We start from the raw sequence: 72,089 nt of genomic DNA on the forward strand, positions 1-72,089 counted from the left end.
ACAGGACACGCATTTGAGTGCTTAATTTTGTACTTAAAACATTTATTTTTCAAGATTTTTGAATTACAAAGAAAGTTTTCCGTGATACATTTCATTCCATTGCTGTAATCTGTAACAACTGAGGGTATAATTACATTAATCCTCAGGGGGGTACACGCCTACTTTGTGTACCATGTGTGTGGCAAGGACAAGGAGCCCTAGCTAATATGGTATTTGCTTATACAACTTTACACATCGGTATCATATTTGTCTAACACAGAATTACACAGCTATCTAATCATTTAACTGAGAGATATACTTTTTTTACTACATCAGTGACACATGTTTACACAATTACACAGTTGGGTAACTGGCCGCGGTGGTCTCGCGGTTCTAGGTGCGCAGTCCGGAACCGCACGACTGCTACGGTCGCAGGTTCGAATCCTGCCACAGGCATGGATGTGTGTGATGTCCTTAGGTTAGTTAGGTTTAATTAGTTCTACGTTATAGGGGACTGATGACCACAGCTGTTAAGTCCCATAGTGCTCAGAGCCATTCGATCCATTTTTTTATCTTCACACTTATGAAATTGTATTTTGTCTGTACTTTGTGAATTGTTCATATTTTTTTGGAACCATTGTGATACTATGAGAGCTTTGAATGATTTATTTGGTATGGGATCGTGATTTTTAAAGTACGTTTGAGGTAGATGACACTACTGAAATGAGCAGAGAATTTTCTTTAGGTTCTGAAATTATTGAAGAAAACTATAATTTTTTGAGATTTGACTGAGGTGTTATGATATTATTATGATGACGATGTGTATTATGCTGCTGAGGTATATTTATGATTAATAAGCTGATGCTATATGAGTTATTTGATTATGCTACGGATCTGTTATGATGAAATATTGAAGAAGTGTTGACGAATATGTATATGTGTAATAAGGTAAGGAATAATGAGTAGTGATTAGGGACTCTGGTTTGTGAAAAAGGTTGTTGGAAACCAAGAATCGTACTTTAAGAGTTATGAAATGTATGTAAATGCGTGAATGTATTACAATGCTGACGAAAATTTTTTGGACACTGTTATCTCAATAGGATTTTGTTTCTAAGGATTTTGTTTCTACAGATTTGTAACGCAAATTCTTTACCTGTGAAATATTTTTATATGAGACTGTCACTGTAGCGGAAACTGCTGACGTAAATATTTTGGTAAGAAAGTTAAGCGACCACCTTCACGTAATGCGTCGTGGGCACCCAGCTGCGCGACAGAAGCCTGGAAATAAGCCACTAGTGTGTGCCTTTCAGAGGCACAGGGGAAAAAAAAAGGGAGGCCATTATCTTCGCTATTGACATTGTAGAAAGCATCGTAAATACGACACCCTCAAACGTGAAAACATGATTACACTGTAGAGTTCTTAATTTATGATATTTACTGAAATGAAATGATGAGAAACATTTCGTGACTATTGTCTTGCTAGTTGAAAGATTGTTTACTGCATTATGAAATGCCATATGGCTAGTGAATGACGTTTCATGCCTTGCTTTGCCTATTTTGTTTAATATCTAGTTCCTAGCTGCACTGCAGCATTGGTTAAAATAAAATTTTATAGATGTACTAATATAAATATTTTATGCCTACATATCCAGTAAATAACCATTTTAAAATCTACTTAAAAAAAAAACGAGGGAGTACAAAAAGACATTTCCCTTCACAGGAATTGCATACATAATTTTTGTCAATGACTGGGTAACTTATTTAGTAGTGTAAGTTAAGGTGATGCATCATCCTAGTGTTAAGATGTGACGTAGGTATTAAACATGGCCATTTTTTCTGTAATAATTTTTCTGCTTGAGCTTTGTCATGTTTAGATATAAGTTATTGCATTTGCTGCTGCTGTTTGCCAGGCATAGTGCTACTAAATTTCACTTTACATTACTCTGTTAAGCCAGTTTTACTACTGATTTATTTTTCTTGTTTGCTGCTCATTGCCTTATAGTAGATGTAAAGTTGCATTGCTTGGTAATTTAGATTTATTGCAGCTTGCTTTGACAATTTCCATTTTTTTCGTTGCTGTTTGTGTTAATTTGTTATGTGCTGCTGTATTGCCTCGTCCCTTAGTTTAGCAACTGAGCTCAGTAGATTTAAGTTAGCTTAAGAGGGGGTAGCCTATAAGAGAATGAGTTGCGATGAATTTGAAGAAATGCACTGAGAGGCTGTACGAGAAAAGTACAGAAAGCAGGTATAGATAGGACTTTTGGAAATAATGAAGAACGAAGGGAGATCTCCGAGAAGAAAAGAAAGTTTTGTTTGCAAAATACTGCAGTAAAACAAACCCTGTCCTTTCCTTGTATTATTCCGCTATATGTTTGTGTACCCTTGTGTATTTATGTTCTTCCTGTCTTTATATGTTTAGCTAATACGATTTATGTTGTAGAATTTTTCCGGTACTAAGCTACATTCACTAATGACGAGGAATACTGTTATCCTCAAATATAATTTGCATTTATAATATGTCATTTTCTTTGTAAAGATGTTTACACATTATTAATTCTGTTCTGTTTCAGTTCTCATGTGTGAAATTAATGTTTTGAAAACTATTCTCATTATTTTATTTATTTACATATGTCATAGTTCTTGTATCACTGATGTATATGTTTATTTCTATTCTTTTGTAAAGTCCGTGTTACTACAAATGTTATCTGTACTGTTATGTTTTTAATTATGTATTTTGTACCATTATTATTGTATTCTTATGTTATAAAATTGTAATTGACACCAGTTCATCATATTATTACCTTGTAAGTTCCATTTCACTGTACACGTTTCTGTTGGTCATAGTATATGGACAATGTGAGAAGTAGGGACTGTTAGTGTTTGCACGTGTGTTAATAATTGAGCAAGGGACTGGATAACAGCATTGCTGGTTCTAAGGACAATTCCAAAAAACTTTGTGAGTGCACAAGTGGTGGTTATGGACTTGCTATATTATCTGCAAGACTCTTCAATGGTGATTGTGCACCTGCACAGTCACAACAGATGGCTGCTAGCCATCTCTACAAGGACTACAGTGGGTCTACACCTTTGATGACTCACCAATACCATTATTTCTACAAGGACTGCACTGGGTCTGCACTTCTGGTGGCCCACCAATACCGTAATCTCTACCAGGACTACAGTTGGTCTGCTGTGTGATGACCTACCTACCAATATTCTTCAAAACTTCGAATGACTCTGCTGTGGGTTTGCTCTGTTGTGGCCCATTACCTGTCTGCATGTCAAGAGTCGGCACTGTCTTTCCATTGGAAGGACAACACTACTTCTTCAAGACTGCATGGAAATCCACTACTTCCGTGTGCATTTTCTTTTACTGCTCAGACTTTGAGAAAAACACTGCAATTTTACTGTGATGAATGACCAGGACTCTCTTTATAGACTGTGAGAAAATTTTAGCTTTTGACCAACATTGTATCAATAAGTGTGTGCATTTGATATCTTTATTATTGTAATTATGAAAAGTTTTGTCAAATCTGTATTGGCCACTGCCCAAAACAATCTGTAAAATTTTTTGTGGGGAGCATGGGGGCTATGTAAGTAGACTGTATAGGTTTTTTTATTGGTAACGCCACATAGCGCTCTGTATGAAAATCACTGGCTGTGCTGTGTGCAGTCTGTGGCTGGTTTGCATTGTTGTTGGCTATTGTAGTGTTGGGCAGCTGGATGTTAACAGCACGTAGCGTTGCGCAGTTGGAGGTGAGCCGCCAGCAGTGGTGGATGTGGGGAGAGAAATGGCGGAGTTTTGAAATTTGTAAGACTGGATGTCATGAACTGCTATGTATATTATGACTTTTGAACGCTATTAAGGTAAATACATTGTTTGTTCTCTATCAAAATCTTTCATTTGCTAACTATGCCTATTAGTAGTTAGTGCCTTCGGTAGTTTGAATCTTTTATTTAGCTGGCAGTAGTGGCGCTCACTGTATTGCAGTAGTTCGAGTAACGAATATTTTTGGTAAGGTAAGTGATTTGTGAAAGGTATAGGTTAATGTTAGTCAGGGCCATTCTTTTGTAGGTATTTTTGAAAGTCAGATTGCGTTGCGCTAAAAATATTCTGTGTCAGTTTAAGCATAGTCTTGTATAATTTTTCTAAGGGGACGTTTCAACACTGTCAGCTGTTTTAGAACACTTCCAGTTGCCAAAAACTTATTTACTCTTCCGTAATTGTTTTCATATCAAGTGAATCACATCCACACAACGTAAGACAATTTCTTTCCACTGTATCGCTCATTTTGTCACTTCAAACGACACTACTACTTGTGCGGGCTGCTGTTGAGTCGCCATATTCACTTCACGCAATCACGCTGCACTCTGGAGACAATATTTGGCACGCCTAAGGCGGGAATACAAATTCTTTGAGATTCTCTACCCTATGAGGCATCTTTTTATATCTTACAGGGTGATCCGTAATTGTTGATTACAAAGATTCGTGGTGGAATCTGTACAAAACACTAACTAAAAGTGTCATTACGTCTTATTGCCAGCCAGTGTGGCCGAGCGGTTCTAGGCGCTTCAGTATGGAACCGCGAGATCGCTACCGTCGCAGGTTCGAATCCTGCCTCGGGCATGGATGTGTGTGATGTCCTTAGGTTAGTTCGTTCTAAGTAGTTCTAAGTTCTAGGGGATTGATGACCTCAGATGTTAAGTCCCATAGTGTTCAGAGCCATTTGAACGTCTTATTGCTAGGAACGCTAATGAACAGAAGGATAAAGTTGTAAAGATATTTTATTCTTGATACTAATAGATTACATTTCGCATATACAGGATATTCAAAGCGACTACAGGAGATATTGAAAGTTTCTGCCATTGCATTCAGAACACAGTTCAGCCCTTCTACATCGTGAATGTCGCCCACATTGAAAAATCTGTGACATATACCGGCTCTCATTTGAAACAGCCACTATTGCATTCCACAGCTCTTTTCTTGTGTTATGCCGTTAGAGGTACACAATCTCTTCCATGAGGCAGCACAACCAGGGAAGGAGTGGGGTCCTGCTGGCCATACAACAGTCCCATGACGTCCAACCCATTCCCTGGGTAAAGTTCAATCAAATAGAGTGTCACAGCACAGTGCACTAACAATGCGAAAGGCCTCCACCGGGAAGCAGCCACATGTCGTGTCACCTTGCCAGTGGAACATCCTCCAATAGTCCAGGAAGAATGGTCTGAAGAAACTGCAAGTAGTTGGCACTTTTTAGTCGTCCAGGCAGTTCAAGCTGTCCGAGATGCCAGTCACCAACGATTGCCTCCGAAACGTTGCTCGAGGATTGATACTGAGAATGGACCTCGACGACGGCGTGTGGATTTCCGTCAGCCCAAACTTGGTAATTGTGCAGATTGAAAATGTTATTTCTGGTAAATATCGATTCATCCGTTGGCATTTCTCTATTAAGAAATTTTTGGTGTTTGGCATGTTTGTTCAGTAGTCATTCGCAGAACGTTCTACAATATAACGTTGAAAATAAGAGTCTGGGTTCAGCTCCTGCAGAGGCTGCACATGCAAGGCGATATGTTACGCCACGCCGAGTGGGAGGGCCAGGATGTAACAAGTAAAAGGAAGTCATTTTCCAAACATCACTCACAGTTAAATACGAAATTTCAAGAAAAAATTATTTTCCAATGTCATTATACACATTAATTGTAATCAAATTATTTGCAATTTGATTGTAAACGGCCCAGAAAGGAATACAGTATGAAATTCAGAACAAGAATCTTTAAACAGGCGTCGTCACAGCGGACCTAGCTGCCATAACAGGATCACAAAACAGAACGGCTAGAAAGGCAGTTACAATCAGATCACTTCAACAGACGAGTAGCTAAGAGTACATTCCAAATGTAATAACTTTTTTCTTTTTTTAACCAGAAGACTGAAACGCCTGTAATTCTTAAAGTGTGGCACAGCAGGAAGAGTCACGTAAATATTAAAATATTTGAGCTTACTAAGTTCGGTCTGACATAAGTTGTCGCCGGCCGAGGTGACCGAGCGGTTCTAGGCGCTTCAGTCCGGAACCGCGCGACTGCTACGGTCGCCGGTTGGAATCCTGCCTCTGGCATGGATGTGTGTGACGTCCTTAGGTTAGTTAGGTTTAAGTATTTCTAAGTTCTGGGAGACTGATGACCTCAGATGTTAAAACCCATAGTGCTCAAGGCATTTTGAACATAAGCGGCAATAAATAATCTAAACTTGGAGAGTTTAAAACTTGATCTCTTTAAGAAAATTCCCATATGTTAGGTTGGTGCATAAGTTCGTAGCGTTTTTGTTTCAGATGTTGGTATTCCGGTTGCTATGGGTTTATTTATCGATTGTCATTTTTTTATTTGTAGCTCACTGCTGCTATTTGAGTTTTCATATTGTCATCTGGAGACAGCGAGCGGAGTTGTGGATGCTATAAAGTGGAGTGTCAGGTGGAGAAATCTGAACATTTCCGACATTTTCTTCTGTTTGAGTTCAGTGGAGGGGGAATAGCAGCGGAGGCAGCCAGAAACATTTGCGGTGTGTGTGCGTGTGTGTGTGTGTGTGTGTGTGTGTGTGTGTGTGTGTTGATAATGACATTGGGCGGTGCAGGGCTGGAAATGATTTTCTCGTTTTAAGGAGGACCGATTAGACATCAGTGACTCTCCACGTTCGGGGAGACCATCGAGGTTTGATGAAGACCGTTTAAACTTATTAATCGACAATTGCCCACATAAGTGTACTCGAGACCTGGTAAATGTTATAAATAGGCTGCTTAGGTTTTTATGTCGGAAAATGTCACGTAGCGCTCAGTATGAAAATCACTGGCTGTGCTGTGTGCAGTCTGTGGTGGTTGGCATTGTTGGAATATTCGCTATTCTAGTGTTGGGCAGTTGCATGTGAACAGCGCGTAGCGTTGCGCAGTTGGAGGTGAGCCGCCAGCAGTGGTGGATGTGGGGAGAGAGATGCCAGAGTTTAGAGATGTTAATATGATCGGACGAGCTGGACGTGTGTCCGTCAGGAAAAGGAAATTTGCCAAACTGGATGTCACAAATTATACATACATATTATGACTTTTGAACACTATTAAGGTAAATACATTGTTTGTTCTCTATCAAAATCTTTCATTTGCTAACTATGCCTATCAGTAGTTAGTGCCTTCAGGAGTTAGAATCTTTTATTTAGCTGGCAGTATTGGCACTCGCTGTGTTGCAGTAGTTCGAGTAACGAAGATTTTTGTGAGGTAAGTGATTCATGAAAGGTATAGGTTATTGTTAGTCGGGGCCATTCTTTTGTAGGGATTATTGAAAGTCAGGTTGCGTTGGCGCTAAAAATATTCCGTGTCTGTTTAGTGTTGATCAGAATAAGTAAAGAGAGAAATGTCTGAGTATGTTCAATTTTGCTCAGCTGTTTGAAAATCAAATAACGTAAGAAGTTTACCAGCACAGTACTTCACAATTTTTCTAAGAGGACGTTACAATGTGATGAACTGTGATCATTCCACCATCGTGTGATGTTTGCATGCAATGGGGAAAGTTCAAAGATTCTCTAAGCCAAAATCACAAAAATCAGCGGGTGTCCAACCCTGCTTGACCGTCATCAACTGGCTGCTGAACAACATGGACCATTCCCGTCCTTTATCGTTATTGGTGACGAGAAGTGCTGTCTTTATGCTAATGTAGGGAAAAGAAAGTAATGGTTCAACTCAAACAAGGCAGCAGCTCCTAGTACAAAGACCTGCGGGCATCCACGAAAGGTAATGTCATACGTCTGGTGAAAAATCGACAGTGTCATGTACTACTAATTTTTCCCCGAGGTGTGACACAACAGCTGTCATTTACTGTCAACAATTGAGACGTCTTGCAAACTCAGTCCAAGATCGACGACCAGGAAGAGTACGTGAAGTGGTGTTACTCCATGATAACGCTCGCCTGCAACTGACAAAAAAGATTGACATTGTACAAAAGCTTGGCTGAGAAGCCATCCCGTACCCACATTATTCACCTGGTGTTGCACCCTCAGATTTTCTCCTTTTCCGCTCTCTGTCAAACTTATTTCAACCAACTTCCTTTCTGGATGAAAATACTTTCCGAACATGGCTCCGCTACGGTCGCAGGTTCGAATCCTGCCTCGGGCATGGATGTGTGTGATGTCCTTAGGTTAGTTAGGTTTAAGTTGTTTTACGTTCTAGGGGACTGATGACTTCAGATATTGAGTCCCATGGTGCTCAGAGCTATTTGAACCATTTGAACGTGGCTCGACTAGTTCTTCCCCTGAAAATCATGTTATTTCTAGTTGCAGAATCGAAAAGTTATCCCAGCGTTGCCAGACTGTTGTAAATATTGACTGAGGATGTATTATTGATGACTGAAGTCTCTATTATGTGCACCTGTTGTGTTTAAACTTACAGGAAAACGCTACGAAGTTATGGACCAATAAAATAATTCCATTAGGACAGTGCTAGTAATAATGAGTGTACTATAATTAATTAAAATGATCTAACATAAGCGCAACTGTATGGAATTCATATAAGCAAGTGCCATCCATGTAGTAAACGTTACTCTGAACAGGTCAACCACAACTTAATGACAAATGTCGTATAACAGTCTTTCAGATGCAAGCTGCCCTTTGTTAATTAAACTACCTAATGCAAGAGGTATCAGACACTAGTACAATGCACCATAGTAACTCAAAATCTGATTTATACTTCACTTCGGCTGTACAACTTAAGAAGTACTTTTCTAGGCTAACAAGGCCTTCTAGTCAATTTTCGCTATGTCGGGAAGCCACGTACTTCGTAAAATTAACGATAACCAAGAGTTGCAATAGTTTTGCTTTCTAAAATGGTGTAGGCTAATATATTTTTGTTGTGTCCTCGCCAATGGACAGTTACCGTCTGCCACCACAGGCGGCGCTTTGGAGTTCACCGCCAATCAGAAGTGCCGCCTTATCAGCAACCTCCGCGCCGTCGCCAATGAGATGGACTTCCGCATTGTGATAAATGGTGGCCACAGGCAGCAACGGACGATTCATGTTCGGCGTTGGCGTACGACAGTTCCAGGGCTAATTTCGTAGCTACAGTTCGTAGCAGAGATGAGCCTGCGAGACTAGTCTACAAGTGGAGTCGCCTGTAGCCTTCGCATAGAGAAAAATGTTTACTACGATTGATTGACAATGTGGCCCAGGTCGGACATTGTCTTGTTGACATTGTATTCAGTAACGCACACCTTGACGAGCCATTGCTTTGTTGTAGCCGTCCACAAGCACATCCTAGGAGTTACTCTGCAACTTAAGTATCGCAGCACAACAAAGTTTGTCTCTCACTGAGCCGTGCGTGGCTCGTGTTCGTGCCACATATCATTTGACATCCTGTTTTTACTGTACTACCACCTCGTTATGTTAATTTTAATTACTGGTGTCACTGAGTTGCCGCCTTGCCTGCCCGTGAGCGGCAGCAGCAGCGCTTATCGACATTAGCCCTGGCGTATTATCTTTGCTTACGCCTATTACTTCCCGGTTGTCATGTGTTCGGAGTTAGTTGGGATCTGCCAGTGAGTTGGGAGGTACTAGCAGTGCATTTCGAACCTGGCAGTGTTTGACTTAGGACGCGGCAGAAGTTTAGTCGGGGCACGGCTGCAGTGAGGTCTGGACAGCCATAACTCGCCCGACGGTTGCCGATACATATCACTTGAGCGCGGACCACCTTGGCTGGTCGTGGGTCGGTCGCCTTGTCGGACGACGTGTCTGTTGGCCGGCGATCGCTTATGTGTTGCCCGAGTGTGCCGACTGGTGATTCGTCTTTGTTATTGCACAGTCGCTATCGTTAGTATTGTCTAGTCCTTCGTGCAAGTGTTCGTGAAACTGTGTGTATCTTTTGATGTCAGCTGCTCAGTTATTATAGTGCTGTCTCTGTGCTGATGTGTGGCAGTCGGTCGGTTGGAGTGGAGCAGCGAGGAAATCTCCGCGGGGCGTAGTTCGGCCGGGCCCGCTAGCGGTCTCTATGCAGTGTCGGAGTGTGTGGGATTGTTCCCATTGCTACGAGGTCCGTGGCTCACCGACCCTGGACACGAAAGTTGAGTTTGGATTTAATTTAGCAGCAAGTCAAGACTGTTCACATTGTGCCATTTGCTTCTCGTTGTTGGCTGGGACATCCCCGCAAGCAACAACGTGTATGTTCGAGTTGGCGAAGGCTTAGCCACCGTCCGGTGGAGTCTAACTGTATTTCGTTATTTGCAATTGAAGTGCACCAGCGGAATATTCAGTCTTGTGGCCATTAACGTTCCGGTTACCTGCCCCGGCCGTTGACGTAAATTTAGGCTGTGTCCCTTCTTCACCGTGTTGTCGCTGTCCAGCACGGTGTGTACTTTGACAGCTTAATGTATGCTTGGTTATGGGCGTCCATGCCTTATATGTTTTGCATTGAACTCCCGGTTGTGTGCTGGTCGAGTGGAGCTCAAATTACCATGTCAGTGGGTCCGTTGACTGTGTGCTGGTTGGGTTGTCGTCGGATCGAGAATGGTTGGGCCGACTGCCTGTCTCACCTAGGTGACGGTTGGTATTTCAAGTGCTGGCCGACCCCGAAACTCGTGAGCGCCGTTAGCTGCACTTCGTTTTCTTATTTTCTGTTGTGTGCATTTGTATGGCTCATAGCCGATGGTTTTCAATTAAAGTTGAATTGTTTTTAGTGGTGTTTTAAGTCATGGGCCTTCAGCCACTTTAAAATTAAAATTCCTTGCTTGTCAAGTGTTAGATTGTTTGGGCCTTCAGCCTGATTAAAATACTGTTTATAGGTAAAGCCTTGGGCCTTCTCCCTGCTAAAAATTATTTTAGTTGTGTTTTAAGTCATGGGCCGTTCGCCGTTTTAAAATTAAGGATCTTTGTCTTTCGAGCATCAGACTGTTTGCGGCCTTCAGCCTAATTGAAGATAAGGCCTTCTGCCTTGTTTTTTTATTTAATTTTACCTTGAGTCTTAAATCATGCACCTTCAGCCGTCTTTAAATTAAGGCTGTTGCTTTTCAAGTGTTAGATTTTAGGCCTTCAGCCAAATTGTAGAACTTACTGAACGTGAGGCCTTCTGCCCTCTAAATATTCTCTTTGGTGTCTGAATTTTGAGTTAATGGCTTTTAGCCGTTTACTTTTAAATTAAAGTGGTTTTGCCCTTAAGGCATAAGATAGTGTGAAGTATTCAGCCGATAACTAAGTTCAAGAATTTGTACCGTAATGTTTGGTCAAACAAATAAAGTAATATGTGTTCGAGTGTAACTTATTTTGGCCCCTTTCCACAATTCCAACTACCTGTCCTGTCCTGTGGGTTTAGCAGGGCGTTTCACTCACTAATTTTTTTGTTTTGTTTTTGAACTGTCATTGTTCCTCCGTCCAACCAGGAGCACCTAACCCTAATGCGACGTGTGCGAGCGGCTCTATCCAGTAAACTTCAACTTTGATCGTTGTTATTAAGCACAATGAAATATGAAAACAAGCAATAAGAAACCTGGCTCAAAAGCTTTGTCTCAATTCATATTCAAGCGTTGGTTACAACACACAAAACACGAGAAGGCTACCATGCATATGCCCTGTTGCATTTACCCACATTTACCCAAAATGGCAACTTTCACCAGAGCGCAAATACAGGTGGAATCAATTACCGTTAAAATTAACAGTACTTCCAGTACTAGAGGCGAACAACATACTTCTGCAGAATTCACGGTCAGTTTAAAAACCGAGTCACATACCGGCACACCACATAAGTAGTGGAGTGCCACAGTACACAAACAACAGAAACGGTCACCAAAATAATTGTGATCTCGACAAAATAGCTAGGTGGGTTAATACACGCACATTCCCGGCACAGGCAATTGACATCAAAATGCGCGAAACTGAGAGCAAGGCGTTCCACCGGCTGGAGCCGCACGGCACATCCCAGTAACCATGCAGATGACTCAGTATACGATCCACAGTGGCTAACCGCCCTAAATCCACTCGTACAGCCACATCTCAACGAGTGGTTCTGACTCGCCGCGCTTGCACTCGGTATGGGGGTTCCCTTGCTGGTGCCTAGCAGTACCTTCACTCCACGACTAAATCAGTAGCCGCTCCAAGACTGTCTGTCCACACCCTCCAGGGCTCTCCGGGCACACACTCCAGTACCTCTGACGTTGCACTCACAAGGAGAGGTCTCCAGCGGTACCGTCGACTTTATGAAACTATCTACACGGTGATGTAGGTTAAGATCCCTGGTATCACTACTGCAGCCATTCGACCTTGTGGGCCCCCGTTTGCGACTAACTGATAAAAAAAAATTTGTAATTGTGAGTGATACCCAATAGCGCTATAAAAGATATCTATCTTAATGTAATAATAATTTTATCTTGGAACTCTTCCATTTGGTCCGTGTTTGCATAGAAAAACAGTAATATAAGAAATTGCGTCCACCTTGTTGCAAAACACCTTGTTATTCATTTATTTCTTTATTCTCCCAAATTAGTTTCGGCGAGAAATATCACCATCATCAGTGGTTTTTTAAAATGTTATTTCTTGTATGTTACAGCATGTTTTAAGCAATTATTGTCGCTGTTTGCGACATATTTTCTGTGCGCTTTTTTTCTGTTGCAATCAGCAAGATGGCGTAATATTCTGGATCAGAAACAAAGAGCGAAAGTTTTGTTTTTCTGCGTATAAAAGCAGCTACATACCGTCCAACGAACATGACATGATGTTCGCTAAGTAAAAAACGGCAACAGAAAAAACGGCATAGAAAATATGTCGCAGACAGCGACAATAATTGCTTAAAACATGATGTAACATGCAATAAATAAGATTAAAAAACCCACTGATGATAGTGATATTTGTCGCCGAAACTAGTTTGGGAGAATAAACGAATAACAAGGTGTTTTGCATCAAGGTGGACTTAATTTCTGATATTACTGTCTAATTTAGTGTGGTTGCGTGCCTATGAACTTTTTCATGTGTTCCATTTTTTTCTTTATGTCATTCTCCTCCCAATCGGGATTTTTGTGAATATGAATTTAATTTTATGTATCTATTATAATATTCAATTATTTGAAAATTCCGATTTGTCATACTAAATAATCTGTTTGTATTTGTGCGGTGGTGTGAAAAATGTATTTATGTTACCATATGTGCAATATTTTTGCACGATAATCGCCATAGAAACATTTAGAACATAGCCTCAATACCTACACTATGGACAAAATAACACACATCAAAATTTACATGAAAGACACGTTTTTAAGTAAAACAAAATTCAAGCAAAATGAGAAATAAATATAATGAACGCAATAATGTGAACGAAACAATAGGGTGAGAAAGCAATAGAAATTAAGTCAAAAATAATTCGCAAAATTAAAAACATGAATGATAGGAAGAAAAATGAAAGCAAATGAACTCACACCTACCTGCATAGGAAATTATTATCCCATGCATTACACGAAACAACAACTCTTTTCCATTCGAGTTCTTCAATACTACTGTGTGCCACATATAATTCCGATTTTTTTTTTTTTTGTCTGTTACTCGTAAACGAGGGCCGCCCGGGGTGAATGACTGCAGTGCTGATACATGGTATCTTAACCTACATCACCGTATAGATGGTTTCAAAACGTCGATAGAACTGCTGGAGACGTCTTCTTGTCAGTCAAAGATAACTTCTGTCAGCAAACAAAATCAATAGCAGCCTGCACGGCTAACAGGGGGTACAGTAATTGTTCATATACTGTTTGTCACACCCGCTGCTGTGACAGTTGATAGCGTGCCGCTAGTCTTCGAGTACTGGTATTCGGTGAGCGTCCCACGAAATGCGGAACTGTCTCGTCCACTACACCCGTCCTACGACGTCGCGGCGTACCAGCATTGACCATCACAGGTGCATAGCAACCTGTCTCCCTCACCCTCAAATGACGAGTTATTCACACAAATGTTCCTGGAGTGACATGTCGTTTGCCAGGAAAACGCGCTGCACACATACGAGCATCAACAGCAAAATTCTGATGTTCCTGGCCGTAAATCAAAACCATACCCTTTAGTACATTATTTCGTCTTCTATCGATCACAGGGACTAACTGAATGTTTCTTCAGCGGCGTGTTGCATTAGTGCACACAGCACGGACGACGTCGCTATATCTCGCAAACAAATTTTTTTTCTCTAGAGTGAAATTTTCACTCTGCAGCGGAGTATGTGCTGATATTGGCAAGTTAAAACTGTGCCGCGCGGGGTGGCCTCGCGGTTTGAAACGCCATGTCACGGACTGCGCGGCCCCTACCGCCGGAGGTTCGATTCCTCCCTCGGGCATGTGTGTGTGTGTGTGTGTGTGTGTGTGTGTGTGTGTGTGTGTGTCTGTTTTCTTAGCATAAGTTAGTTTAAGACTAGGGACCGATGACCTGAGCAGTTCGGTCCCTTAGGAATTCCACACATTTGAACATTTAAAACCGTGTGTCGGACCGAGACTCGAACTCGGGACCTTTGCATTTCGCGAGCAAGTCCTCTACTGATTGAGCTACCCAAGCTCGACTCATCTGGGATGGTAGGAGATGAGGCACTGGCGGATGTAACGCTATGGGGACGGATCGTTCGTCGTGTTTGGGCAGCTCAGTTGGGAGAAAAAGAGGAAAACGGTGGAACACTTACTCTTTAAAGGCAGATGTCACGACTTCGAATCTCGGTCCTGCACAAAGTTTTAACGTGCCATAAAATTTCAAAGTCTTTCCTATTATAAGTTTTAATGACAGTTTTAGTTTATTTTTTAGTGTAGATGCCACCAGTAGGCTTTATAGTCAAATACAGATAACTCTGTGTAAATGGCATTACAGTTCCAGAATGAGTGTGCGCTGATATGAAACTTCCTGGCAGATTAAAACTGTGTGCCCGACCGAGACTCGAACTCGGGACCTTTGCCTTTCGCGGGCAAGTGCTCTACCAACTGAGCTACCGAAGCACGACTCACGCCCGGTACTCACAGCTTTACTTCTGCCAGTATCTCGTCTCCTACCTTCCAAACTTTACAGAAGCTCTCCTGCGAAACTTGCAGAACTAGCACTCCTGAAAGAAAGGATATTGCGGAGACATGGCTTAGCCACAGCCTGAGGGATGTTTCCAGAATGAGATTTTCACTCTGCAGCGGAGTGTGCGCTGATATGAAACTTCCTGGCAGATTAAAACTGTGTGCCCGACCGAGACTCGAACTCGGGACCTTTGCCTTTCGCGGGCAAGTGCTCTACCAACTGAGCTACCGAAGCACGACTCACGCCCGGAACTCACAGCTTTACTTCTGCCAGTATCTCGTCTCCTACCTTCCAAACTTTACAGAAGCTCTCCTGCGAAACTTGCAGAACTAGCACTCCTGAAAGAAAGGATATTGCGGAGACATGGCTTAGCCACAGCCTGAGGGATGTTTCCAGAATGAGATTTTCACTCTGCAGCGGAGAGCTTCTGTAAAGTTTGGAAGGTAGGAGACGAGATACTGGCAGAAGTAAAGCTGTGAGTACCGGGCGTGAGTCGTGCTTCGGTAGCTCAGTTGGTAGAGCACTTGCCCGCGAAAGGCAAAGGTCCCGAGTTCGAGTCTCGGTCGGGCATTACAGTTGTTCGTTAACAGGCTTAATGTGGAAAGAGTGCACTCTGAATTCTCAGTATGTACCTATCTATATCGTGTTAAGTCTGCATTTCTACCTCATCGCAGCTTCGATCTGGCGTATTAGTCCTGTAATGAAATCGCAAGAAACGTCCGACAACTGTGAGTGCAATCTTAATTCAGTGGTGATTTTGATGAGGATAACCGGTCTCCGCAGTAGATACGTCTCAAAACTGCTCCATATCTGTGATACTTTATGACAGTGGGGCAAATCTTCAAGTTTAGAATCTCCAATATACTATTCCAATCACTCGTCGTACATGATTGCTATTTGCGTCTCTCGTCTTCGTGATTACTGTAGGATGCCTTGGAAGGAGACAATATTGTCGGAAACTGTTCGTATGTTTTTCTGTGGAAGTCACGCCTCTACGCTGCGGACTGTATACTGGTGGGGGGCACAGATTCCTGTAACTGACGGCGCGGCCTTTAGTGGGGCTGCACGCAGACAGACGGCCCACCTGGTTCCACAAGATGCGCTCCGCTAACGTACGCGGAGGGACGTTCACGCTTGCGTGAAGCGCAATGGCCTTCCCCTCCCGCGCCCCACTTACCCCCTCCACATACCTTTTCCCCCGTTACCCGTCTGCGGCATCGTTTTCCGGCCGACGGCGCCCTAATTGGCCGGGCAAATGAGTCGCCGTGGCACCCCAGGCTGGTCCACCGGTCGAGAGGGCTGGGGGACCAGAGGTGTGAAGATAATTCACGACTTGCATTCGACCGCGTGTAGATAATGCGGGGCGCCACGGAGATCGTTGCAGTCTGCATGCGCCGCACTCATTAGCTTGCAAGGGAGATGCCATTCTTGGCGCTAATATCCTAATCTAAATCTTCCTGTAGGGTCCTTTGGCCGGCCGAAGTGGCCGAGCGGTTCTAGGCGCTTCAGTCTGGAACCGCGCGACCGCTACGGTCGCAGGTTCGAATCCTGCCTCGGGCATGGATGTGTGTGATGTCCTTAGGTTAGTTAGGTTTAAGTAGTTCTAAGTTCTAGGGAACTGATGACCTCAGATGTTAAGTCCCATAGTGCTCAGAGCCATTTGGACCATTAGGGTCCTTTGCGTAACATGACGCAAGCTCGTGTTATACGTACTGAGGCTGCGGTCGTCTCTCATATCTAAGGACATACTGATTACTGGACGCTACACTAATTGCAACGAAGAGCTGTTGGCCGTGTCTGCCCTGATGGTCATTTAGACTCCAGCACCAAGAAGAGTAGAAAATAACGAAATGTTACTTACTGTGCTTTTACGGCATAATAGGCAGAGTACGGTTAAATTTGTAGGTTATTGTGGGTACGCATGTTGCAAAATTCGGCACACATACTTGCCACCTCTGGCAGCAACAAGGGTTGTAAGCCGGTTGGGTATCAACTGAGAAGGGGGCCGCAACTACTCGTCGTCACCGATTTCGTCCAAATTTATGGTATATGCAGGACTTGGCCAGAGATGAAAGTGACAGGATTGAGAGCTCCAGATAGCCAATTGCGCAGAAAAAAAATAGTGTTTCTGGTGTGGGTTGTGCGAGACTTGAGCCATTTATGTAAGCGCAGTTTCGAGATAGTGGCTGGCGCGCCAGAAAGAGTACAAATTGGTAATCCGAAGCTCGTGTGGCCAAGACCCCATTTCGATAGTGCTTTATTTTCAATTTTTATGCTACTTACCCTGCAAATAAACTGAAATAATGCTCAGTATATTGTATGAAAAGAAAAGGCAGAGGGAGATTTAGGATTCGAAAAAACATTCCGAGAAAGGGGTGTATTTACAGTGTCTATGTGGACTCTGGTAATACCTTTCGAAGAAGAAGGATTGGTAATTAAAGCGTATTCCACAACATTCTTTTTTAACTTCGAGTAGCCCTCACCAGTAATAAAACCCTGTGAAGTCTATTTCAACGTCAGGTAAAGAAATTGACCAAAAAGCTTCAAAACTTCTGTTATCTCAACGAGAGAAGTTTGCCTCACTGCCAAACTTTGCGATGAGAGAGAACCTTTTATTATTGCAAATTAAGTCTGTATTTCTGTAGAAACTTTGAAACATCCATGTAATTGTAAAAGTTTGGCTTTTATAATATGTGCAAGATGCCGACAAAATTACTGCTTTCCCTGTTTTTACAATGAATATCACCACAGAACGCGTAAATTATCAATGGTAAAATAATAAAAGCAACTACTTTTTCATACGGCGCTCTCGTGTACGCCTCACAATACCTTTCTGGATATTTATTTTCAATCCCTAATTTTTCTTTTCCTTTCCTTTTCATGCCTTTTACGACCATATTAATAAATACATAATATTGACCACTACTTCGGTTTAATTTCAGTGTTAGTAACGTAAAAGCTGAAAATATGAAATAGTTCCCGCACAGAGATTGCACTCACGTCCTTCGGGTTACTATTCTTCACTCTTTCTGCTGCAAAAGCGCTGTCTGGAAACTATCCTTAAGATAAATGGCTCAGGCCTCGCCTGACCCGCATCTAAAATACTATTTTTTTCTTTGTCCATCTGGACCTACCGCTTCCGTTTCTTTCATTTCTGGCCAAGCCCTGCATATACCATAAATTTGGACGAAATCGGTGATGAAGAATAGGCGCGGTCCCTTAGCGAGTTTGAATAAAAGATACGGGTACACGATTGAACAACATATGCAGACTCACAAGTGGCTCCGACCGTGGGCCTTCACCACCTCGCAGGATTAGCTCCACCGTATGTTCGGAAAGAATCAGCTGCGAACACGGATAGTAAGAAAATGAAGCAGTACTTAGTTCATGCGTTACATGGACGTGAAATGCGAGTGCAAAGATTGAAATATAAGAAGAGGTTTCTCAGAAAATCGGACGTACTTAGAACCACGGGTGAAATACGCTGGTTACTACCGTGGAAATTTAAAAACCGCCTTTCCCCTGGTTGGAAAAGCATATCTGAAACAATCAAGGGATGGCTAACATGGAAATTCTTTAAGAGACTGAGGAGTGGGTAAACGCAGGGGCGAGATGGGGGAAAGGACGTCAAGTGGAGAATGTCATACAGTTAAACATATTTTTACCGAGCTTCGGAGAATGCACTAGAAGTGGTCAAGTTTTGGTTAAATTTTATGTAATATAATATTTACTAACTGTCTAAATGTCTATGTTTCTTACACGAGAATAATATACTGTATGCCATTCATTTGTCGTAGTGGTTCGTAAGTGGTGGCATGCCAGTTGTGGGGCGATTCGGGAGTAGTCGTTCTGTCCACCGTCTCCCTGCTTGAAACCTGAGGGATTGCAGTTGAAATTACCGCCTCACGGAGTATCCACACAAAGTAGTAGTTAAAGCACAAACATTAAACTCTTGCACATAAACGGCTTTTTTTTATCGTAAACATGCCCTGACTATCTCGTTTACTCTAATAAGTAGAATTCGAGAGTAAGACATTACTGTTTCAACATTTCATTATTGTGGCACGGTCCCACAATCCGATTCCTTCAACATCGTTGATAAGCTTTTTCTACCATTAAAGTTGGCGAGCTGTTCCGCCGTGTATCTTTCGCATTCACTTTGTTCTACGCGTTACTATTTAGTCACCTGGGTGTAGAGAGGACAGCATTGTTCGGCCACCTAGACTGGCAACACTAACTTTGTGGTTGTTAAAAGATGTGTTTAGCTCAATATCTTTGCAGTTTGATTAGAATTTGTGTGTCTTTATTTAGTCTTAAATTTGACAGATGTGGCGGATAAACTTTGTGCCCATTAAAATGTTGAGGAGTACAGCGCGTTGGCCCTTGGTAATTTCTTAGGTATTGATAAACAATGCTTGAATCAACAGTGAAGTTGTGCTTAGCCGAGAAGCACCATCTCAATACATTATTTGTCTAAAATTTCGCACTGACGTTGGAGGCAGCCCAATGAGAAATCATCCTCTTGCTAGAGCAGGTATGAAAAATATTCCACTTTTTCTGCGTGGGAGACTTTCCGAAGATTGCAAAGTAAATCAACGCCTGCAAGAAGACCAAGCGCCAGACCACATCTTCGGCAGGTGCCGTATATGTATACATCAGAATAAAGGAAAACGAAATATCACTGCACAAAGTGCAGTAAATACATGAGTCTTGAATCATTTTGTAGTTTCGTGCAAGTACAAACTGTAAAATAATTAGTAACCGTATGAGTAATTTTTGTTTCTTCAAAGTTTCTTAAATTTATTACTTAGTCTGATGTATATTGTGTTTAAATGTTTAAAAGTATTGTTCGAATGTTCTAAGTTTTTCGGTTATATGCAAGCACGTGGTACATAATTATTTGACCCAACACTTGCATAATATTTTTTTACTCTTTATTTGCTGCCATATTTCCTTGTAAACAGTCTCTAAGATAAAGGTAAATGACTGAAGAGCAGTTATGTTCTTATGGAAGGAGAGGCACACAACAGTCAGTCACAATCCCATTAGTTTTTCATTATGCTTGCAACCCTAGATTTCGGCTCTAAATAGCCATCTTCAGAGCATTTTCGTTATAATTCAACAGACTCGCATCGGTTCATGTCACTACATGTTCTTACAGGTGTTTAGGCTGAACGACACTTCATTGTGACTGACTGCTGTGTGCCTCTGCATCCTTACATTCTACAGTCACTGTGTACAACGGTTCCTGATTGAATCAAAGTTGGTTGAGTTCTGTTCTTGTTCGTAATTGAAAAACTAATAGGTACCATGTTTATTGAACTGTTTCTGTTGGTCTGATCTACCAGCCTCACCAACTTGGTACGGAAAGTCGCCACACTGCAGAAGGGTTAACCATGCGAGAGGATAAATCCACAGAAGTTACGGAAAAATTCACTTTCTCGTGAACTAATCAGTAATTCATCTATCATAACTGAATTCATAAGCATAGCATTGAAAATAACCTAAAGTAACAGATCATGCAACTCACCCTGTCCAGACAGTATTGTTTAAACTACTAAATCACGTCCAAAGGTAATTAATGATAATACATTTCATAAGTCATAATACATTTCATAAGTCATATAAGTGCGCCGTCAAATCTCCGACTACTCTGAAAACCATGAATCACAAACGGTTCACTTAAAGAAAATCTCAGCCTGTTAGATCATTATAGGAATAATGACGTAACTGAACTGACTTAACTTTGATTTATATTCTTTTTCGGCCGCGGCCGCCGATACCTTTTTCTTTGGTGTCACGAGCATCCTCGACCAGCCGTCGCTTATACGTCGCCAGTTGCCAGGTACTCAATCCCCTGGTCGTGGGTGACAGGGTTGCCCACAAGTATCCCACCGCTCTGCAACATGTTTCATAACGTTAAAACAAGGAAGTTCCGCCTCTTGGACCACGCACGTATTCTACGCTACCTATTTTCCTCTAATGTCATTCAACCAATCCCTTCACTGCTTAATGCGAAATGTAATAAGATTACGGCATAAGCAGAGCCTTGTGTGCGTGGGGTTGATCTGAGATTCTGTTATTCTGCGCAACGGATTAATCTGAGATGTACCCTTTACCCTGTGGCTCCCGCAAGATGCAATTTCCACCCCCAAACTACTACAGAAGTGAAACAGACGCTCCTAACGTTCTAAAGAAAAATGCCTGAATAACTTTCAGCAATAAATATCTTCTGGAGTCGCCCGCTGTAAGGAAATGACACAAAAATTCACAAAATTTCTTACGTAACTAGTGGGATACTTTGGTACTGGAGTAGTGCTAGTTAGTGTAAGAAAAATATGTAACTAACGAAAATTATAATTTATTTTGCAAAAATTCTGTGAATTCACAATGGCACTTTTAGTTATGAATTGTTCTTTTCGGAACGTGAAGTTATCTCTCAAGGATTGGATTCGCTAATGAAATTTCTATACAAAGTTTAAGATTATTATTGACTTGGCAGAATGGCTGAGAGGCGCGCCTACTCAACTTGAATAATTATCCTTTAGAATGTTGCTAGGTATGGTCGAGGCTGTCGGGTGTGAATTGTAGTGAAGTGTACTGTTGTGGAGGAAATATGGGGCTCGCAATAGCTGTAGCGCACAATACCATAAGCTACGATTACTGCTGTCTGCGCCGCTCGCTGCTGACAAATAAGACAACTCTAGTTCTATCTGGATAGACCTTCGCCAATCAAACTCACCCTACGCCTTGATGAAGCCAAGGATTCCTATTCGCCCCTAGTCTAACTATTGGCATGGTACACCGGTCAGATGACCAGTCCACTGTGATGCCACTCAAAAATTCGCTCGCAGGCGTTTAACTGTCCGTTCACACCACACAATAAGTGTGTCGGCCAACACAGTGAACAATGCTTAATCGCAAGGACTCAATATAGAGTCGCACTTCGATTCGCTCTCGTTGGAGGTGCTCTCCCAGTGAAGTACTGAGGAGAGACTTGTTCCTCGCTCCAAGAGCGACAACAGAACGGCCCCTCTCCACGCCAGACGTGAAGGGGTTTATCTTCCGGTCTCTTCCATTACCCCTTCAGCTCAAGGCGTCAGAAATATCATCTGCCAATCAGCATTGCTCTTCTAAAACGGGAGAATGACGTTTCATTTAAGGCGACCAATCCGGAAACTTGTAGTATCGGCGTTTGGCGTTAGCTGTCTCCCTGTGAAAATCTCTGAAACTGCGTGCTATGTGTATAGAATGCGTAGGCTGGCCGCTCCCACACAATGTAGCGGAATCTGCTGTTAAGCCGAACACGGGGTCGTTCCTCCTTGCCCTCAGGCGAACGCTGTTCGCTTCACAGGCGGCCACGGGCCGACGTAGATGGGTTGGGACTGGCCTCCTGGCGTGCGGTTGCCTCTCTCGAACTAAAAGCTCCTGTGACCGTCGTGTCTGGAATGTATGTGTGTACGTCAGCCTAGAGTATTTCAACCACAGTGCGCACTTGCGATTTATTAGTTATTTGCATGTCGTTTACATGAATTCATACAACATTGACTTTATCTTATCGAGTTTGGGTTCGAATGAAGCGTCTTGATGTGCGGAATATGATTGTGAGGGCGGAATATGTAAGCAGTGAAGGTCTGGAGACCACGCCGTCTCACAGCCTTGCAGTCTCTCGGCAACCGATTACCGGATTTTTTTCAGTGAGTGAGAGATCTGGGGTACTTCCTGGCGAGGTGTGCGCTGAGGTGGGTCAGGACAGCAAGAGAGAAATTCGGACTCGTGTTATGTTGTTGAAAGATGACATCATGGAGACCCTGACGAAATGGCATAGCCACCGATAATGTCATGTCAGAAACGTAACGGCTGCAATCTAAGTCACCGGCTAGGCGAACCAGAGATGATTGTCTTTTGTACACTATGACACCGCCAACCACCGTAGCAGGTGCTGGACCATTACTATGTTGACGAGAGCAATCTGGCAACGTTCCTTCACCTCGGAGTCGCCATACACGAATACATCCATCGTGAAGCAGTACACAGAATTGGGACACGTCTTATAATACACCAATGGAGCCGCACCACTGATCAATGGTGTCATTATAGGAGTAACACTGCCGGCGCACCTCTTTCTGCTGTTGTGCCAGGGGAGCACCCTGATGGTGAAACCTTCTTGTTTTTTTAAAAGAAATTTCCACCGTTTGGCTGTTAATTACTGTTCATTTATTTTACACGCTTATAATTTCGGCTTTATTCTCACTCTCAAGCGCATGCTGAACGTAAAATTAATGAAAAGTTCTATGTGACTTTGGTCCCTCACGAAGACAAAATCATCGGTCGTGAACTTTTACGGCTGTTAGGCATGTCTCATTCCTCTTCAGCTTCTCCCTACACAGTCGATGCTCCGACTCCTCTGCTGGGACCTCCCTCAGGACCTTCTAGTGTCCCCGGATAGCGGGACACTGCCAAACATAAGTGCTGCATTCATTTATAAAAAGGAGTTCTCCCGCCCTTCCCCTAACGAAGTGACTTTACTAGTCGAATTTTCCTCGGCTACTACTTGTAGGCCACTGGAATTGGATTGGTAGCGAAATACAAAAAAAAAAAAAAAAAAAAGTGGGAAATGTTTGTCAAGATTACGTTACCGTGAGAGTTGTTTCTCCGACTGTTTGGCTTCGTATCCAGCGACGGTGGCCCACCAATAGTAGATGTAGAAATTTCACACAGTAATTCCACTTCTTCAGAAGAAGCGCTGGAAAATTCCGTTTTATAATTCAGCTCTCTATGACAGCGCTCAGCTAACCAGGCATACCAGCAGATCCTGAAGCAGATGCGAGCAGAGGGAATGAAATTCCCATTGTGTAAGAACAAAACTGAAAAACAATGTAACGTTGCCTCACAACCTACATAACTTACATGTTGATATCTTGTCGAAAACAGACATTACGAAAACCGTGTCAGAAAATTAGCTAGAAGTTTGGCGAACTACTGTAGCCGTGCTAAGAGTCTGTGGCGCTCCAGATATCGTATGACTGTGAGGGTACTTGACTGGTTGCAAACAAGCCCCTTTCCTGACTCAGCAGCACGTGATGTCGCTCTTCCATCCTGCACGGCCGATGGTACAACACTTCTGCCCTGTCGGGGGCTAGTTGTTAGGGCCTTTGGCGTCCACATCGTCATAATTACTTCGAAAGTTACACGAGGTGGACAAAAATATGGAAACACCACATTACCATGCTGATACAGTTGTAAGATGGCAAAAACTATGCCCCTTACATGAAGTCATTAAAGATCACCTAACTCGCGTTGAGTAAACAGTAAGGCTGAACAAAAATGACTGACAAGGCACAATGCATCTTGTAGAGGGTATAGTATGGACGTATTGGAATAATTAAAGTCGGGTGATGGTTTTAAAGTAATTCACACGACATGAAAACTTCGTGGAAACGCGTCGATTTACTGGAGGCTAGTTTATCCCATGGAAGTATTCAGAATTGACCGTGGCCAGCTGGGGAACGGCGAAGGGAAGCGACAATAGGCAGATTAATGCGGCTCAAGCTCTGAGAAAGTGATAACAAGGCACGGCTTCCAGCTGCCTTCAGATGAGTGACAGTGAGTGGGTGGTTGACCCCATGCTGGTGTACCAGGAAGCAGACGGAGAACTTGTATGCCTGTTGATAAATGTCCGTCGTCCCGTTTTCAGTGAAACATGCGAGAAAGCCGCGCAGTTATGGTGGAGCGGTGAACAGAGGCCAAAATATGCGTGTTCGTGACTATAGCAACTTTACGCTGAATTCACGGTCCGCAGAGTCTGAAGTAAATCAGGTGAAGAGCGACAGAATGAAATATGCCGGCCTCCGATGGGAACGTAGGACCGAGGAATTTGAAGTATTTTCCGGGGAGTCAGAATTCCGGAAAAATTGTTGTTTTGTGCAGACGCTATCCTTGATGGGTGGCCTGGGAGGAGCTAAATAGCAGAAGTTGAGAGGAAGGGAAATTTTGTGGGAATTTGTTCACTTCCCAGAGCAGGCATTGGTCGGCGCTGGGAAGCGACACATAATTAACGCGACTTGCGTTGCAATTGACGTAAGTGATTTTGCTGGAGGGGAAACCGAGGTGAAGAGTGGACTGGGAGAAATCTCCGTAGTGGTCTTCCGTTCCCAGCTTGCCTAGAGTGTGGACGTGGCGTTCTTTGCTCAGCTTGCCTGAGAGAGAGTGAGCATCTCTGCAGTTTAGGACTTAGCAAACGGAACGATTGAGCTTGGAGACAGGATGTTTTGGTTCAGCTATGTATTGAGCAAGATAGCTAGAAGTGAATAGACGAACCGAGCGAGGTGGCGCAGTGGTTAGCACACTGGACTCGCATTCGGGAGGACGACGGTTCAATCCCGTCTCCGGCCATCCTGATTTAGGTTTTCCGTGATTTCCCTAAATCGCTTCAGGCAAATGCCGGGATGGTTCCTTTGAAAGGGCACGGCCGATTTCCTTCCCCATCCTTCCCTCACCTGAGCTTGCGCTCCGTCTCTAATGACCTCGTTGTCGACGGGACGTTAAACACTAATATCCTCCTCCTCCCTCCTGAATAGACGAGCGCAGCCTTGCAGCACCACGAGGTCGACCGACGTCCGCATAACGACGCCGCCCCGCCACGCTGAATTCGGTGATATTGCGCCCGCTCCGACCACTGATTAATTTGTTGGATCACGTCAGCAAAGTTTCGACGAGGGTTTCATGAGCCGTGTATTGTAGAATTCTTCTCGCACTTCGCATTACGCCTGGGTCAGTCGATAGGAATTACTTTTGAGTTATCGCGCTTTACTCCACGCAAACGCAATTTATGACCACTGCCTGTTAGGAGAGTCATGTAATGTGATGACAAAGTCGTGAGTTAAAATAAATCTGTGCTAATTGACTGCATCTGTTTTCAATCAAGTAGTTGAAATCCCAAGTCACTTTCTTAATTTGATGTTCAACATTCGCATCTGGTGTTCAATAGCTGAATATAACATCAATGTGCACCCGTTTTTAATTAAAAGGGATCAATTCTGAATCAATGTCAACACTGCCACGGCAGTTCAATCAGGAGTCACAGGGCCTTATTACTTTCTTTGCGTTATCCGACATTGTGGCAGTTTTGCACTCTCTGTTGATCTGTTAGTCAATTACCTGGGGTGAACACACACCGAAACCAGATAAGTGACGGGTGGGGTGTTACACAGTGTAGGAAAACCGTTTGCTTTCTGAACAGATTCCAGACGTTTAATAACGGATAAATACAGGTATTCCACGATTTTCATGGTAATATTATAGCATTCTTATTTCAAAACAGTGACAAGCTCAGGTGAGTTCGATGACAGTGAATAGGGATCATGTGCCGTTCTCACCAGAGTGGATACAAAGGCTCAATAGTACTGCGATCTGCTGGCTGTGACGGCCAGGGAGATGCGACAATTCTTTCTTTTTTCCAGAAAGCCACCCTGGACTCTGCGAGCTGTGTGAATAGTGCTCAATCATCTTGGGACGCAACATCGCCATTGGGGAACAAACATTGTGCATTGGGATGGACCTGATTTACGAGAATGGTCACGTAATCCGTGGCAGTAAAGCGATCTTGCAGAGTAACCATGCGAGCAGTGGAATACCTCGACATGGCTGCAACAAATCATCACCGCCCCCCCACCCCCACCCTCCCCGCCATATTCCGCTTTTGAGACATAAACGCGACCTGCCGGCCGAGGTGGCCGAGCGGTTCTAGGCACTACAGTCTGGAACCGCGCGACTGCTACGGTCGCAGGATCGAATCTTGCCTCGGGCATGGATGTGTGTGATGTCCTTAGGTTAGTTAGGTTTAAGTAGTTCTAAGTTCTAGAATGCGCTAGGTGACGATCAGTTTGGCTTTAGGAAAAGTAAAGGGACGAGAGAGGCAATTCTGACGTTACGTCTAATAATGGAAGCAAGGCTAAAGAAAAATCAAGACACTTTCATAGGATTTGTCGACCTGGAAAAAGCGTTCGACAATGTAAAATAGCGCAAGCTGTTCGAGATTCTGAAAAATGTAGGGGTAAGCTATAGGGAGAGACGGGTCATATACAATATGTACAACAACCAAGAGGGAATAATAAGAGTGGACGATCAAGAACGAAGTGCTCGTATTAAGAAGGGTGTAAGACAAGGCTGTAGCCTTTCGCCCCTACTCTTCAATCTGTACATCGAGGAAGCAATTATGGAAATAAAAGAAAGGTTCAGGAGTGGAATTAAAATACAAGGTGAAAGGATATCAATGATACGATTCGCTGATGACATTGCTATCCTGAGTGAAAGTGAAGAAGAATTAAATGATCTGCTGAACGGAATGAACAGTCTAATGAGTACACAGTATAGTTTGAGAGTAAATCGGAGAAAGACGAAGGTAATGAGCAGTAGTAGAAATGAGAACAGCGAGAAACTTAACATCAGGATTGATGGTCACGAAGTCAATGAAGTTAAGGAATTCTGCTACCTAGGCAGTAAAATAACCAATGACGGACGGAGCAAGGAGGACATCAAAAGCAGACTCGCTATGGCAAAACAGGCATTTCTGGCCAAGAGAAGTCTACTAATATCAAATACCGTCCTTAATTTGAGGAAGAAATTTCTGAGGATGTACGTCTGGAGTACAGCATTGTATGGTAGTGAAACATGGACTGTGAGAAAACCGGAACAGAAGAGAATCGAAGCATTTGAGATGTGGTGCTATAGACGAATGTTGAAAATTAGGTGGACTGGTAAGGTAAGGAATGAGGAGGTTCTACGCAGAATCGGAGAGGAAAGGAATATGTGGAAAACACTGATAAAGAGAAGGGACAGGATGATAGGACATCTAAGTCATGATGGAATGACTTCCATGGTACTAGAGGGAGCTGTAGAGGGCAAAAACTGTAGAGGAAGACAGAGATTGGAATACGTTAAGCAAATAATTGAGGTTGTAGGTTGCAAGTGCTACTCTGAGATGAAGAGGCTGGCACAGGAAAGGAATTTGTGGCCGACGACATCAAACCAGTCAGTAGACTGATGACAAAAAAAAAAAAGTTCTAGGGGACTGATGACCTCAGAAGTTAAGTCCCATAGTGCTCAGAGCCATTTGAACCAATTTGAATCCCGTCCTGAAGATGGAAACAGTTTGAAACAAGAGTCATCCGATCGAATAACTTTCTTCCGTATCGCTCTCGCGCCCACTGAACGATAGCATAACGAAGGGCGCCACTCTTTGTTGGATCTTCTCGATTTCTTCTTTTAATCGAATTCGCCAACGGCACCAGGCTGATGAGTAATACAGAACAATCGGTCTTACGGTTTGTGAGCGACATTTACATTACATTTCCCTACGATTCTCGCAGTGTGTCTCAGCTTAGTATCTGGTTTTCCTGCAACTAGTTTTATGCAGTTATTCATCTTTACGTCGCCCCCATAATTTTTCATTTTTACTAATGTTAGCATTTTCAACGACCTATGACTCACAGCATGATAGAACGGTAGTGTGAACACTCACTCCGTGCGCCATCATCAACTCTCCGTAACTCTTCCAACATTTCACCAATGTCTGCCGGCGCTGCGACCTGCCGATACACACCAGTATCATAGGCATACAGCCTCATAGTGCTTCTGATATTATCCACTGGATCAATAATAAAAATTATTAACAATAACGGTACTATAACACTTTTACCTCTGTGGAGATCTGTACCCAATCACAAATTTGTGCGATAGTCGGTAAGCTCGTATTCTGCTAACTGCAAGACAATGCGGACTGCTGTTGATCTCATGAATGTGGAGAGATAACTGAGGTTGCAAGATATCTGTTTTCAGTACTCGTGGTGATTTTTATAGAGGAGATTATCGAACATAAGAAAGTAATAACGCTTAAGCATAACACGCATGAAACTTGAAACTTCCTGGCAGATTAAAACTGTGTGCCGGACAGAGACTCGAACTCGGGACCTTTGCCTTTCGCGGGTGAGTGCTTTACCATATCAGCTACCCAAACACGACTCACGCCCCGTCCTCACAGCTTCAGTTCTGCCAGTACCTCGTCTCCTTCTGGATAACATGCATAATTCCATAACAGTTTTACGTCAGCAGTACAAACCTATAATTATGTCGATCTGTGCGACGACACTTCTTGAAATGGGGAATGACCTGAGCTCATTTCCAATTGCTCGGCATCCTTCGTTGCTCCAGCGACCTACGGCAAAGTACTGCCAGAGGAAGAGGAAGTTCTTTCGCGTAAGCTCTGTGGAATCTTACAGGTATCTCATCCGCTATAGATGCCTCTCCACTGTTGGGGAGGGGGAGGGGGGGGAGGGTTAGTTGATTTTCTATTTCACGATCTATTATCTCAGTATCTGCCACTGTCCGAGCGTCCATTTAGGCAAAGGTTTTATTGAGACTGGCACTGGCACTGAACCTTGTTCTACAACTACTAAGTTTTGGTCTGATGATGGCAGTAGCCGAAACGACGTTATAAAATGAATAAATATATTAAAAAATCTAGATCCCTTTATTCACAATATATCCATAATGATAGCATACTTACTCAAGAAATTGGTTCAAAAGTATGTACGTCACGGTAGTTACGCAGAGAGGATATTCTGACGTGGAGAGCTATATCAGGCCAGTCTTTTGACTTTAGACGACCACAACAACAACTTGTGGTAGAAATAATATATTCTTAGTCAGATACTCCCAACTATTACTTGGATTTTTCATGGCTCAAATGGCTCTGAGCACTATGCGACTTAACTTCTGAGGTCATCAGTCGCTTAGAACTTAGAACTAATTAAACCTATCTAACCTAAAGACAACACACACATCCATGCCCGAGGCAGGATTCGAACCTGCGACCTTAGCGGTCGCTCGGCTCCAGACTGTAGCGCCCAGAACCGCACGGCCACTCCGGCCGGCTTGGATTTTTCATGATGAATATAATTCACTGCAGTTGTTATTTCAAAGTTCCTTTATTTGGATAAAGGCATCTACATTACCCGAGTTCAGGACACTAATCTCACTTCGGGTGTTACTGTAACAATTAATGAAGACTAAGCAGGACACTAAACAAAATTAATTAACGTAAGAAGGGGAGATAAAGCTATAAAACATAGTATAACGTACCTTAATTTCGACGACAATATCGTATAAGTTACGTAGAAAAATTCACAAATAGGTCTAGTCCCCTCGGATGAAGCATAAAGAATGTGGGGTAGTTCGATATGACTCGAGGTAAACAGGGCCTGACCGAAAAAACTGGAGTAAATCCATAAATATGCGGAGGTGGAAAATATGATTTGTCTGTGTGTGTATGAGTGCGTGTTTATGGATTCAGTCCTGTTTTTTTTTTTTCGGTTAGCCACTGTTTACGTCGAGTAATAACGGACGACCCCACATTTTGTATGCCTCATCCGCACAGTCCCTCTCATACTACTGGATAAGTTCGTTAATCTGCCTACATCACTTGTATAGTATTGTCGTACGCGATTAACGTACCTCCTAATATGATTTACCGCCTTAGATCGCCTAAAGTTAATTAACATTGTTTAGTGTCCTACTTAGTCTTCATTGTTACAGTAGCAGCCTACAATGGGATTAATGTCCTGAAAGCTGGGTTTTGTACATACCTTTGTCCAAATAAAGGAATTTTGAAATTACAACTGCAGCGGCTTTCATTCACATGAACAATTAGTCAAAAGTCTATAGAGTGCTGCATGGCTTAATTTAAAACCTCCTACTTATTTTTTGTGACCATGTGAGCTAAAGCTTTCCCGTTATGAAACGAGTTACCACCATAGGCAACTCGGAGTCAACCAAAGAGATGTTGTTCGCGCATGGAGGAAATACGGAGAGACAGGAATTGTTGATAACATGCCTCGCTCAGCCCGCCGAAAGGCTACTGCTGCAGTGGATGACCGCTACGGATTATGGCTCGGAGGAATCCTGACAGCAACGCCACAATGTTGAAAAATGCTTTTCGTGCAGCCACAAGACGTCATGTTACTATTAAACCCGTGCGCAATAGGCTGCATGATGCGCAACTTCACTCCTGACGTCCATGTCGAGGTGCATCTTTGCAACCACGGCAGCATGCAGCGCGGTACAGATGGGCCCAACATCATGCCGAATGGACCGCTCAGGATTGGCATCACGTTCTCTCCACCGAAGAGTGTCGAATATGCCTTCAACCAGACAATCGTCGGAAACTCGCTTGGAGGCAATCCGGTCAGGCTGAACATCTTAGATACACTGTCCAACGAGTGCAGCAAGGTGGGGGTTCCCTGCTCTTTTGGGGTGGCATTATGTGGGGCCGACGTACGCCGCTGGTGGTCATGGAAGGCACCGTAACGGCTGTACGATATGTGAATGCATTCTCCGACCGATAGTGCAACCATATCGGCAGCATATTGGTGAGTCATCCGTCTTCATGGACGAAAATTCGAGCCCCCATCGTGTACATCTTATGAATCACTTCCTTCAGGATAACGACATCGCGCGACTGGAGTGGTCAGCATGTTCTCCAGACATGAACCGTATCGAATATGCCTGGAATCGACTGAAAAGGGCTGTTTATGGACGACGTGACCCACCAACCAAACTGAGGGATCTACACCGAATCGCCGTTGAAGAGTGGGACAATCTGGACCAACATTGCTTTGATGAACTTGTGGATAGTATGTCACAACAAATACAGGCATACATCAATGCAAGAGGACGTGCTACTGGGTATTAAGGGTACCGGAGTGTACAGCAATCTGGACCACCACTTCTGAAGGTCTCGTATGGCGATACAATACGCAATGTATGGGTTTCATGAGCAATAAAAAGGGAGGAAATGATGTTTATGTTGATCTCTATTCCAATTTCCTGTACAGGTTTCGGAACTCTCGTAACCGAGGTGATGCAGGTAAATCAACATTATGCTACAGATCTAGCTACATTTAAAGCTGTTTCCGCAATACGTGCTTACACAAGATTTCTGGGTCTATATGACCAGCTACTAAACGCACTGATGGTGGCTACACTGTAGCTGATATCTGGCTAGATATGCAGTAAAATACAGATCAATACGCGACAGATTTCTGTCTTCATCCTTGATTACAATGTTCATATTGTGATTTCTCTGTGTACAAGATTTATATTAGTAGCAAGTAGCTGGCAGCATGATTCAATAAGCGTAATCTAAATTTTAAAAAATTACAAAAAGAGAGAGATTCGTTGGAAGAATCTTCAAAAAGTGCAGTCCACCTGAAGGAGCAGGCTTACGAAACCTTCATCCGTCAGATATTTAACTATTGCTCATCAGACTTCAAACATCACAAGGTACAATGAAACCAGGGCCTGTACGCGCCGAGTTGCGCCGATATGTGCGGAACAGAACTAGGGAGCAAAGTGAAACTACTGCAGGAACAGATGGTTGCCCTATTTATATCAAATCTTGTGGTTTTGTTGTTTTTATCATAAGAAATTATGTTTTAAAAACGTGAATTCCAGAATAGTATTTTGTAAAGAATAATTTCTCACAGTAAATTTTATCACAAGTTTTCAAAAATCGAAACTTGTGAGTTTTATGGCTGGCGGAGGAGGGAGACGTGGATGGCTGTGTCGATGAAGTGTGTCTCGCCACCTAGATAAAAATTAAGCACTGAGTGAGACAACCGTCGAACACCTGTAGCAGACGTTACAAGAGAGGCATCGTGCATCGCGGAGTTGTTTACTATTAAAATTCAGAGAGAGAATAAATTTCTGGAAGAATCAACCAGTACATCGTGTCGTCCTAAGTGTATCTCAGTGAGTATCGCAGAAGGTAGCCTAAGAAGGAAAAATGTGGATGTATATGAAATTACCATGAGTTTGCTCTCTCTCTAGTCCAGATCCCTTGTATCCTGTCCGTTTTCGTTATTTTAATGTAATCCGTCGACACAGAGACCGTGCATTCGAACGTTGAGCATGCCGAGATTCTGGCGTCATAGCGTGCAAAAAGCACATTGGGGAGTCTTTCGGAATGTGTAGCACGTCAGATATTCTGAACGTGTGGTTGAGCGTTGACTTATGAGACGAAAGAACGCCGCCTACGTAGCATGCACCCCATCTCTTTCGAGTACAGAGCCACGAGACGCCACAATGGCTTTCAGTTGAAGCCCATTTGTACATATGCCGTTTATAAGCATCAGAAAATTGGGGATTTCTTGAAAACAAGTCGTTAACTGTACGATTTGTTGTAATAAAATGATGGGAAACGTCTATTGGTAATTAACGAATTATTGTAACTTCCGTATTGAGAAAGTATGCCGTTTCAAGGCAATGGCACGCCGAGGACGGATAAAAAATGCAATGTTCTTGGTACAATTTGTTATTGTTAAATGCCAGTAAATAACATATCTATGGCTAAAGCTTTGACGAGACGTTAAGACGCAAAGTCTGGATGTAGAATACACAACAATGGTGTAGCCACTTGCAGAGTTGTAAGGTGTCGGGTGATGTGTAGCTGGTTCGCGTCTCATTGGATCCAAAAATTTTCTTACTAGCCTACGCGTTTTCTAGCAAGTTCTGATACTTTCTTATCAGTTTGCTAAAAATATATATTCTATAACATTCGATGCTATGTAAATACAGGTGTGAGTGTGTTCGTTTGGCTTAATGCACAAGATAGCTCGCACATGTCGCGGTAAGATATTTTCCACTTTCTTGTTTTAAGTTTGCATTTCACATGTTGACCTCAGGAGTTCACTAAAAAGTGAGAATGATGAATAAATACCTGGGGTCGTACATACAGAGGGATGGAGGACTGGAAAGCGAGATACAACACCGAATGAATTGCAGTTGGAACAACTGGAGGAAAACGAGTGGAGTGTTTTGTGACAAGAAGATGAGCACTGGATTGAAAGGGAAAGTGTACAGGTCGGTGGTAAGGCCTGCTATGATATACGGGGCAGAGACATGGCCAATCACAGTAGCCCAGGAAAGGAAGGTGGAAGTGGCGGAAATGAGGATGCTGAGGTGGATGTGTGGGGTAACAAGGAAGGACAGGATTAGAAATGAATTTGCTATAGGAGCTGTGAAAGTAGGACCCATTGGGAAAATGATACAAGAGAGCAGACTAAGGTGGTACGGACACTTACAGAGAAAAGGGGAAGAGTATATCGGAAACAGAGTTGAAGATATAAAGACTGAAGGAGCGAGAAGGAGAGGAAGACCGCAGGTGAGGTGGAAGGATAAGATATCCGGGGACCTAAGGGAGAAAGGATGTAAGAAGGAAGAGGCAATGGATAGAGTACTACGGAGGACAACGATCCAGAAGAGCAACGCCGACCCTACGTGACGTGGGACAAGGCGACGATTAAGCAGAAGAAGAAGATTTTACATGTTGTAAAAGTCTTCTGCTGAACAGGAACAATGATCAAGTAAGAATGACCTCAGAAGTTCACTAAAAAGTGAGAATGATGAAATAATTCTTGCTTTATGAGGAAAAGTATTGTAAATTTGTATAGAGCTGTTTGTAGTGGAACTTTTTTAAGCCAAAGTCCTTATTGACTGGGCATGGTACTTTCCTTTTTGTTTTATAACGTTCATTTATAATGAAATTTTTATCTATGTGTACTACAGACAGAGTAACGTGACTATCACGTGGACTGGGGAGCAAATGTGCGTTTTAATGGAGCTGACGTGGGAATCTCGATTTCGTACACAGTGTGACTTGCGAGCCGGATACAGACGACAACTGCCGCTGGAGCGCGTTGCGATCGCGTATACCTCATTGAGAAAACGTACCGTGTGGACAAGTTGCATCGCTTCTGAGCGTTCAACAACGCGTTGACCTCGGCACGCCCAACGGTGACGTTCGAAAACACGGTCTGTGTGCCAACGGGTTAAGAATACAAAAAAAAAAAATGGTTCAAATGACTCTGAGCACTATGGGACTTAAACATCTATGGTCATCAGTCCCCTAGAACTTAGAACTACTTAAACCTAACTAACCTAAGGACATCACACAACACCCAGTCATCACGAGGCAGAGAAAATCCCTAACCCCACCGGGAATCGAACCCGGGAACCCGGGCGTGGGAAGCGAGAACGCTACCGCACGACCTTAGAATACATCATCTGGGTTTAACAGTGTCGGAAAACGGAGCCGCGCCGTGAAGGAGCGTCTACGCACTACAGAACAACGGAAATAGGAATTAAAAAGGCAGCAGCGGGGCGACGAAAACAAACCTGCCGCGCAGGAAGTCATGAAGTGGGGAGCGCAGAGAAAAGCCGCGCCAGGAAGCTGCAGGCCAATCCCACAGGGGCCCGTCGGCCGAGGAGCCGGTTGTTTTGTCTCGCGCGCCCCAAAGACGCTGCCGTTCCCTTCTGGTGCGCGAGGCTCCCGGGGTGAATCGCCTCCGCCGCACAAAGGGGCGCGCTCCCCCTTTTAATCGGCCATTACACGCACGGCGATGCTGCGCGTCAACAGGTAGGCTCCGGGCTGGCAGAGGCAGCCACCGGACGCAGAAGTCCTCCCCGGCCGCATAATGGCAGAAACCCAATATGGCGGGGCTGACCTCCGGCCTTTGTTGCGCGCATTGTCGGCCGCGCGGAGCCATCTGTGTACATGCGGGGGCGGACAATGGCGCTGTTTGTGCGGGTGTTCTCTTACCGGCGCGCACAATGCGCGGGGCAGCGCGGCGCCTCCGACGCTGCGGGCAGCCGAGTACGTGTGTCCTCCTCACGAGGCCGCTGCTCACTTCGCCAGCACTCTCCGCCGTGGATATTTCACAAGTATACTTCGCCCCTGCTGTTCATCTGTACATCGAAGACGCAGTGATTGAAAAGAAGGAAGAGTTCAGGAGTGGAATGAAAATTCAAGGTGACATGTCAATGATACTATTTGCTGTTGACATTTCTATCCTGAGTGAAACTGAAGAAAAATTACATGATCTGCTAAATGGAATGAACAGGCTAACAGAATATGGATTGAGAGTACATCGAAGAAAGACGAAAGTAATCAGAAATAACAGAAATGATAACAGCAACAAACTTAACATCAGAATGGTCACAAAATGGCCGAAGTGAAGGAATATTACTACCTAGGCAGCAAAATACACAATTGGCCATTAAAATTGCTACACGAAGGAGAAATGCAGATGATAAACGGCTATTCATTGGATAAATATATTATACTAGAACTAACATGTGCTTACATTTCCACACAATTTGGGTGCACAGATCCTGAGAAATCAGTACTCAGAACAACCACCTATGGTCGTAATAACGGCCTTGATACGACGGGGCATTGAGTCAAACAGAGCTTGGATGGCGTGTACAGATACAGCTGCCCATGCAGCTTCAACACGATACCACAGTTCATCAAGAGTAGTGACTCACGTATTGTGACGAGCCAGTTGCTCGGCCACCGTTGACCAGATGTTTTCAATTGGTGAAAGATGTGGAGAATGTGCCGGCCAGGGCAGCAGTCTAACATTTTCTGTATCCAGAAAGGCCTGTACAGGACCTCCAACATGCGGTCGTGCGTTATCCTGCTGAAATGTAGGGTTTCGCAGGGATCGAATGAACGGTAGAGCCACGGGTTGTAACATCTGAAATGTAACGTCCACTGTTCAAAGCGCCGTCTATGCGAATAAGAGGTCGCCGAGACGTGTAACCAATGGCACCCCATAGCATAACGCCAGGTGATACGCCAGTATGGCGATGACGAATACACGCTTCCAATGTGCATTCACCGCGATGTCGCCAAACACGGATGCCACCATCATGATGCTGTAAATAGAACCTGGATTCATCCGAAAAAATTACGTTTTGCCATTCGGGCACCCAGGTTCGTCGTTGAGTACACCATCGCAGGTGCTCGTGTCTGTGATGCAGATTCAAGGGTAACCGCAGCCATAGTCTCCTACTGATAGTCCATGCTGCTGCAAACGTCGTCTAACTGTTCGTGCAAATGGTTGTTGTCTTGCAAACGTCCCCATGTGTTGACTCAGGGATCGAGACATGGCTGCGCGATCCGTCACAGCCATGCGGATAAGATGCCTGTCATCTCAATTGCTAGTGATACGAGGTCGTTGGGATCCAGCACGGCGTTCCGTATTACCCTCCTGAACCCACCGCCTCCATATTCTGCTAACGAACATTGGATCTCGACCAACGCGAGCAGCAATGTCGCGATACGATAAACTGCAATCGCGATAGGCTACAATCAGACCTTTATCAAAGTCGGAAACGTGATGGTACGCATTTCTCCTCACCAGCCATCACAAAAACGTTTCACCAGGCAACGCTGGTCAACTGCTGTTTGTGTATGAGAAATCGGTTGGAAACTTTCCTCATTTCACCACGTTGTAGGTGTCGCCACCGGCGCCAACCTTGTGTGAATGCTCTGAAAAGCTAATCATTTGCATATCACAGCATCTTCTTCCTGTCGGTCAAATTTCGCGTCTGTAGCACGTCGTCTTCGTGGTGTAGCAGTTTTAATGGCCAATAGTGTAACTAATGACGGACGGAGCAAGGAGGACATCAAAAGTAGACTAGCACTGGCAAAAACAACAGTCCTGGCCAGAGAAGTTTACAAGCATCAAACATAGGCCGTAATTTGAGGAATAAATTTCTAGGAATGTAGATTTGGAGGGCAACATTGTACGGTAGTGAGACATGGACTGTGGGAAAACCCGAACAGAAGAGAATCGAAGCCTTTGAGATGTGGTGCTAGAGAATAATGTTGAAAATTAGGTGGACTTTTAACGTAAGAGTGATGAAGTTCTGTTCAAAATCGGAGAGGAGAGGAATATACGGAAAACACTGACAAGGAAAAGAGACAAGATGACAGGATATCTGTTAAGACATCAGGGAATGACTTCCATGGTGCTAGAGGGTGCTGCAGAGGATAAAAACTGTAGAGAAGGACAGAGCTTGGATACATCCAGCAAATAATTGAGGACGTAGGTTGCAAGTGCTACTCTGAGATAAAGAGGTTGGCACAGTAGAGAAATTCGTGGCGGGCCGCGACAAACCAATCAGAAGATTTAGGGATTAAAAAAATATGCTTCGAGGCTGGACAATGAAAGACCAGCAGTGGCATTAGGACAGGGAAGTACAGTACGCAGGATAAACAGTTTTCTCTGGAATATCAGGGAGAGACTACAAATGAATCATATCGTCTCCATCAAAGGCTCAGTTCATTTTGAGGCAGGAGACGCCTGTTGCTCCCAGTAGATACAGAGAGTAGGAAGGCGACCGTTAGCGTTGTGTGACTTTGATGATTTAGGCTTCCGTGAGCCTGTTGTGTTCACATACCCACTATGCCAGAAGGAAGATATGAACCCCTCAGGGCGAAGTGAAGTTCCTAATTGGGGTACTGACACATTCAAGTTACAGAACATAGTCACAAACAATATATCTAGGAATGACAGTAATAAATTGAGAGTATGTATTAGAGGCAGAAATACGAGTATGAGAGACGTTTAACAGGATGGAGAGGATGATTGGGTAGGAAAACGCGAGAGGTATGAAAGGACGGCGCTACAGCCGATGATGAGGAAATAAGGAATGATGCATCATAAAAACAGGATGTGCTAGAGGTAGCATCTTGGACTAATAATCGAAAGGCGCCGGCTCCCAGGCTCGGGTTCGAACCTAGTCCCTAAATACGGTTTGAATAAAAATCAACAGCTACGAAGACCAAAGACTTCCGGTATGAACAATCACATCGTTCCGCCAACGGCCTGCACGAAGAGGAAGGGGAGCGACAGAGATTCGCGGCAAAGCATGTAGCGGCTCGCTTTTCTAGTAACTTTGAATGCGGTTTATAACCTGAGCTACAAGTTCACAACTAACTTTTCATATAATTTGACTCGGGTGAGCCGCCGCTGCAAGTAGCTTAAAATAACTATCCTCTGGAAATAATAATTTACTAACAGAGTAAATCATACGCATCTGACTTCTATTAAAAATGTTCCATCTCTTCGAGCATAACTCACAACAAAGAACAGTAACTGACAAATTATGGAATTATTCATTTTCTCAGTTAAAAACAAAATGGTTCAAATGGCTCTGAGCACTATGGGACTTAACTTCTGAGGTCATCAGCCCCCTAGAACTTATAACTACTTAAACCTAACCAACCTAAGAACATCACACACATCCATGCCCGAGGCAGGATTCGAACCTGCGACCGTAGCGGTCGCGCGGTTCCAGACTGTAGCGCCTAGAACCGCTCGGCCACCCCGGCCGGCTAAAAACAGAAAACTCACACGCTGCAAGAGACTGAAAATACAATAAATTTATTTCATTTTAGATCAATTAGTAAAAGTAACTATTGAATACGGAGAACAGAGTGGATGAGATTCTTTAAATAAAATTATAGGCACAGCGCCTTATAGTAACTGATTGATAATCGTGTTTGAACGAAATCAGTTAATATAAAGAGCAGTCAAATGAGAAAGAGACAGATAGAAAAAAATTACATAATATTATTTCGTGAGCGCCATATGTGTTAGTGCATTAATCACACTGGAAGAGAAGACTGTAATGCCTTTACGGAAAAATAATAGTCGTTGCCTGTGGGACCATGATTCTGCCCAGTCGTCTACCTCTTCGTCCAAAGGAAGTCTCCGGGTACGAATGTCTTTCTTCTGAGGTCCAGCAAGATGAAAACCTCATGGGGAGTGATCGGGACTGTACAGAGTATGTGTAATGGTTTCCCAGCGAATCTTCTGCAGCGTACTCAAACAACCGTGGCAACATGTGTAGCCGCCAAGATCCTCCATACAGTCCCCATCTCTCCCCACGCGATTTTCATATTTCTGGAGCCATGAAGAAAACATTCCTGGTCGTCGATTTGTTTCGGACGAGGAAGTGCACGACTGGATACAGTCATGGTTCCGTACACCACCACAAACATTTTGCCGTGGAGGCACTGACCGTGTTGTGTCACAGTGGCATAAATGTATTAACAGATATGGCGATTACTTTTTTCCGTCAGTCTCGTTTTTATTTGATTCCCCTTGAGATAGTCCTTGATTGCATCAAACATTCCTACGTCAGGCCAAAATGGTTACAAAACTACAACTGATGAGTACGTAGTTCAAATAAATTCCTTATTTTTGTGTCAAAGGATGCCCTCTGAAGTGATTATTCAACGGTCTCCAGTGTTTTCGGGCCGCCATACGAGTAGTCCATTACCTGGAATTCCAAGTTGAGTGGCGGGTCGGAAACACTATGACGACGATATGAAACAGATTTTTTTCTACAAACATAAATAAAAGGATTCTTCTGCACTTGTAGCTCGCTTACCATCACTCAGCAGCAGTTTTAAATTAATATCTATCCTCAGTTCAATTTGAAATTAATATTTTGCTGAGGGAAAAAAAACGAATGTCACTGGACCATTACCCAGTCTTGCTCTTAGGGTAAGAAGCTGCCCCCAAAAGACGGGTGCCGAAAGCAATGGAAACCATAGCATTAAAGATACATAATTTGTATCCAGAGGGCACGTGGTCTGTAACTGAAAAAAATAGTGATGGTTGCTGCATTGGGAAAAGATTCTGGATTATTCCCACACTCGGATCTTCGGAGGGGACTGTTAGGAGAAAAAGCTTCAGTGACCATAGAAAGAGAGCCTCATCAAACCAATGAGAAGACAGGTGACCCAGAGACATAAAATGTGGGCTTACGTTCCAGAAAACGGCGAATGAAAGAATAAGCGTTGTGAAATAATAACTGTTGTGTTGGCAGAAGAGCCAACACCGTTTTACGAGGGGAGGCCGAGATGCACGCGATTTAGCTCACGCAGGCTGGCGTGAGGAGGGAAGAACTATACTGAGATGAGGTCTGGAACATGACAAGGACATTAGAATTCAGAAAGCGGACATAATTAATTTGATACTTAACTTTAATCCATTAATGATGAACGTCACTCTTGACGGTACATGATTTACAATACTGTCTGTTCAGAATACATTCTTGAAGAACATGGCGCCTTGCTAGGTCGTAACAAATGACGTAGCTGAAGGCTATGCTAAACTGTCGTCTCTCCACATGAGAGCGTATGTAGGCAGTGAACCAACGCTAGCGAAGTCGGCTGCACAACTGGGGCGAGTGCTAGGGAGTCTCTCTAGAGTAGACCTGCCGTGTGGCGGCGCTCGGTCTGCAATTTACTGATAGTGGCGACACGCGGGTCCGACGTATACTAACGGACCGCGGCCGATTTAAAGGCTACCACCTAGCAAGTGTGGTGTCTGGCGGTGACACCACAGTAACTACTCTGCAAAATAAAAACTAAAAGTGACTGAAACACTGACAGTCTGCTCGTAAGTAGCTTGACTGTGCAACAAATACAATAACCCAATAAACTAGACTGTTCGTAGCAGGACAGCTATGAAATGGAAATCTGGTGCTGGATAGCATTGAGTGCCGTCTTGCTCCACTCTGTGACCTAGAGAGGAGGTACAGTGGTTGACACACTGGACTTGCATCAGGAACGTGATTCAAATCATCGTCTGATTAGTATGATTGATTTATCCAAATAGTATAAATCTTAATCATATAGGTAAAGCAATTGCAAATGCAATTAATTCCCTAATTCACTTAAGGGGAATTCCAGGATGGTTCCTTCGAGAGAGCTCAGGCGACTTCGTTCCCTATCCTTCCTTAGTCCAGCTTGTGGTTCGATGACAGCGCGTCAAAACGTAATCTTTCTTACTTTCCTCTCCGTGTAGAGCAACAGGTTTGAATCCTCTTTTGGGTGCTCTCCACAAAGCGTTGCTCATTAATCCTGTCCCACTTTCCGGTTGTGGTCATCCTGAGGTCACCCGGTGTGTGAGGTCTCCTGTGATGACGCGCGGCATGTTCCGACTGGTCCCAAGCATGCTCAAGCTGGTTCATGACAGCAGGTAAAGCTGGAACTCCCATTCGGTTGATTGCTGCCTCCTGTTGTTTGTGTAGTGTCACAAATCTGTAACATTGACTACGTGCACATCAGGAGGAGGAGGAGGAGATTGGTGTTTAACGTCCCGTCGACAACGAGGTCATTAGAGACGGAGCGCAAGCTCGGGTGAGGGAAGGATGGGGAAGGAAAGCGACCGTGCCCTTTCAAAGGAACCATCCCGGCATTTGCCTGAAGCGATTTAGGGAAATCACGGAAAACCTAAATCAGGATGGCCGGAGACGGAATTGAACCGTCGTCCTCCCGAATGCGAGTCCAGTGTGCTAACCACTGCGCCACCTCGCTCGGTAGCGCACATCAGCCAATCAAACGTTAGCACTAGCGTTTTACATGTTTAATTGTGTAGTGAGGTATATACAGCTGATAACTGAGAGAATTCGTGCCGCCTCTGAAGACAGAATCATGCTGAGTGCCTGGTCACTACGTACAATGCGTCGAAGGCCATCGTTAGTCAGAGAAACACTCTCTCGTTGATCCTGCAAACTCTGGTCATGGTCGCAACACCAGAAATGACTCTGTCAGTTCATGTTGATACTTAAGCCTAGTTTACACGACGACATTGGTTTGCGCCTCTCGTTGCGTGGAATGAGTTGCACGCAAATTGTTTCATGTTTGACTGTAGACACGGCGAAACCAGTATACACTTCAGTTTCGTCGTTTTGTGGTTCCTGAGCCGTGTCTGAAATGAAAGTTTTCGCATTTGCACGTCGCACAAGTTGTGATGGAGTTAAAGATTGTTGCGTGGAATCGCTACATAAGAGAAAAAATAAGAAACGTGTTTCGGTTCATGACTGGATGAAGAAAAGACGTCAGCTCGGTTGCTCAGCATCCTTGCCGAAATATTTTTGTGATGGAAGACCCAAGAAGTTCTTTTACTTATCTTAGAATGTCACCAGAACTGTTAACGTTCCTTTTAAGTACAGTTAGTTACGCGATAAGTAATGAAGATATTGTAATGCCTGAAGCACTGTCGCCAGAACTACAATTACGTATCACATTACATGCATTACAATCGAGAACACTCGGCATGCTATAAGATGCGGTTTTAGTTGGTGATGACGCTTTTTCATTAACACCAATGATTATCAACATTAGCCCGCATCTCGTGGTCGTGCGGTAGCGTTCTCGCTTCCCACGCCCGGGTTCCCGGGTTCGATTCCCGGCGGGGTCGGGGATTTTCTCTGCCTCGTGATGGCTGGGTGTTGTGTGCTGTCCTTAGGTTAGTTAGGTTTAAGTAGTTCTAAGTTCTAGGGGACTTATGACCACAGCAATTGAGTCCCATAGAGCTCAGAGCCATTTGAACCATTTGAACCATTATCAACATTAACAGTAATAATTATTAACATTAACAGCAGTAATTATGCGAAGCAGGCCGCATTAAGAAGAGAATGGTTTGCAAACTACTCTCTTGAAGAAAGATCTGTACAGAGGCAATATTTCAAAATTCAAACATTTGTGAATTGGGAGCACTGCTGCAACGTTTTAAATAGATGAATATTAAATAACGAATGTAGCTTCTTGATTTGTGTAGCCTTCCCTCCTGTCAACAATATTCCTTAAAAAAAAACGAACGGTGGGATTTTAGTCTTGAAGACAAAAGCATTTCTACAGCTAGAATTACATTTGCTTCTATTATTCTTAATTCAGTTGTATATGTGCTCCTAATTCAATAAATTTTGCCCTGCAGCTCAGATATTGTCAAACTATCTATGTTCTGATCGCACGTGACGGTCTCAGAAGCAGCAATATGTTGCTTATTTTTGCAACAAGCATCACTGAAATCCCACAAACACCCATGCAAAGCATAGATATCCAAAAAGCGAACATTATTCTCCGTTCCCCAGTTTTTCTACACTCTGCGAACACAATAACGCCGGCCGGAGTGGCCCTGCGGTTCTAGGCGCTACAGTCTGGAGCCGAGCGACCGCTACGGTCGCAGGTTCGAATCCTGCCTCGGGCATGGATGTGTGTGATGTCCTTAGGTTAGTTAGGTTTAATTAGTTCTAAGTTCTAGGCGACTGATGACCTCAGAAGTTAAGTCGCATAGTGCTCAGAGCCATTTGAACTATTTTGAACGCACTTAACCTCAAAACTCATGCAACTAGTGTCGCCAAAGTTGGAACACGCCGAAACTGTTTAGTTTCACCGACGAGTTGCGCAAACGCGCAGCGCGCATGCGCAATGGCCGGTAGCGCAGTTGCCTGCAACCTAGTGTCGTCGTGTAAACTAGGCTTTAGTCTCGTTATATTACTAGAAGTTTAATGTTGGGTGGAAATCGAAAGTAATCAATATCGTCCCTAAAACTCAGAAACGAGTCTCTGTGCCATCAATGGAGTTACATCGTGTGGTAGCTGTTTATTACCCATCCATGACTAAGGTTCACGTTTTTACCTGAAGGGCGTGCTTTTGAAGATATAAGGACCGGGATGTTTCGCCCTCTAAAACATTCCAGGACCGTCCATAGTATTCGAGAGCATTCCACAACATTCCAGAATGTTCCAGACTGTTCCACAATGATCCAGAATGTTCTGGAATGTTCAGCAACACTCTGGAACATTCGGGAAGATTCCAAAATGTTGGGGAACATCCTGGAACATCCCAGATCATTGTGGGACATTCCAGAACACTTTCGAATGTTGTGGAATATTCTGGCACGTTGTGGACCACTCGAATTCCTTTTGATATGTTCTGTAATTCGCCGCTGGTGGGGCTAACCTTTGGTAGGGGTATATAAAGCAAGACCCGACTTCAGTTTCTTCTCAGTGACGAAGAGAGGAGCCGGAAAGGCAGTGTAGTGGATGAACAAGAACAAATAGTGATATTAGTGGTCAAAGTGATGCAGCGACTGAATATAAATCGAAAATAATGCGTGAAAATGTGTGAAGTATACTGAGTGTATTTGTTAGTAAAAGTTGATTTGATTTATATTTTAGACAGTGTCCAAACGTAAAAGAGGAGGAGATCTTGCCAGTTCTGAAGCAAGCACAGCGAAACGCTGAAACAGACAAAGAGCGCGAAGCACGTTTAAGTTCCCAAAGAACGGGAATGAGCATCACGAGAAGTACAGAAACCAAAGAACAACGAAATGAAAGGACTGAAGAATCGAGATTTGCGACACAATCTTATAGTAAAAGACTGCGAACGTAAGCTAGCAATGAAGGTATTACCCTACGAGAGACGTGGACGAGGACAAGTAAACCGTACAACCTAACAAATGAAGCATTCTACTGCTATCCGGAGAAAGAAAATAACAAACACAAAACACGTCGTAATCGGAAAAATAGATAATATCTGCCAATTTCGTAACGTGAAAAAGTTTTTAATTTTTTTTATCTAAAATTTAAACAAATCTCTCACACCGGCCTAATTTAGCTTCACTGATCAGGACAGTAAAAACGTGCGTATGTTAAGGGAATTTTCATTCACAAAGCAGGCTTATCACATTCACACAGTTCAATACTGTTCTATCCTGATTAAATTGAGCTTAACTTAAATTCCATAAGGCAGTGAAGCCATTTCGAAGTCTCGGTGCGACGAAAATTGTCAGTCGATCTCCTGAAAACATTTGTAATAATTATTAACTTTCGGTGATCACATGGGGAAGACCGGAGATCTGCTGGTAAGACCGTGTTAGCCTATTTATTTGAAGTAACTGGATATCTTGAGCATACAAAACGGCAGGTTCGTCAAGTGTAAATCAGACGTTCCCCACTGATCCCGTGCAACACAGCATAGTAAGCAGACACAGTCAATAATAATCAGTTAAATAATACGCGAACACACTTACTTTAGTTTAGTTCGTGTATTAAATTCGTTCTCATACAGAATCTCATCAAGATGGCGACTAGCTCAACAATACATACATATACATCCTCCTTCTTTCACGACTAATCGGCAAGAAGTCCCTTCATTCTTTTCGTAAGAGAAAACATAGATAGCAGAGAAGCTATTCCATGGAGTAAATGGACGCCCCAAGGAATAATTGGGCTTGAAACTACTTTGCATTGATAATCGGTAAGATAAGAAGAGATATTTCGAGATATGAGTTATATAATTTATAAAATTTCTGAAAATATCGCGGAGAGACCGCTGCAAGAGACATTACAAGTTCAGTAGAGAAACATGAGGATTCTGTTACATGCATGGAAAAATCCGATTACTACTTATACCCTAGATGGTATTTTATATACAGCGAATATTATTATCTAAGTGTACGAGAAATTTTTTTTTCATCGAATGATATATTTTATTTACAGAATATTTAAAACAGAGTTACTTACTGAAAAGTCTAAATACAATTTTATGTGCGTGAAGAATTTCACTTAACTACTACTGTGCTATTCCCTTTCCCTTGCGATCCCTTTCTCCATTTCTAACTGTAACATGAAAATGTAACGACAAAGTAATATTTACTGGCAAGAGACTGGAAAAAAAATTTAAAAAAGGTAAAACACAGTGCGCAAGGGGTATGCCAGCGATAATATAACAACTAATCATGGGTCACAGCGTTATGCACTCTATGAAAAATGGAGATGGATTCAATGCGTCGCTCTCCGGCAACGTTTCAGCAAGTTTCTTACTTGCCATCTTCAGGGGAAGAGTCGGGTTCACGTCTCGTCCGGATCTGTGCAGCCGCTGGACCACGGGCTTCTTTGTATTCTCGGCGGTGTTCGGGCCAATCAGGCGCGAACCCAATCGGCGCTGTGGCGCCTGGCTGGGGTGGAAGGGGCGGGGGGACGGGTGGGGGGGGGGGGGCGGGGAATCCGCGGGTGCTGGGTCCTGGCGTCTCGTCTCGGTGCGGCCTGTTTATTCCATCCGCTGCCTCCGACCTGACTCCATCGGTGCGCTCTCGTCTTATTGTCGGTAACGTTGTGTTCGACGCGGTTCTGAGTTGGAAGCTGTCATGTGAAACCCAGCTCGCGCTATTCGTCCACGAGACTCAGAGGGCCATAGAAACGGGTTCACAGGTAGATGCCGTGTTTCTTGACTTCCGCAAGGCGTTCGATACAGTTCCCCACAGTCGTTTAATGAACAAAGTAAGAGCATATGGACTATCAGACCAATTGTGTGATTGGATTGAGGAGTTCCTAGATAACAGGACGCAGCATATTATTCTCAATGGAGAGAAGTCTTCCGAAGTAAGAGTGATTTCAGGTGTGCCGCAGGGGAGTGTCATAAGACCGTTGCTATTCACAATATACATAAATGACCTGGTGGATGACATCGGAAGTTCACTGAGGCTTTTTGCAGATGATGCTGTGGTGTATCGAGAGGTTGTAACAATGGAAAATTGAACTGAAATGCAGGAGGATCTGCAGCGAATTGACGCATGGTGCAGGGAATGGCAATTGAATCTCAATGTAGACAAGTGTAATGTGCTGCGAATACACAGAAAGATAGATCCTTTATCATTTAGCTACAAAATAGCAGGTCAGCAACTGGAAGCAGTTAATACCATAAATTATCTGGGAGTACGCATTAGGAGTGATTTAAAATGGAATGATCATATAATGTTGATCGTCGGTAGGGCAGATGCCAGACTGAGATTCATTGGAAGAATCCTAAGGAAATGCAATCCGAAAACAAAGGAAGTAGGTTACAATACGCTTGTTCGCCCACTGCTTGAATACTGCTCAGCAGTGTGGGATGCGTACCAGATAGGGTTGATAGAAGATATAGAGAAGATCCAACGGAGAGCAGCGCGCTTCGTTACAGGATCATTTATCAATCGCGAAAGCGTTACGGAGATGATAGATAAACTCCAGTGGAAGACTCTGCAGGAGAGACGCTCAGTAGCTCGGTACGGGCTTTTGTCAAAGTTTCGAGAACATACCTTCACCGAAGAGTCAAGCAGTATATTGCTCCCTCCTACGTATATCTCGCGAAGAGACCATGAGGATAAAATCAGAGAGATTAGAGCCCACACAGAGGCATACCGACAATCCTTCTTTCCACGAACAATACGAGACTGGAATAGAAGGGAGAACCGATAGAGGTACTCAAGGTACCCTCCGCCACACACCGTCAAGTGGCTTGCGGAGTATGGATGTAGATGTAGATGTAGATGTAGATATCCCGGTTGACCAGGTCATCACTGTCCCGTATCTCTGCTGCCTCTTCAATAACAGTGTCCCAGAAACCTTTCGCTCTACACAGCCCCTTGGTTTGTTCAAACTGAAACGTTTGTTCTTCACTGAGGCTGCACTCCGCTACCGCAGATTTAAGCGTTTTGTCCGAGGCGAACGCTTCTCACGTGTTCAGAGATAAGTTGTGTGATGCAACGCTACGTCTGTACGACATATTGTTTTCTACATTCACAGGAAATGCTGTAGACACCCGGTGTTCTTAGACCCAAGCTGTCCTTCATTGAGCCCAGCATATTCCTGATTGTTGCTGGAGGACGGACGACGGATTTTATCTTGTTATTTTCCACTATCCTGTCAATCTCTGCTGTGGGTGGCCGTGTGTGCGGGAGGAAAGCCAGACTCTTGTTGTTCTCTTCTTCCTGAAGGTCCTTTTTCCTCTTGCTCATCTTGCGAGCGCGTCTGCATTTCGGCGTAGCCATTCTTCTGGAAGGTTTTCTTCAGGTGCTGAATCTCAGTAGATAAACTTTTCTTGCCCATATATCATGAGCTCTGCAGACGTAGTGAGCACGGATTTGCTGGGTGATGTCAGCTGTTGGCGTTGAGGTACAGGTCACCGTGTGTTTTCTTTCGGTAGACCGAGTGTCCCGCCGTCCGTTTTCTTCTTTATTAGGATATCGAAGGAGGGTAGGCACCCATTTTCTTATTATTCCATTGTGAACTTGATGTTCTCGTGTATGCTGTTGAGATGGTTGAGAAATTCCATTAGAGTATCCCCGCCGTGCAGCCAGACCGCGAAAGTATCGTCCACGTACCGATAAAAGACGTTGGGTTTTAAAGCATGCTGTTTCTAAGGCGATATCCTCGAAGTATTCCATGTACAGGTTGGCGATACAAGCTGCCAGTGGGGATCCCATAGCGATTCCATCCACCTATTGGTAAAACTTGTCCCCACACTGAAAATACGTAGTCTTGAGTGCATGGCGGAAAATTCCACTTTGTCTTCGTCGAAATGATTCTCCAGTAGTTTCAAGGAGACCTCTAGCGATACCCTCGTGAAGAGGGATGTGACGTCAAAGCTGACCGTAATACTTTTGTCCAGACTCTACTCCTGGAGTGTCTTAACAAACTCCGTGTAATTTTTATTGTGGTAGGGACATTTATCTACAAGAGGCTTAAATATTTGTGCCTGGTCTTTGGCTATACCTTAGTAGGAGAATTTATTATGTCCACGATCGTCCTTAGTGGTACCTCTCTCTTGTGTATAGCCGTGGTGGAACCAGAGCTCTGGTGTAAAACGACGGTGCTGCTAACAGCGGCTGACTACTGGGACAAGATTAATTTGCTGCTGCTGCAGGACCAGACCCTCCAACAGCTGTGACTTGTAAGACCATCGGTCTTCTCAACAGCTCAGGTCTGTAACAGGACCTTGTAGAAAGGTTTTACTAGAAAGACCATCTTGCAAGGCAAAATCGAAGGTAAAAGACCAATGGGAAGAGCAGCCAGTAGATGGTTGGATCAAGCAAAGAAGATTACCGGCTTACCTTCCCACAATGTTTTATAAAGAGCTGAACATATCCGTGGAAGAAGACGTGTAGGTGAAGATTCACTTAAGAAATAAAGAAGAAATTAAATCACGAAACCTATCAATGACTAAACGACTAATAATAGTGACATACGTTCTCCATACAGTAGCCTAGATAATCAATTGTACAGGCCGGCCGCGGTGGCCGTGCGGTTCTAGGCGCTCCAGTCCGGAGCCGCGCTGCTGCTACGGTCGCAGGTTCGAATCCTGCCTCGGGCAGGGGTGTGTGTAATGTCCTTAGGTTAGTTAGGTTTAAGTAGTTCTAAGTTCTAGGGGACTAATGACCACAGCAGTTGAGTCCCATAGTGCTCAGAGCCATTTGAACCATTTTGAATCAATAGTACATATTGTATCGAATGAAACAAGTCATATTTATTTAAATGCACAACGCGTTTTAGAGCTTTAAACCTCCATCATCAGATGGATTTATAAGGCGTATATGTGTTGTATTACGAATGTGGCGTAACATGTGGCACTGTGCTCAGTGATGAGAAGGCACCTTTACCTGCAATGTTACATCGCGTACGCCTTCATTCTTGGTAAACACTGAGTACAGCCTCAGTGTTTACAAAACACACACACACACACTCACTCACTCACTCACGCACGCGCGCGCTCGACTTTAATCTACGTAAATCCACCTGATGATAAAGGTTTAAGCCTTCGAAACGCGTCGTTAAAATAAATGACTGTTAACTGGTAACAGAAAACTTGTTTCACTAGATACCAATAACTGTCACGATAAAGCCTAACCGAAGATTTTCACATCTGAAATACATATTACAATTTTTACCTGCCCATCTCCCCAACTCAAAGAAATTTACTAGCGTTCACAACTCACAGCTATTGGATCTACGAACTTCTACTCTAGGTGAAAACGACTCCTGTAGTACCACCTTATACAGTTCATTATATGGCCGTGCTGTTCTTGGTGTAAACAATACATACGAAAAATTATTCATAACTGAAGCTGACTGTGTAAATAATATTAGTACATAATTGGCAAGTGGAGCATATGATTTCAATAAACATGCAATCAGTGGTTGCGAAAGAACTCCTGCGTTCTGAATTGTAGCAATTCCTCAAAGCCCACATGTGCAACACATTACGGATGTACGGAAAGTTCAGTGCGTTAAAAATAGACGGTGATTGATGACAAAACTGTAAAAGCTAAATTATTATATCACAGAATCTCAGCCTTGCGGATTGTTAATGGATATATTCAATCTGAAAACAAGTTTACATGTGCCTTTTTAAGAACTGCAGCCCTAGAATTACCAGCGTATTATCTTTTATGCTACATCGATTATGGTACTGAGAATGTCGTACCGGTTTTACATCGTGTTTCCCTTGTAGTGATTATACGACGTTTATACACATTAGTTGAAGGTTGAGCGGAATGTTATGCTTGGCTTGAAACGTACTCGGTTAATCTTTTGAGATCTTTTCACCTCTTGTGAATAGAGGTCACGTGTTGTGGAGATGTCAGAACGCAGTTGGCGGATTCGTAGAAAGTTTCAAAGCATTGTGCACTACGCTATAGCAGACAGCTTCTTGCTTGCAATTTGTGCTCTGCTGTTGTAGCGGCTACTCATCAGAAACGCAATTTTTGTATTCATCAATAACTCCTCTTCGAAACAGCATTCCAAACAAAAGTTCTTGTTAAAAGTAAATAAAAGATACGTAAGTTGTATAGTTTAAATACCGTCTTTTGTAACTGTAATGAAAGTTTTATTAAGAGCAAACGCGTTTCGCAGTAATCAAAAGCATTTTCATTGATCGCTGTAACATTATGGTTTTCTTCCCGTCCTACAATTTTGTTTCCAACATCATGAACAGTTTAGATGCTCTAACATACTACTATAAACAGCATTAATTATTGTTGTTACGAGTTTTTTGTTGTTTATGTCATTTTTACTGCTCTTCCACAAATGTGTTATATTTTAATGCACAGCTTGTTCAGTAACACTTAACATATTCATGTTTATGTGTGTTGGGGAGAACCATTGAGCGGGCCGTTGTGGCTGAGCGGTTCAAGGCGCTTCAGTCCGTAACCGCGCAGCTGCTACAGTCGGAGGTTCGAAACCTGCCTCGGACATGGATGTGTGTGGTGTCCTTAGGTTAGTCAGGTTTAAGTAGTTCTACGTCTATGGGACTGATGACCTCAGATGTTAAGTCCCATAGTACTTAGAGCCATTTAACCATTTTTTGAGAACCACTGTCATCTCGCCATTTCGCGTGTTTTATTTTGCTATAGCGGTATGCTTTCGTTACTTTTGTAGTAGTGGCAACATTTGCTACTGCTTTCTCTCTATCTCTCTCTCTCTCTCTCTCTCTCTCTCTCTCTCTCTCTCTCTCTCACACACACACACACACACACTATTTCCTGCATGTTCTCTAATGTCAACCAAGCACCTCCCACCTTTGTACGATAGCTACTCATAAATTAACGTCTGATTGCCTAGTAAAAAAAAAAAAGATCGTATTTTTAGGTACAATCTGTACATACACGTTGATATTACTTCTCCACATAGACACCACCGAGTTCCAAACTTCTGGCGTACCTTGACACCAGCTTCTTTATCCTTTCGTTAAATAACGGTGTCGCCCGGTTCTTTAACCAATTGTTGGTTGAGTCAGTTCCTGACATCCAGTCTTACAAATTTCGTTTTTCTGACGTCCAGCTCAACATCGGTCGTCAAGCCAGGCCTTCGTCTCAGGGAAGAGATTGAAGTCATTCGGTAATCATCCCGTGTTGGTTGCTTTGAATTGATCCTCGGAGTAACACAAGAGTGTCTCAAATCTGCCATGACACAGTACTCTCATGAAATCTATTACCTAAATCCTTTGCATATCCGAAATAACTGTAACCAACATTTTGTGGGTTGCCAGTCGCTACTTCAAGTTTTTGGGTGTAATGGCACAGTGAGTGTGCATCTAACGTTTGAACTTTTTTATTAGTTTTAGCAGTCCTGTTTGGTGGGGGTACACAACCGCGGTATACTCTGAAAAAGAAAACATTGTCCTTTGTAGGCCGTACAATTTACAATTTACTGTTTATCTGATGCGCTATTGGCCAGTTTTGACTATCAAATAATTTTCGAGCACATACATGGTGTCACTGCTCACCATATCACATGACATATGACATACCCATCAATTTGTAAGTTCATAAGTGGAATCACATATCCACGTACAATACTATGTAACAAAGGTACACTAAGGAATCTAGTATTATTGGTGAAGTCTGAACTCTGTGTAAGCTGAGACTTTACAAGATATAATGTGACTGTTCAGTGTATCGTTGCTATGTTAGTCATCAAGTAGTACTGTAAGTCGCTCTTCCACAAATTTTATAACTTCTCTGTTCATACGTCATACAGCTGGACCGAGTGTGGCATTACCTGGTCTTTGTTCCTAGGCTGGCAGTGCTTCCTGCTGCCTTCTGTGCAGGAACTATCCGGTTGGGCGCGGTAGGACAGCGAGGAGAGAAAGACCGACTGTGCAGCGAGCAGACGGAGCGTTGCTGGTCGAAGACGGAAGAGTGGCTGCTAGCCGAAGTGTGGGTCTGTTTCTTTATGGTCACGTACGTACAATAATGGTTGTATGCTGGCTGGCACAGCACATTTCAGCCTATGAAATCTCTTATAGTAGTCAACGAGCCTGGTATGTCAAACACACTCAGGATGTAAGTAGGCTGTTTAGGTTTTTATTTTGGTAACGCCACATAGCGCTCTGTATGAAAATCACTGACTGTGCTGTGTGCAGTCTGTGGCTGGTTGGCACTGTTGGAATATTCGCTATTGTGGTGTTGGGCAGTTGGATGGGAACAGCGCGTAGCGTTGCGCAGTTGGAGGTGAGCCGCCAGCAGTGGTGGATGTGGGAAGAGAGATGGCAGAGTTTTGAAAGCGGACGAGCTGGACGTCAGAAAAACGAAATTTGTAAGACTGGATGTCAGGAACTGACTCAACCAAAATCTTTCATTTGCATACTATGCCTGTCAGTAGTTAGTGCCTTCAGGAGTTAGAATCTTTTATTTAGCTGGCAGTATTGGCGCTCGCTGTATTGCAGTAGTTCAAGTAACGAAGATTTTTGTGAGGTAAGTGATTCATGAAAGGTATAGATTATTGTTAGTCATGGCCATTCTTTTGTGGGGATTATTGAAAGTCAGACTGCGTTGCGCTAAAAATATTCTGTGTCAGTTTGCTGTTGATCAGAATAAGTAAAGAGAGAAATGTCTGAGTACGTTCAGTTTTGCTCAGCTGTTTGAAAATCAAATAACGTAGAAGTTTACCATCACAGTAATTCATAAAATTTTCGAAGCGGCCGTTTCAAGGGTATTGGATATATAAAAACCTCTGTGCTAGGGGGTATTCTCCCCTCGAAGGTACGGCAGTCTGCTTCTAGCTAAACTGCCATCCATGGATGGTGCGCTGGACTGCTTGAACTGAGCACATTAAGTTGACTTTGCGTTATCTTGCTGTATACGACACAGTCACAGGCAGTCGGTTGCCTCCATGTTTTGTTACTGTGTTATTAATGGTGCTGTATCATTGTAAATGGGCAGCAGAAGTAACACATGTTCGTTAAGAGAGTAAGAAAAGATTGTTGCTTGTTTTTATTGCTAAACTTTTTCAGTATATTCTCGGGTATTTTCTTATATCTGTATATGCTGAGGTAGAATGATATTCAAATGCCTAGTAAATATTATGGGAGAATGCAACAGTTGAGGACCATCGACTACACAATGGAAGTTACAATTTGATTGATCATCCGTGTCTATATAAACACATATTTTTCTGAATTTGCTTTCACCTACTGGCTTTTGTTGTGTGTTTTATCTTAACCACGTTATTTAAAATTATTTAAAATTTAACTAATTACAGCCATGGATTAGTAATTTATTGTCTTTTCAGCGGATGTGCTGCTAAAGCGCGAATTCAGTTACACTGAAGAAAAGAACATCCCAACACCAAGAAATAATGCAGAGCAATCGAATTTCGGGAATACATTTGTCTAGATAATATATTTAAATGACTGACTTTGCAATATCACAGGTTAATGTAAGTGAGAAATAAGCCATCGTAAATGTGAAATCCTCGTACATCAATAACCGATGTCACAGCCAGAATGCTGAATGCAAGCATTCAAACGTGCATATATTGTGTCGTGCAAATGCCCGATTTCAGTGCGTGGCTTGGAGTTCCATCCCTATTGCACTTGTTCGATCAGTACAGGGACGGTTGATGATCTTTGTGGATGACTCGGAAGTTATCGTCCGATGATGTCCCATGCGTACTCGGTTGGAGACAGATTTGGCAATATGCCAACACCCTGTAGAAGATGTTGGGTTACGACAGAAGTATGCGGGCCAGCGTTATCCTGTAGAACAACACCTCGTGGAATGCTGTTCATGAATAGCAGCACAACAGGTCGAGTCACCAGACTGATGTACAATTTTGCAGTCAGCGTGCGTGGGAGGAGGAGGAGGAGATTAGTGTCTAACGACACCCGTCGACAACGAGGTCATTAGAGATGGAGCACAAGCTCGGATTAGGGAAGGATGGGGATGGAATTCGGCAGTGCCCTTTGAAAGGAACCATCACGGCATTTGTCTGAAACGATTTAGGGAAATCACGGAAAACCAAAATCAAGATGGCTGGATACGGGTTTGGACTGTCGTCCTCCCGAGTGCGAGTCCAGTGTGCTAAACACCGCGCCACCTCGCTCGATCAGCATGCGTGGGATATCCACGAGAGAGCTCCTGCTGTCATACGGTCTGGAATTCCAGACCGTAATTCCAGGTGCAGGACAAGTGTGTCTAGTACAGACAGTTTCGTTCGAGGCGCTCACGTATCCTCCTTCGAACCACCATACGGCCATCACTGTTACCGAGGCAAAGCTTGCTTGCACCAGGAAAAAAAATGGACCTCCATAATGCCCTCTAATGAGATCCCGCTTGACGCCACCGAAGTCGCAAATGGCGGTGGTTCGGGTGGGTGGAATGCATGCTACAGGACGTCTGCCTCGGAGCTGTCCTTGAAGTAACCGTTTGTAACAGTTTGTTGTGTGACAGTGGCGCCAACTGTCGTTTGAAGTCCCGCTGCAGACGCTTTACAATGCGCCACGTCCATATGCCGAACACAGCGGTCTTCCCTCTCGGTAGTGCCACGTGTCCATCCGGAGCACGGTCTTCTTGAGACCGTACCTTCCTGCGTCTACCGCTCCCAGCAATCATGTACAATGGTTACATTCCTGCCAAATCTTTCTGCAATATCGTAGGAGAAACATCCAACTTCTCATAGCCCTATTGCACGACCTCGTTCGAACTCAGTTAGCTGTTGATAATGGGATCATCGTCCTCTTTAAAGCAATCTTGAGAAACATCAACTAACTACGTCCAGTCTCAAACGTAACTAACGGTCACGACCGTTACAGCGCCTAATTAACACGTTCGCTGCGGTTGACGCTTATAAGGGTTTCCGCGATCAACAAGCCAGTACGGGTAACGCTTATAAGCGGCGCGTTCGCTAGCTGAGTGCTCAGTTCAAAAATGGTTCAAATGGCTCTGAGCACTATGGGACTTAACATCTGAGGTCATCAGTCCCCTAGAACTACTTAAACCTAACTAACCTAAGGATATCACACACATCCATGCCCGAGGCAGGAGTCGAACCTGCGACTGTAGCAGTCGCGCGGTTCCAGGCTGAAGCGCCTAGAACCGCTCGGCCACCAAGGCCGGCTACTCAGTTCAGTTTGTTCGGCTGTGCACTCGTGATAGTACAAGCAACCAATGAAATATTACGTAACGTTTTCCTGTCTGCAGTTGTGTGTTTTCGTCTTTAGTCGTCTCTGTTGAGCATTGTTCGCAGTCGCGGCGAATCAACCGACACCGGGTCCTTCTAACCCGAAAAAAAGTAGGAAGAGTGAACAATATACTGACCATGAGAAACCGAGTGTATTAGAACATAATGATGTTGAGTTCAGAGGGGACGAACCAGAGGAGGGTGTCTGGAATCAGGAGGCTGCAGAAACATACCGTAGTGATGACAGTGTGGAAGCAGAACTGTCGCATATGTTTCGCGGCAGTTCGGAATCGGACGATACGGACGACGATGATGAGGAAATCGCCGACGATAAAGAAACCGTGGTCGCAGAAGTAAGCAAACCAGGTCCGACTTGGAATGACGAACCACATGGGATGCAGTATCATCCGTTTACAAAAGCAGAATGTTTGCAGATAAATCCTGCTGGCAAAAAGCCATTGGGTTCCTTTAGGCTACTGGTTATAGATGACATACTGCAGCTCGTAGTTGATCAAACGAACGGTAATTCGTGCAATATATTTGCGAGCGAAAATACGAAAGAGGGCTCTAGGATCAGTAATTAGAAACCTGTAAGCATGGGAGAAATGCTAGTGTTCCTGGGTATTTCATTACATATGGGTAATGTCAAATAAGCACAATTACAGGACTACTGGAAGAAAGACCCGCTGTTGGAAAACAGAGGAATAGCGATGAGAATGGGCAGAGACAGATATTTGCTCGTCTTACGCTCACTGCATTTTGCGAAAAATTCAGAGTCAGGAGACCCGAAACCAGATGATCGACTATACAAGGTACGCCCTTTATTGAATTATTTTAACAACAGAATGTGTCAGGTGTATTATCCAGGTAGGGATCTATCTTTATATGAATGAATGGTACTTTGGAGGGGACGATTGTCATTTAGACAATATATAAAGAACAAAAGGAATAAATACAGCTTCATATTGTACATGGGGACGATTGCGATTTATGCAATATATAAAGAACAAAAGGAATAAATACGGCTTCATATTGTGCATGCTAAATAATCCAGAGGGTTTCGTAAATAAATGCGCTATGTACGCGTGGAAGTGCGGTGATATGGGGGAGGAGGGGGGGAGGGGGGAAAGCGCATGCTCAAAAGATAGTTTTACATTTGTTGGAAGAAAGCTACATGTTGGCCATCACGTTTACATGCACAATTTTTACAACATCTTTGATTTAGCTAAAACCCTGTTGGATGCAAAAACACAGTGCACTGGACACTAAGCGTAACTAGGTGAAATAGCCCTAAAGACGTTGTACGCGCAAAACTGGGGAAACGGGACACTATTGCACTATATTCGGACGGCGTAATGATCGGCAAATTGAAGGATAGACGAGAGATCTCCTATACATCCACAGAATGTCCTAATACAATGGGATGTGTGCCGAATGTACGCCAGCAAATAGTCTCGAAACCACTGCCAATTATCAAATATAATTAGTTGTATGACTGGGACCGATAGGCAGGACCAGATGTTGTTGTATTATTTATGAGAACGAAAGACTATCCGCTGGCCAAAGAAACCACTCTGCCATGTAGTTGACATGCTAATGTTCAATTCACATTACCTATATAATAAGTACTCAGGGCATAAAATGACGTAGTATGATTGTAGAATACAAATAATAAAGGGAGTACTTCCACCAATGGACGTTACAAAAGTTGTGCGTAACAAACATCGTAAAGACACACAAGTTGTGAGAAAGCGGGACCCAGCACAAGGGAAGAAGCAAGTTATGAGGAAGCGATGTACAACGTGTGCGGAACGGGGCAAGCGTACGGGTACACCGTACGTGTGCATAACGGGTCCGAACAAACCTAGATTCTGTTTGAACTGCTGCACAATTACACATCCGTAATGTAATGGGATGTCGTATCTTCAGAGGAAGATCTGTTCGTGTTTGATTTGTAAAGTTTTTGTATTTGTTTCATTTAATAGCCAAGTAAAATGTTACATTGGTTGCTCAGAACATGAGGTTCCTGTACAGTATGTGGACTTATTTGTGGTTTGCTATAAAAACATCACCTCTAGACCTCGAAAACTTATTTGTTATATGGGGTTGGGTGTCCGTAGCACCACATTGCAGATGAGTCATGTTTCTTTTTAGCCATTTGATAAACGTTTGGCGTTTTCAGACTCCAATTATTTCTCAATGGAGCGGATTTATCGCTTGTTTGAATTGCATTTTCTTTCCAGTTTGCAATAAAAACAATACATCAGAGGCGTTGTAAGAACTGTCTGCAATAAATGCATATAACGCTTGTAAGCGCCAGACAGAATGCAGCATTTATCACATGATCGGCACGCAGCTAAAACGTATTTGTATTTCTGTATCTAACAGCACCTCTTGCGCAGACGTTGCCGGCCGCGGTGGTCTAGCGGTTCTAGGCGCGCAGTCCGGAACCGCGCGACTGCTACGGTCGCAGGTTCGAATCCTGCCTCGGGCATGGATGTGTGTGATGTCCTTAGGTTAGTTAGGTTTAAGTAGTTCTAAGTTCTAGGGGACTGATGACCTCAGATGTTAAGTCCCATAGTGCTCAGAGCCATTTGCGCAGACGTTATATTCGCTGTCAATATCACGTACGTGCACAACATGAACTTACAGGTTTCGCAGGGGTAAGATATCAGCTCTCAGCTCACGTGCGCTTACAAGCGTCCGCCTAGAGCGTAAGCGGTCCGCACCGGTGACCGCAGCGAACGTGTTAAAACAAACCTCATTTTCATCCTCTTCTTCGTCTTTTACGACCGCAGCGAAATACGAATACACTACTGGCCACGAAAATTGCTACACCACAAAGATTACGTGCTACAGACGCGAAATTTAACCGACAGGAAGGAGATGCTGTGATATGCAAATGATTAGCTTTTCAGACCATTCACACAAGGTTGGCACCGGTGGCGACACCTACAACGTGCTGATATGAGGAAAGTTTCCAACCGATTTCTCGTACACAAACACCAGTTGACTGGCGTTGCCTGGTGAAACGTTGTTCTGATGCCTCGTGAAAGGAAGAAAAATGCGTACCATCACGTTTCCGACTTTGATAAAGGTCGGATTGTAGCCTATCGTGATTGCGGATTATCCTATCGCGACATTGCTAGTCGCGTTGCTCGAGATCCAATAACTGTTAGCAGCATATGGAATCGGTGGGTTCAGTAGGGTAATACGGAACGCCGTGCTGGATCCCAACGGCCCGGTATCACTAGCAGTCGAGATGACAGGCACCTTATCCGCATGGCTGGAACGGATTGTGCAGCCACGTCTCGATCCCTGAGTCAACAGATGGGGACGTTTGCAGCAGCATGGACTATCAGTTCGGAGATGATGGCTGCGGTTACTCTTGACGCTGCATCACAGACAGGAGCGCCTGCGATGGTTTACTCAACGACGAACCCGGGTGCACGAATGTCAAACGTCATTCTTTTTCGGATGAATCCAGGTTCTGTTTACAGCATCACGACGGCGGCATCCGTGTTTCGTGACATCGCGGTGAACGCACATTGGAAGCGTGTATTTGTCATCGCCATACTGGCGTATCACCCGGCGTGATGGTATGGGGTGCCATTGGTTACACGTCTCGGTCACCTCTTGTTCGCATTGACGGCACATTGAACAGTGGACGTTACATTTCGGATGTGTTACGAGTCGTGGCTCTACCCTTCATTCGATCTCTGCGAAACCCTACATTTCAGCAGGGTAATGCACGACCGCATGTTGCAGGTCCTGTACGGGCCTTTCTGGATACAGAAAATGTTCGATTACTGCCCTGGACAGCACATTCTCCAGATCTCTCACCAATTGAAACGTCTGGTCAATGGTGGCCGAACAACTGGCTCCTCACAATACGCCAGTCAGTATTCTTGTGGTATCGTGTTGAATGTGGTATCGTGTTGAAGCTGCATGGGCAGCTGTACCTGTACACTTCATCCAAGCTTTGTTTGACTCAATGGCCAGGCGTAACAAGGCCGTTATTACGGCCGGAGGTGGTTGTTCTGGGTACTGATTTCTCAGGATCTATGCACCTAAATTGCGTGAAAATGTAATCACATGTCAGTTCTAGGATAATATATTTGTCCAACGAATACCCGTTTATCATCTTCATTTCTTTTTGGTGTAGCAATTTTAATGGCCACTAGTGTAGATGTCATATTTCAAATGTAGAAAGAGTTCTGCCAATTTTCGTTTATGTCGCACAACTTCTATTTGGCCTTGGGATTTTTTTACGTCAGTTTATTTTGTCAGGTAGTTTGTTCTAATAAATCTGAATATTCTGTACAAGTGGTCAATAAATGAATAAATGTTGTACCTTCAATACGAACTCAGTCGACTCCATCCTTTAATCCTATGGGCCTGCTCGTAACACTGCCAGTACTGACTTGTGGTACGTCGTTTGGACTGAAACTGATTAGCATGTGATCTCTGATAGTGACACAATACTTAAGTGGAAGAAATTATGGGATACCTCCTAATATCGTGTCGGACGTGCTTTTGCCCGGCTTAGTGCAGCAGCTCAATGTGGCATGGACTGAACAAATCGTTGGAAGACCCCTGCAGAAATACTGATCCTCGCTGTCTTTATAACTGTCCATAATTGGGAGAGCGTTGCAGGTGCAGGATTTTGTGCACCACCTGGCCTCTCCATTATGTCCCATAAAGGTTCGATGGCATTCATATCGGGCCATCTGGGTGGCGAAATCATTCGCTTGAATTGTGCAGAGTGTTCTTCAGACCGATCTTTAACTGTTGTAGTTCAGTGACAAGGTGAGTTGTCATCCACGAAAATTCCATCACATTAACTTCTGCGGCAATTGCACACTGCGTTGCTTTTCTGTTAGCATAGACAGCTCTACCCTAACGCTGCTGCACTCTGTCATTAAGTGAAGCCCATCGGCCACCGCTTTGCCTGAAGTCTGGTATTCTCGGCACACTCTTGATACTGTGGATATCAGAATATTCTATTCTCTACCGATTTTCTAAATGGAATTTCCATGCGTCTAGTTCCAATTACCATTCCACGTTCAAATCCTGTTAATTCCCGTTGGGTGGCCATAATGACGTCGAAAACCTTTTCGCATGAATCACCTGCGTATAAATAACAACCTGCAAATACACTGTCCATAAAAGGACGCAATACTACCGCCATCTGGATATGTGCACATCGCTATACAATGACAGTTGTCTTCTCAGTGTATGTTCAAATGGTTCATGTGGTGTCACCGCCAGACACCACACTTGCTAGGTGGTAGCTTTTAAATCGGCCGCGGTCCGCTAGTATACGACGGACCCGCGTGTCGCCACTGTCAGTGATTGCAGACCGAGCGCCGCCACACGGCAGGTCTAGTGAGACGTACTAGCACTCGCCCCAGTTGTACAGCCGACGTTGATAGCCATGGTTCACTGAGAATTACGCTCTCATTTGCCGAGACGATAGTTAGCATAGCCTTCAGCTACGTCAATTGCTACGACCTAGCAAGGCGCCATTTATCTTTTGCTGGTTATCTTATACAGCCTGTACCGCCAGACCGATGTTCTCCAATTATGGAATAAAGTTAAGTATTCTACCAGTTACCTCCTGTTTGCTAGTCTTATTTCTCTGACCTGTTCCAGACCTCACGACAATTTGCGTGAGCTTTCACAGCGTGCATTTCGGCCTCCTCAAGAAACACGGTGTTGGCACTTATGTCAACACCTCAGTTCAAATGGCTCTGAGCACTATGGGACTTAACTTCTGAGGTCATCAGTGACCTAGAACTACTTAAACGTAACTAACCTAAGGACATCACACACATCCATGCCGCGAATCAGGATTCGAACCTGCGACCGTAGCGGTCACGCGGTTCCAGACTGAAGCGCCTAGAACCGCACGGCCACACCGGCCGGCTCAGTGTATGTATGAGCTTACAATGACTTCACAGTCGAAACTGGCCATCAGTGCAGCCGCGCGAACCGTGGCAACGCCCCGTTTGACCGCGCGGCTACCATGCGCGATTGTGAGAATTGTGTTATTTGTGGATTGCAGAGGTCTACGAAACTGCTGATAGAGTTCATGGCAATTCTGTCTAAAACTGGCATGATGAGACCATGACTGTGTACAATTAATGTAGGTTTATTCTTACAAAGAAGAAGACAGCAACCAGCCATCAGATTGCAGTTCAAAAGATTCACAAGTGCATCTTGTGAACAGCAGTCTGCTGATGAACTTGTCAGTTCTAAACCGGTTACGGCGCTATTTCCTTAAATAAATTGCATTATTCTTTGTAAGAATCAACCTACATTAATATTAATCTGTATTATTGAACCGCTAAAACCATCACAAAGTTCCTGTTGTAGGCATCCTATCTAACGGGTTTCAGGGGGAATAGCATATGATTTTCAGTATTTGATGTAATTATTGACCGAATTTAAAATGCTGTCGTAATTTACTCATTTCGTGGTATTATGTTACATTAAGACTTCTAACGTACCCTCTCTCTGTTATTGTTTTTTATTGTTTTTGTTATTGTAGTTGTAGAGATATGAAATTATTGTAGCGGTTTGCTTAGTCAGCCGTACTTCGGAATTTTTTGACATTAAATGGAGCCTGAAACTTGCGTAATAAATACTTCGCGTGAAGTGCGATTTGCGGCATAAACAAAAATTAATTGCGAAGATGCAATCCACAGAATATTAACAAAAAAGCTTTAGAACAATGCGCACGACCGAGTAGACACATTCAGAGGGTACGTACATTCGCGTACGAGTGGTTGCGATCTGATGAGAAAGATCTATCTTAATTTTTTTGTGAAAAATAATTACGTCGTAACACACTCGGAGATTGCGAACGTAGAATCAGGGTAGAGGCACGTACTTTCTATCATTCCCCGTGGCCTGGGTAGAAGAACTGCAATTATTAAAATTTAAGAATATTACTTTTTCAATCGGACTCCTATTTTTATACGAAAAGGAAGAATGAAGGTTCTGAATGTCTCGGCAAAAACACATCGAAATTAATCTTAGCGGCCACCAAAGGAAAGAAGTGAGCACAATCACGTACCTCTACTGTTGAGCAGCTCCGCCGTAAAGACCGTCGCCCCCACCTAAAACTCGCCTTCTCGAATTAACAGAATAATTTGTACTCCATTGGTATGGGGTTAAGGCTTGATCTTGACAGAAATTATAAAACACATTTTTCATCACTTAACACCTTCATTCAACACACACATAACATGAAACTATACAGTACGTCTTTACGCCAGCACATCAGAACAAAAAGGTAGTTAATACTAGAAGTAATAAAAGAATCTCGAAATTAGTCCATTGTCTCTCAATGATAAAAAAGTTTTTTAGAGTATTCCTCTGGTATGTCAGTCGAACAGATTTTCTTCTTGTATCTTTGAGATTAAATTACAACATTTTTTTAGTTCCTTTTCAGACTTCAACACAATAAGTCAAGTATTAAAGTTAGAAAATGTTTAGATGTCTTTACGCTGTAGAACTCAAGGCATGCAAATTACACAGAGTATATTTATCCAGTTCTTGAGACACAGTACTGAGCGACATCCAACAAACATTACGCATAATTTCAACGATTTTGAAATCTACTTCTCGATGACACACGCCACAAAACAAAGCAAAAAGGTTTATTGCTCACTGTATTTTTGTTGTTACTGCAGTAAAACTTCAGTATCAGCACGGCGTTTTATTTTATTATTTCTTTACTATTAAAGATTCCTAACAATTTGTAGACATTATCCAGATTTGACGTCATAAACACTGAGATACGTGAAAAACTAGCTTTTCGTAAAACAGAGTGATTCGATTCTTTAAGGAATCAGATGTGGGGGTAGAGTGTCATTGGTACATTACAAGTAGACTGGCACTGACGAAGAAAAGTTTCTTCAACAGAAAAGAAAAGCTCGGCTGGTATTTCACCCTGATATGGGAGTGAGGAGGAAGTTTTTGTAACTTCTCGTCTTGCATTGCGTATTGCGTAATCGCGAAACAAGAATCATCGGAAATTGCGAAAAGAACTGGAAGCGATTGAAATATGCTGCTAACGAAAAACGTTAAAAATTAAATAGCCAGATAAAATATAATATGAAGAGGGGCTAAATAGAAGTAATGAAGGTATAGGCTGCGAAAAACCTTTCGTAGAATAAGGCACATGTTAGTGGGTCATTTGCTACGACATCCAGGAATGATTAACCTGGCGCTTGGAGAAGCTACAATTGTAGAGGCAGACAAAGACTAGAATATGAAAAACGAAGTATCGAGAGTGTTGGGTGTAGTAGGGATATAAACCTTTTTCAGTCCTAATTGATGCTCCTAGATTTCTGAGAGGCGATCGACATTCTCACATCGTTGGCTACTAATCGAGGTATCATCATACATCTACATCTACATCTACATTTATACTCCGCAAGCCACCCAACTGTGTGTGGCGGAGGGCACTTTACGTGCCACTGTCGTTACCTCCCTTTTCTGTTCCAGTCGCGTATGGTTCGCGGGAAGAACGACTGTCGGAAAGCCTCCGTGCGCGCTCGAATCTCTCTAATTTTACATTCGGGATCTCCTCGGGAGGTATAAGTAGGGGGAAGCAATATATTCGATATCTCATCCAGAAACGCACCCTCTCGAAACCTGGCGAGCAAGCTACACCACGATGCAGAGCACCTCTCTTGCAGAGTCTGTCACTTGAGTTTGCTAAACATCTCCGGAACGCTATCACGCTTACCAAATAACCCTGTGACGAAACGCACCGCTCTTCTTTGGATCTTCTCTACCTCCTCCGTCAACCCGATCTGGTACGGATCCCACACTGATGAGCAATACTCAAGTATGGTCGAACGAGTGTTTTGGAAGCCACCTCCTTTGTTGATGGACTACATTTTCTAAGGACTCTCTCAATGAATCTCAACCTGGTACCCGCTTTACCAACAGTTAATTTTATATGATCATTCCACTTCGAATCGTTCCGCACGCATACTCCCAAATCTTTTACAGAAGTAACTGCTACCAGTGTTTGTTCCGCTATCATATAATCATACAATAAAGGATCCTTCTTTCTATGTATTCGCAATACATTATGTTTGTCTATGTTAAGGATCAGTTGCCACTCCCTGCACCTAGTGCCTATCCGCTGCAGATCTTCCTGCATTTCGCTACAATTTGCTAATGCTGCAACTTCTCTGTATACTACAGCATCATCCGCGAAAAGCCGCATGGAACTTCCAACACTTTCTACTAGGTCATTTATACATATTGTGAAAAGCAATGGTCGCATAACACTCCCCTGTGGCACGCCAGAGGTTACTGTAACGTCTGTAGACGTCTCTCCATTGAGAACAACATGCTGTGTTCTGTTTGCTAAAAACTCTTCAATCCAGCCACACAGCTGGTCTGATATTCCGTAGGCTCTTACTTTGTTTATCAGGCGACAGTGCGGAACTGTATCGAACGCCTTCCGGAGGTCAAGGAAAATAGCATCTTCGTGGGAGCCTATATCTAATATTTTCTGGGTCTCACGAACAAATAAAGCCAGTTGGGTCTCACATGATCGCTGTTTCCGGAATCCATGTTGATTCCTACATAGTAGATTCTGGGTTTCCAGAAACGACATAATACGGGAGCAAAAAACATGTTCTAAAATTCTACAACAGATCGACGACAGAGATATAGGCCTATAGTTTTGCGCATCTGCTCGACGACCCTTCTTGAAGACTGAGACTACCTGTGCTCTTTTCCAATCATTTGGAACCTTCCGTTCCTCTAGAGACTTGCGGTACACGGCTGTTAGAAGGGGCGCAAGTTCTTTCGCGTACTCTGTGTAGACGTACGGAGTATATTCGCAGGTATGTGACTGGATCGAGGAATATTTGGCTAGTGGATGCCAGTATGCCATACTGGTCGGCGAATGTTTCACACAAACGGGAGTGACATCGAATGTGCCTCTAATGTCCTTAATACAGTTTCACCATTTATCAGGATCAGTTGCATTGTAAGCTTGTTCGCTGCCGATGCTGTAGTATACAGGGAAGTTTCGTTCTTGGACGATCGTAAGGAAGTGGAGGAAGACTTTTGGAAAATTTCCTCTCGGTTTGATGAATGGGTGCTCCCACTGAGTGTAGATAAATGTAAAATAAGGCCTGTGACAAAAAAAAAAAGAGCAGCCGAGACAAGAAATGGGACGATCACTCTATCTTATCATCAACGAAGGTAAATGGAAGGCAGATTTTTTCAAAGGGTTCTGGGAAAATGCAATGGATCGATAAAGGAAATAGCATACTAGACGCTAGTGCGACCGATTCTGGACTATTGTTCCAGTGTTTGGAGTCTTAATGAAGAAGGCGTGACAACAGACTTGAAACAGGCTGAGGTACACGAGGTACGAGCTGATGGCATCTTAACATGTCGGTATAGCAAACACGAAGTGGTGAAAGAAATGTTCGGAGAAAAACAGTAACCCTTGGACTAAGGCCGACGAAATAGTAGCCATTCTCTGCATACTGGACTTAAGCGCCTATGCGTTGATGTAGCTGTAGATGTCAGTAATGATCTTATCGACTGTACAATAAGTCGTAGTCTTTGTTCGTTTTTTTCACCCAGTGCACCACGCTCCGGTTGCATTATAGGGCTATCAGACTCCATTTTGTGAGAACGGATTCACACCTGCGCCTGTGACTGCGCCCCACTGGGCCAGGTGGGAGTGTGGCGGCTATCAGATCGCCGTTCCGCTGCGATCGTTGTGGCTCGGGATGGGCAGCTGCAGATAAGACGGCGGGAGGGAGGGAGGGAGGGACGGAGAATGGGAGGGAGGGGATCCTGTCCACAGCGCCCTGCCGCTATTCTCGTACCTCGTGAAAGCAGCTTTCGACTGATGTCCACTGTCGTTTGGCACGGCACAATAACTGCGCAATAAAAAGGGAAGATGCGTTTGAAAGTTGATTCTCATCACGAGACATTTTATTTATGCTAATCACAAATAACCTCATCTATAATTAAGGCAGTGGCGTGGTTAAATCAAAGGCGCATTTTATAAATCAATACCGTCTTAAAATATGTCCCCTACAGAGCACATCCATCCCTTGTCAGTTAGGTAACAGCGTCCGTTTCATCCGTGTACAGTGTGGCCGCCCGACGTTTGGACACTGTCTGTCCACATAGGCTCTTCACTTCATGCCACACAACACCAGTAAGCGATATGAACAACACCGGTTCTTTAAAGTATGGAACTTCCATGTACTAGACAGCTTCAAACGTCTGATAGCTTTACAACAGCGTTAATATATTTAAATATTTGATGTTAAGCACATAAACGAGAAAAAGTTTTCAAAAGATTTAAAAATATGTTTAGGGTTTGTTGTAAGTCGCTAAGTGTCATAAAACACTGCATGAATATATTCTGGGTAATCTGCGCTCGCCGGCCGAGGTGGCCGAGCGGTTCCAGGCGCCACAGTCTGTAACCGTGTCACCGCTACGGTCGCAGGTTCGAATCCTGCCTCGGGCATGGATGTGTGTGATGTCCTTAGGTTAGTTAGGTTTAAGTAGTTCCAAGTTCTAGGGGACTGATGACCTCAGCAGTTAAGTCCCATAGTGTTCACAGCCATTTTTTAAATCTACGCTCCGTTTTATGCAAAAACCAGTTTTCACCTATTTTGAAGCCATATTGACTGTTAATAAACCGTGACTGTTTCAAAAGTATGAAATTGTTTTTAAATACAGCTACCAGTCACAATATCTGTTGACAACTAAATTATTTAATGAGCGACATATTTCGAGGAGATACCTCACCATCAGGCTATACTGGCATTAAATGCAGCCATTGCCACTGACAACACCAGGACCCAATTATTGATACTCAAATCTAAGCCACCCTTGTTTTGACCTCCATCTTGTCTTCTGCACTGCTGATTTGTTTGGTATGTCGTGCTCTAAACACATCGTTGTGAAGTATATGAACAACTGTACTGAAGCCCAAAAGAGTCATGGAAATAGCGATGCCTCAACACATCACAACCAAACTGCCACACCACAAGAACAAAGTGAGTGATTCTTTTATAAAATTATCGAATGAACAGAAGACCAACACACAAAGTGAAATCGCATCTTACTAGGTTACCCCCCTCCCTCCCCCCCCTTTCCCTCTGGTAGGGGTATTTGAAAACTTTTTCATAGCTTCCCACCTACGTAAGTGTTTATGAAATTATGAAATCTCCTTAACTTAGAATTCTACGATTATATAAATATGCAGGTACATTCAGTGGTACACGTGCACACTGTCTCCAAAATGAGTTGCGAATGTAGTTTCTAATAAATTAAAAAACGCCATTTCTGTTTATGACTTTTTACTGCATGAACATGGAAAATGTAACAGGAGATGAATTTTTTTCCTTTCATCTTTGTGGAAGGTGTTAGCCAGAAAAAAATTTCATAAGTGTTTGACATTGTATTTAACGTTTGTTGGGAGTCACTGAGTTCTCTCAAAGACTGGGTGAACATTAACATCGAAACCTTGCGCACAGTGAGTTGTGCTGCCTAAAGTCATACACACACAGTTTCTAATTGTGATACTTGTGTTACTATGTTAAGCCTTTAACATAATGTTATATTTCCTAATGCGTACATTATAATAGCATTTTAATTTGTTAAATTGGGTCATAATTATATGAAATATTAGAAATCAAAATTTTGCTGCCTCTAGGAGTCGTTAGATAAGCAGCCCTAATCTGCTACTGTGCCCCGGCTTAGCCGTTTACTAATATAGATGATGTTTCGAGAGTGGTATAGCAACCAACATGGCACTTCGGAAAAGGCAAGTCAAAACACCTGTCTTCCCTTCGGGAAACCCTACTTATGGAATGATAATGAAGCTCTTATGAAATTCACAAGTTGAGATACGGTCGCAGATTCAAACAGTGATCCAGGAGGTTGTAACAGGACATTCTCCACTAGCATTACTTTTCCTCAACAAAAAAAAATGGTTCAAAATGCCTCTATGCATTATGGGACTTAACATCAGAGGTCATCAGTCCCGTAGACTTAGAACTACTTAAACCTAACGAACCTAACGACATCATACACATCCACGCTCGAGGCAGGATTTGAACTTGCGAAAGTAGCAGCAGCGCGGTTCCGGACTGAAGCGCCTAGAACCGCTCGGCTACAGCGGCCGGCATTTCCTCAAAGGCAGTTGCCGATACCAGTATTATTTTTCCAATTTTGGACGGGTCAAACTTATCTCAGCTGCTTTTCTGAAAACTTTCATATAATTTTGTGCACAATATGTTATGTTTTAAGCTAAAATTTATGAAAAGAAATTACTTTATTTTGGATATTATAATCGATAAATACTAGTTCTGAATGTACATTCAAAATTATTTTTTAGAAACATTTGAAACTACGAATTATTTGGCACACTTGAAATTTCTATTACTATTTACGCAATGTAGTACTCTTTATTAGCCCGCCCTGTTAGCCATGCAGTCTAACGTACCGCTTTCCAGGCGGGAAGGCGTGCCGGTCCCCGGCACGAATCTGCCCGGCGGATTAGTGTCGAGGTCCAGGGTGTCGAACAGTTTGTCGGTGGTTTTTAGGGCAGTTTTCGATCTGCCTCGGAGAATGCTGGCTGGCTCCCCTTATTTGGCCTCAGTTACACTATGTCGGCAACTGCTACGCAAACACTGTCTCCACGTACGCGTACTCCATAATTACTCTACCACGCAAACATTGGGGTTACAGTCGTCTGGTGCGAGACGTTCCTGGAAGGGTCCACTAGAGGCCTAACCGCACAATAACCCTGGGTTCGGTGTGGGGCGGCGGTGGGGTGAGTGGACTGCTGTAGCCTGTTGTGCAGTCGTGAAACACAGAGGGCTACGGCGCGGACGGAGACACTCCTTCGTTTCTAAGTCCCCAGTAACATACCATATTGTTTATTATGTTTAATTCTGGATTCATTTATGATATAATATTCGAACTTAATAGAAATTCATTTGTCAAGAAGCAATCATCAAGCAGCACGAATCTGCTCCTGTGCCCCAGCTTAGCCATTTAATAATATAGATAATGTTTCGCGAGTGGTATAGCGACCAACATGGCACTTCGGAAAAGAGTAAAGTAGTAGTAAGCATGCCTCTGATGTGATCGGACGTATTTTTGTATTTTGGGCCAACAATGTAATTTCGGCTTTGTTAACGTTAAAAGTCAAAATACAGTATGATATACTAAAATGCGACAAAATATAGTAACGTAACAACAAAAATTCTGTAGCAAAAATCTTAAAATTTAGTTAGATCAATTCGATCATTAGGGCCTAAAATGTGAGAATTTCAGCTTCAAGAATCAGACCCCTAGACACGAAGAACTGGAGCTAACTCTACACGAAAAGCTAAGTAAACCAGAAAGTTTATTGTAATCTTCGCCCCTCTCAATGTTTAATATAAGACTTTGCTGTGCCTAGTTTACATCATACCTTATATATGTGAAACGATGCTATGCTGATTTTTTTAATACTTTGTGACGATGCGACTATGGCTTAGAACACCTTATAAAACAGATCTGAAGATGTTCATTGCTGACCAAACCGGCAGTCAAACAACCAAACGTTTTATGATCATTGGCGGAAATGAAAGAAATTCATTGTTAAGAAATTCTAGCCTATAAATAGAGTGTAAAAGAAAAAGATACGGTCAAACGTCCGGGAGACATACCTCATCGTGATGGCTGGGTGTTGTGTGTGTCCTTAGGTTAGTTAGGTTTAAGTAGTTCTAAGTTCTAGGGGACTGATGACCATAGATGTTAAGTCCCATAGTGCTCAGAGCCATTTGAGCCATTTTTTTGACATTCCTCACACAAAGAAGAACGAAATACGCTGCTACAGGTGCTAGCCCAGCGTTCAATAGCTGCAGACCAGGTCGTAGCCCACGTTCCGCGACCTGCCTATTCTCCAACGGAAGGCCCTACTCGAAATAATGAGATTCAGCGCTGGTCTTTCTGCCAACAAGAGAGGCAGTTCTAGTGGAGATCCACCTGCGTTGCGGGCGCGGGCAGCTTCAGTCCGGAACCGCGCGCCTGCTGCGGTCGCAAGTTCGAATCCTGTCTCAGGCATGGATGTGTGTGATGTCCTTAGGTTAGTTAGGTTTAAGTAGTTCTAAGTTCTAGGGGACTGATGACCTTAGATGTTTAGCCTCATAGTGCTCAGAACCATTTGAACCATTTTGAGCCCATTTCATTAGTGTAAATACGCATAGCAGTAAACTCAGACCATTTTCATCCCACGCAGTAATTATTAAATTTAATTCTAATAATTTTTCAAAGAAGTTACAGTTCATAACAAAATTTTGTAAAGCTGAAAGTGTAGGTATCCACATATCATTAAAAAAAATTACATGTCTAACAACCACCTAACACCCAGAGTTCTTAAAGCCGATTAATGAAAAATCGAGAGTGTTTATCAATTCAAATACTTAGGCGAAATCATTCAGGAAACTGGCATGCAAAATGTTAATTACGAAATTCGTTGTCACATAATGGAAACAGATTTCTGGCTTACAAAAGATATCTGTAAGAAAAAATGTATCTTAAAATATACCAAACGGAGATACTACAATGAAGGCATCAGATTATA

At 43.4% G+C, this 72,089-nt stretch overlaps 1 non-coding gene across 1 annotated transcript; it reads left to right on the top strand.

The window, feature by feature from the left end:
- The first annotated feature begins 15,506 nt into the window (after positions 1-15,506).
- Trnas-cga (transfer RNA serine (anticodon CGA)) lies at positions 15,507-15,581 on the top strand. The gene has a single exon. It is a non-coding gene; the product is annotated as a tRNA-Ser (tRNA).
- Positions 15,582-72,089: the final 56,508 nt, after the last annotated feature.

Source organism: Schistocerca cancellata, chromosome 2 (genome assembly GCF_023864275.1).
Source record: "Schistocerca cancellata isolate TAMUIC-IGC-003103 chromosome 2, iqSchCanc2.1, whole genome shotgun sequence".
Taxonomy (NCBI): Eukaryota; Metazoa; Arthropoda; class Insecta; order Orthoptera; family Acrididae; genus Schistocerca; species Schistocerca cancellata.